The 66,090-nt window shown below is 39.4% G+C and overlaps 1 protein-coding gene across 9 annotated transcripts; it reads right to left on the bottom strand.

Annotated features, from left to right (window-relative positions):
- Nucleotides 1-6,527: 6,527 nt before the first annotated feature.
- On the bottom strand, nt 6,528-62,447 carry LOC148853019 (uncharacterized). 9 transcript variants are annotated; one of them, XM_088943012.1, is made up of 14 exons: nt 62,166-62,447; nt 62,031-62,068; nt 61,630-61,715; nt 61,487-61,554; nt 61,096-61,343; nt 60,648-60,781; nt 38,991-39,351; nt 38,638-38,871; nt 38,284-38,496; nt 27,090-27,188; nt 26,730-26,945; nt 8,292-8,495; nt 7,921-8,196; nt 6,528-6,932 (listed from the first exon to the last, which is right to left on the bottom strand). In XM_088943012.1, the coding sequence occupies exons 3-13, from the start codon at nt 61,640-61,642 to the stop codon at nt 8,100-8,102; spliced, it is 1,887 nt and encodes a 628-aa protein (XP_088799138.1). In that variant the 5' UTR covers nt 61,643-61,715; nt 62,031-62,068; nt 62,166-62,447; the 3' UTR covers nt 6,528-6,932; nt 7,921-8,099. The 9 variants fall into 9 exon arrangements, with proteins under 9 accessions (XP_088799138.1, XP_088799144.1, XP_088799142.1 ...); XM_088943018.1 differs by having other exon boundaries at nt 38,638-38,862; XM_088943016.1 differs by having other exon boundaries at nt 60,654-60,781; nt 62,166-62,318.
- Between the last annotated feature and the right edge of the window lie 3,643 nt (nt 62,448-66,090).

The raw sequence follows: 66,090 nt of genomic DNA, 5'->3' as shown, positions 1-66,090 counted from the left end.
CTTTATCTGCTCAACGACTATGTGATTTGAAAATAAATAAAAATGTTTTTTGGTTTTTGCATTTATGTTCTCTATATCAATTCCTCTCATTCTCTCACTCTCTCTACCTATCTTTTCCCTCAATCTCTCTCATTCTCTTTCTTGGTTGATCTCTCCTCCCCTAATTTTATCGTTCTCCTTCAATTTCTCTCCTACTACCTCTCTCATTTGTTTTATTTTCTTACACACTTATATGGTATTAATCAAATCGTATAAAAGAACATGAGACCAACTTGGTAATGGGTGAGTCCATGTTGCCACGACTAAATAATAAAATTAAAAAATAGATAAAATAAAAAAAATAGAAATTAAAAAATTTGGGAACATTTTTAACATACATATTAAACAATCTTAAGTATGATAAATAAGAAATATTTTTATTAACGATGGAAATGGAATGTAAAATTTAAAACCAATTGGAAATAAAAAAATTTTCCTATTCTCTCTCATTAAATCCTATATTTAAGATTTATTTTTCTCATAATTAAATTCTTGCAATTAAATCTACAATATTAATTTTAATAGTATAAAAATAAATATTTTGAAAAGTAATTTGAAAACAAAACCATTTTCTTCCCTCCCGGTGGTGGGCAAGCAATTCGACCATTTAAGGTCAAATGGATTAATAAATAATGTCATGATTAACTAATGAGGGCAGATTTGGCCCTCCAATGAAATTGCGACATGTGGCACCTCGTGACAACTTACCAAGTCGGTGTCCCACCAGAGCATTGACCTGGCCGACCTGGCCGGCCTACACGGTGCCTGGCGTGCGGCCTGTGCGCTGCCTAGCGCGGCCTGCGCGACCTGGCTGCCCTAGATCAGCCTGGCACATGATCCGACCTGGCCGACCTGGCAACCCATAAGACGCCCACCGATGAACCATAACGGCATACCCCGCGAACTCGGTAGCTCACCAAGGAGCTCGCCAAGGAGCTCGGTAGCTCACCAAAGAGCTCACCAAGGAACTAGGAAGCTCGCCAAGGAGCTCGGTAGCTCACCAAAGAGCTCACCAAGGAGCTAAGAAGCTCTCCAAGGAGCTCGCCACCAAGGAGCCAGGCAGCTCGGCAAAGCTCGCCACAAGCAGCTCAACATAGCTCCCCCGGGCAACTCGCCACTTGTAGGGTAGCTCGGTACAGAAGAGTAGTTTTGTGTATCATAGGAAGATCTCCTGCCTGACAACCTGGCCTAGACACCGACCTGCCGATTGACACAAGCGCCGACCTGACAACCTGGTCCAGACACTGACCTGTCGACTGACACAGGCGTCGACCTGACAACCTGGCCCAGACACTGACCCGCCGAATGACACAGGCACCGCATTGACAACCTGGCCCAGGCGCCGACCTGGCCGCCTGACACAAGTGCCAACCTGACAACCTTGAGGAGTTCACCACCGTACCCCGGTTCTGACGGAATATGACAAGTCTTACCGTTTGAAGGCTTTTCACCCACCTAACCCATGAGGACACCACTATATAAGGACTCCGACCCCCAAAGCCAAAAGGAGGGAAAAAAGGATGGTAACCCTTGCTCTCTAGCTCTCTCATTTCTCTCCAAGCTCTCTGTAATCAGAATGCTAACTTAGGCATCGGAGAGTCTCCGCCGAAAAAATATCCCCGGGTCCTCTGATTCAGTTCTCACAGGTCCCTCAGCTCCCGCCGCCTACAAAGGAGAGGAAATCACCTCATGCAGAGGGTAGTCGGGTTGCGCTGCACCAGGGAGCTCTACCCTCCTCTGAGTTGCAGGCCGCTTAGGAGCAGGTCAAATGACAAGTCCACCAGGGAGCTCGCCACCAGGGAGCTCACCACCAAGCAATTCACCACCAAGGAGCTCGCCACCGGGTAGTTCTTCACTAGGGAGTTTGCCACCAAGCAGTTCGTCACCAAGTAGCTCTCCACCAGGGAGCTCGCCACTAGGCAGTTCTCCACCAGGGAGTTCGCCACCAAGTAGCTCATCACCAAGGCACGTCACCACCGGGTCAAATAACGAGGTACTTAGCCAAAAAAAATTATACATCACAAAAAATGGTACATGACCAGAAACGTTTACATCATTAACTAACAAAAAATTGAAATAAATAACTATGAAATGTAAGAAGCATTTTTATTAATGATAAAAATGGAATGCCAAATTCAAATCTACCTAGAAATTAAATGATATCATAGTCAAATAATAACATTTTTAATGATAGAAAATATAAATAATCACAAAAAAAAGATAGAGAAATTTCAGGCACATATCTAATGTTATATATTTATAAAAAATAAAATATTGGGTACATCTCTAATATTGTGCATTCATTATATTAAACAAAAATAAGTTTTATACAAAAGAAATAATTTTATCAATGATGGAAATGTAATACAAAATTTAATGTCAACCTAGAAATCAAACAATTTTTATTTTTAGATGGTGGGTTAGTGGTTTGAGTCAAAGGATACCATAGACAAACAAAAATTAAGTGTGAAAAGCAAAATATATTTTATATAATGTAAACAAAATATATAATTTAATGGGAAAATTATAGTCAAAGTCGGTTGTACATTTAAAATTAGTTTGTAGGTTGGTTAGAAACCAACAAAACTCTGACAACCGGCTTTACATTTCAAATTATAAAAAACCCCAACATGTCATCGGAGGCTTAGGTGGTTGTTGCCAACATGAGACTTTTAGTCCATGTTGGACACAACAAAAAACTTTTACCGAAAATAGATTTTTATCTTTTCTCCCACTCCCTTTGTCTCTCGATCTCCCTTCCTTCTCTCTCACTTCACAATCATCTCTCGATCTCCCTCTCTGTCTTAGAATTCACTAACCAACCCTTTACTATGTAGTTTTCCTACATCCACCTTTCATACGTAGGATCATCCCCTTCTTGTTTCTTCTTACTCCTGGTAATGTAACCCCATTTTCCTCTACTACACACATGTATCTTAATAGATTGAGGCCACGCTAAATAATTTGTCCCATCTAACTTCGCAATAGTCACAGTCCCAAAAAGATTCGCCACTAACTCCCCGTGTCTAAACCCGAAATCTGTGAAATATTTGGTCTCTCCTCCAGTTTACTCCATTGAGTGAACGGATGCTAACGGAAATCAAATTAGGGTTTTACTAGGCTAGATTTACTATTCTAAGAAAAGAACAACTTTTAACCCCCTAAAAATAGGGTTTTACAAGACCCGATAGGATGGGAAGAAAGAGAGAAACTTCAACCACCCCTTCCAAAGGTTCCATAATTCTATCCAACCAACACTGCCCTTAATAGAAATCAAAAGGCTTACCTCTGATCTCCAAGTGCCTGGTCCAAACCGTCTTTACAACTTGTAATAAGATTTCTCCAGTTATCTAAGGTTTTTAGGAAAAATCTCCAAGAACCTACCTTGTGCTTCAACTAGGGATGAAAACCTCCACAAAAGTTCTCCAAAAACCCTCCCAACTAGGATGCATAAGTTGCTGATTGATTAACCAACCAGTTCTCTATACACATTATGTATGGGCAAAGAAAAGAAAAAAAAGCTGAAAGTGAGAACCCGCTCTGATACTAAGTTTAGAAATACACTTGTAGTAATTCAGAAAATACTAAGTTTAGAAATATCTGTAATAATTTTTGCTGAGTAGTTTTTTCTTTACCATTCCAAAAAAAAAAAAAACAAAAAAAAGGTCAGTAGTAAAAGTGGATCCATGTCAATACCAACATCCTCCTTCCACCGTATGTTAATTCATTGTCTCTGCCACGTCACATTATTGGTTGCTTTTTACAACTTCAGCAGAAGCAAAATGCAATATATGGGAATTAATTTCTTTTTCTTTTGAGAAGCTGATGTCCCGGGTTTCAGCTGTTAAGGGCCTTCAGCAGCATAACCTAGGGCCTAGGGGTGTTGTTAAGGTCTAAGGGTCTGGGGGATCTGTAGTTTGTCGTATCGGCCAGGGTATTTTCCTTAGGGGCCCTGTTGTACTCTATTTGTTTTTTAATAAAAGTTACTTTACCTATTTCCAAAAATATATAAAAAAATAGATGTCTCTAGAGTACTCTTTGGTTGTTATCACAAGTGGATTGAGTTTGGTCTTTATCGACTTCGGTTGTTCCCTCAATTCAGCACGATCATGCCGGATGAGACTTAAGTGTAATTCATCATCATCTAAGCCTTATCCCAACTATAATAGAGTCAATTATATGAATCCTGTTTTGCCATTCCATTATGTTCAGTGCCATCCATTGTTAAATTATGGGCACTTAAACCATTTCTTATTAAATCTACCCAAGTCTTTTTCAGCCTGCCCCTAGCTTTTCTAGCCCCTTCATCATGCAATAGAGATAGGGGTGAGCATTCAGTTTATTCAGTTAAAAACTGAACCAAATTATAGAAAAACCTAAATAACCAAATCCGAAATTTTTAGTTTGGTGTTCGATTAAAACTGAATTCCAATAATATATATACTATATTATATATTGTCTATATTATGACATAATATATATAATAAAATTCAATTCATTATTTATGTATTATTATACAAATATAATATATGTCATATAATGTTATATAGCAAAGTTCAGTTAATTCAGTTTTTTCAATTAACCAAATTTCTAATTCTAAAAAAACCGAAACACTCAAAAACCAAAATAACTCAGCTGAATTAAGCGAAAACCGAAAAACTACAACTGAAATTTTTGGTTCAGTTTTTTTGTTTTAATTGAATAATGATCACCCCTAATTGTTTGTATCTTTGCCACATACATGTTTTAGACATGGTATTTCAACACTCAGATCCGTACAGCATATATCACCAATCACGTAAAACTCCAGAAGCACTACTCTCTCTTGTGATGAATTATTGAACCAAGGTGATAGAAGATGCCATATTGAGTGACTTATTGGTCTCCAATCCTAAATGTACCCTGATTTAAACTTTTATTATTATTTATGTCGCATATACTTTGTTTAGTTCTACATATTTTAGAATCTCTTGTTTTTAATGAAGTTGTCCATAAACCTAATTTTGCATTTAATCCTTCACTAGTTTCATCAATTAATAGCATGTCATCAGCAAACATCAGGCACCATGAACCTCCTCTTAAATATGTTTACTCAATTTATCTGACTTTTTTTTATCAATAATCAATTTATCTATGACTAGTGCAATGCAAACATGGAAGGACTATGTGTTGACTCTTCATGACGACCCATTCTAACTGTAAAAATATGATGTTTCTCCAATAGGCATTCTAACATTAGTACTTGGCCCACATTCCTATTTGAGACTCCTTTTCCAAAACCCAACATATTACCTCCTTGGAGATTCTATCATATGTTTTCTCTATCTTCAAATCCAATAAAGGTAGGACAAAAAGAGAGAAAAAACGATTGAAATGTACCCTAGAAAACTCAGCCTCAAAGAGAAGAGCTGAAAGCAGCGGATATCCAGAGTTCTTTGTCTCTTTCTCTCTAAGTAAAGAATGACAACTTTACCTTGAATAATAAAGAAAAGACAAAAATAGCATAACATAATGTAAATTCCAACTATACCCCTGCTAACCATAAACAGAAAATAAGGCAAATAAAGAAAACACTTCAGCACTCCCCCCTCAAGTTGGAGCATAAATATCAGAGCTCCAACTTGTTACAAATAGAATTGATTTTCTTACTTTACATAGGCTGTAACAACCTCTCCACTTGCTACCTTTTATCTCACAAAATGGCAGTCCTATGTGTTTGGTCCTCTCATAGAATACTAGGTTAGTGGATATGTGAATGGCAGCTCAATTATCATAAAACAACTCCATAGGAAAGGGTACATTTATCCCAATTTCTTACAACAAGTGCTTCATCCACACGAACTAACAATTATTATGAACCATAACTCTATACTCTACTTCTGCACTAGTTCTAGCAACCACATTTTGCTTCTTACTTTTCCAAAAAATTAAATTACCTCCAAGGAAAGTGTAATAATTTGTGATAGACCTCCTATGTTTATTGGAGAAAAGAAAGGCATCATCTCAAAGGTCACATCAAGGAGTACAAATGACTTACGAAATGAGCATAATAGCATTTGTAACCTTTTTGGCTTTGGATCAATCTTATCCATTACAGGCGAAACTAGTGAATAAAACAAACAATCAAACACACACGGAGAAGATGGAAAGGGTGCAGTAGAAGGAAACAACAAAGAAAAGGGAGAAACTCTACCAAGAAGTGATGAGGGCATACGATTAATTAAGAAACAAGCTGTGAGAGCTGCATGGCTCGAGTAGATTTTAGGAACCTACATCTGAATACAAGCCATTTCCGATATTTTCTGTTCTTCCCTTCAGCCACACCATTTTATTTTGGGGTGTGGAAACAAGAAGACTAATGAATAATTCCATTGGACTCAAGGTATGATTGTAGATGAGCTTCAAAGTATTCATTATTGCCTGAACAAAACACTTTAATAGATGTACCAAATTTATTTTGAATTTTAGCATGGAAAGAACAAAAAATCTGAAGTAATTTTGAGCAAGCTTTCATTAAATAAATCCACATCATTTTTGAATAATCATTAATAAACGTTACAAAATACTTGAACCCATTATATGACTTCACTCTACTAGGACCCCAAACATCAAAATGCACTAATTGAAATGGACTAGATACTCTTGCATCATCCCTAGGAACAAAAGGCACACAATGATGCTTACTAAACTGACACGACTCACACTATAACTGAGAAATAGGCTGTAGTGACAAGACCAACTTCTTAAGCATTGGAAGTGAAGGATGACCTAGCTGACAATGCCACTGCAAGGAGATTGGGAAGAATGCAATGCCTTCTGTGTGCCACCACCATCTAGATAGTACAATCATCCAGCTTCATGCCCGCCACCAATCATCTTCCCATTTTAAGGTCCTGAAACACACAATGAGGACAAAAAGAAACAGAACAGTTCAATGTCTTGGTTAATTTACTAAGAGACATGAGACTGAAAGGGAATTTAGGAACATAAGGCTTAGTTTGGAAGAAGTACAAATACAAATATGTACAGTGCAAATACATACAAAATAATACAAAATATAAGGTTTTGCACTGTGCATATTTGTATTTGTACTCCTTCCAAACTGAGCCTAAAGAATAGAGGATAATGACAAATTAGGATCAAGAGTTACAGTACTAGTACAGTAGTACTAGAAACCAAGGAAGTAGTACCATCAGCCAAAGTAATAAACTATGATGTGGAAAAGGGGAAAGGGAGGAAAACACATCTAGAGACCCAATCATATGGTCTGAGGCTCTAGAGTCAATAATCCATGCATATGGTCTGGACTGAGAAGCTAGGCATTTGATACATGATTTGGCAAGGGTTGCAGTACCACTAGAAGAAGAAAATAGATGAAGTTTCTTGTACTCCTTACGTGTTATAGCAACCAGAAGCAAATGTATCATCACCAGTGGATTCCTCTCCAAGAGATACATGATTGGTCCATGTGGAGGGAGGACCATGCAAATCGTAACAATAAAGAACCGTGTCATAGTCAAGGCGACGCTTAGGTGACAAGGCACCCTTGGAGGCTCACCCCGTCTAATTAAATTTATTCTATTACCAATTCTTATAACATTTACAAGTTCATTATTACCAATTCTATTACTAATTAAACTTATTCTATTACCAATTCAGATCTTTATCTACTATTGTTGCTACTCTGTTTCTATTATTTAGTTCTTACATAAATATGTACATATATATTTGAATACACACATCTAATGTATTGTGTGTGTAGCCTATCAAAAAATAAAAAAGCGTCATGTGTGTTTGTGTAGATAGATAGGTAGATAGACAAATAAACAAATAGAAAGATAGACAATAGATTGATAGAGAGAGAGAGAGAAAGAGAATCACTTCTTATTTGGTGGACTGAAATTTGATTCTTGAGCATTACTGATAGGTTCACCAAGTTCCATAACTTGGAAGAGAGGGCTACTTTAATTGAATTGTGCTTTGGTCATTATCCACGACAGATGGATATTTCTCTGTATCAGCCTTTTTCTTCTTCTTTTCCTTCTTAGTACTGCTAGCAGTCAATTGATATTTCTCAGTGGATGGGTTCTGCTTTGTGTCAGTTTTCTCTTTTTTTCCTTCTCAAGATTGCCAGGGACTAATGAATCAGTAGCTTTCCTGTTCCACTCAACATATTCATACTAGATGAAACCAAGTGAGGAGTGTAAAGAAAGTTTCAAAACACAAAATATAAGTGGAGAAAAAGCACTTACCTATCTTGCAGTTCATCTTCAAAGGCAGTTTCATGGCTTGCCACTTTAATACTTTTCTCCAACTGTCCATTTTGGTTTCCCCCATCAAGAATGCTCTCTTTCAGATCAATGACTTTCTTCTTTTTCTTTTTTTTCTCTATCTCAATGTTCTCATTACCATCCTTATTAGATAGCAGCTGGGAATAACAAACTTGTTCATCTGCCCTGTTTAAATTAATGTGAAACATTACTAACAAGACACATAAACAACCTTGCTTGATGAGAAAAAAACACAAGGTTAAGATAGAAGTTATCTTCAAAACAATATGTAAAGTAGGGGAAAGGCTTTTAACTTGTCAACTTTAGAACTTTCTTGCAGCTTGTTTCCAAAGGCAAGATCTTGATTAACATTTGTCTTGGACTGCTCTTTTTGGTTTATCTCATCATAAAGAATTCACTTCTCAACTTGTGTTATGAGAGCCGGGAATAGTGATTGATTTAGGATAGTTATACAGGTTATCAAAGGGTATTTAGGTAATTACATTACACCATTAATTCTTATTTGAACAAAGTAGAGTGAACAACCCATCTCTTTGCTTCTTTCTTTCTTGGCTCTTGCTCTCTCTTTTCTTCTCACCGATCCAAGGTAGAAGGTGAGAGAATGGTAGGATCCATCGAATGGACGCCATAAAGGTTGCGGAATGGGTGGGCGAATTTCAAAAATTTTCCTACCTTCTCCCAACTGGGAATCATATTTCCTAAATTTAGAATACAATATTCAAGGATCCTACTTGAACCATAATCAAACCAGATCTGTACCAAAAGACAAATGGGAGGAATATACCTGATCCGGAGAAGCACTATCTCCCAAAGTTGGTGTTCACGCCCAAAGAATGCTCCAAGATCCGTTCCTGCTGAAGATGACACAACTGTGGATGGAACAAAACCAACAGGGTGCGTCCTACACACTGGATCCTTCGCAAGTATCCTCTGGAAGCACTAAACACTGAATCTATTTCAGTCTTTCTTGCAAGACTGATGTCAAGAACAGATTTCTTGACTTTCTTTTCTGCAAAGATCTAATCTTGCAAAGGAGATGGCGGGGGCAGGAGGAGAACTCCAAAGGCGAAAAATCTGAACTGCTTCTTCTTTCTTTTTCTGGAGTATAAGATCTGATCTCAATTCGCAGGAACCTTTCTTGCGATTTTTCTTGGTTCGAAATCTGTTGTATTTCCCTCCTTTTGGTTCGAAATCTCCTCCTTTCTTCTTGATTAAGAAACCTCCTAATTAGGAGTTATCCCAATCCAAATCAGTATTTGGATAGAAAATAATCTTAATCCTATCTGCAGATAAAGTTAGCTTACTCCTGATCTTATCAAGAGGTTACCAGATTCAAATCTAATTTGAATTTGGTCTCCAAGAGTGGATAAGGCTAAAGGCCCAATCCTTTTACTAACATTAATCTCAGATTCGCCCCAAGGATGGGTGATCATATCAGCCCACCTCGAAATGGGCTTCTGGCCCATTAAGTATTCAGTGTCTAATTACTTTCCAATCTGCTGCCCAGTTGGGCTTCTTTGTATGGCGTGGGACTCAAGCATTGATCTACACACCAGCCACATGGGTTCGGCCCAGCCTCTGATACAAGGCCCAGCCGAATTCACTGAAAAACTCAATGAACCCCTTGAGTCCATCATATGGACCCTATGGGCCCAACACTTACATTAAGTGGTCCCTAGGCCAAGCCATCTTATAAAAACCCAGGGACTGTGGGCAGGTGCAAGATTAGCCCATCAGGTATTATCCTCAATGGTCTTACACTTAACCTCTCAGCCCTTAATGATCAAGCACTGCCCGACAAGAGAGGACCTCTCCCTCGGCTGCAAGGAACAGTGCCGCACTCTCCTCTCACATGGATCCCGGGAATTAAAACCATTTGCAAACAATTTGAAACCGTACATATATATATATATAAATATATTAATTTTGCAGAACAAAATTTCAACGATTGAAATCAACTGCCGGCAGTTTGGTTTCCATCAGAGATAGTGCATTCCCGATCATTACCCTTTGTCCGACAAAGTGGCTGATTCTGTCACTATGATCACCCACTCAGATGAATTCTCAAACTGCCCCAACATACCTAGGTTTTGATCCCCGCTAAGGATCTCACTGATTGGCATATCAAAGGTAGCCTGATCCAACACCTAGTGAAATGTCATAATCGAGTCTAGGGGTCAGGTGTAACTTTCCAGTTTTGCCCATCTATCTCCAAGGTCCAGGGCAATACTGGAAATCTGGTCCGGTTCAAGGATTCAAGTAATCCCATACTGCATGTGCCTCAGGTCTTACCCTGGTGGCTGAGACAGGCCATCCCAACACTTGGTGGCACACCAGTATCAGCCTTGGCAGGATAAATCTCCCCAGACTTATCCAACGGCTGTGAACATTTAAAACTAACACGAGTCTCTATAAATGTCCAGTTTTAGGGTTTTACACAGAATTAAACCAAACAACATGAATCAAACATGCACTTTATTTATTTCCATTAAATAACAAAAGTACATAAAATCAGATTGAAGCTAAGGGCATACAAAAACTGTCTAACAGAAGGCACATTTTTCAACATTTTTTACAACATGCTTATGATTTTCTGTAATATTTTTACAATATAATTTGCTAAAATATACCACTTTACATATTTCAAAAGTGGTAATGCCATTAAGTACATTTAGAAGTATCCATGCAATAGCATATATAGTCATCCAAGTATCATAGACAAGGCAAGTATTAACTTAGTACATCCCAAAAAACAAAAAACTACTATTCATCAAATCGTACAAAAAGATTGCTATGATCAGAAAAATAATTAAAAGGAATATTCTTGAATAACTCGTGTGTCGCCACCCATGAGTATATCCTACCCCAACTGCCTATTAAAAATATCTCTTTTGAACTAAACTTGTTTTCAAAAAGCCTCCTGTTTCTTTCCTTCCAAATGGACCACAGCAATGCTTCTGGCACAACCTTCCAAACAATCCTTCCTTCCCTTGACAAACCACCCACATTCAAGCTCTTTAAGGAAAGCCATCAAGTCCCTTGGAAAACATAGCTGAGTTGCAAACACCCTCAGAGGTTTCATCCATATCTCCCAAGTGAACCTACAGTGCAGAAAAGATGCTCCACTTCCTCAGAATTGTTGCCACATGGAGCACATCTACTGGGTTATACCATCAAACCTCTCTTTGATAAATTGTCAACTGTTAAGAACTTCCCCAAAATTGTCACCCACACAAAGAAAGAGACTTTGAGGGGAGCAACTGATCTCCAGACCCTATCTTCAGGGAAAGAATCCTCCTCAACATTATACAATCTGCTATAAAATGATTTAAATGTGAAATTTCCTGACTTCCCCCCTAACCAAATTCTCTTATTACTCCTTGCACCGTCCTCCCTTACTGTATTAAGGATCTGCACCAATTCTTCCCATTTTTCCACTTCCCCATCACAGGTTCCTTCTAAAAGTTGGATTCCAAACTCACACGCCTCTTTCCTAAGAGAACGCCTCCAATACCAAACATTCCTTGTTGAGAGAAATTTCATATCAAGTTGGAAATCTGTCCTTGAGAGGGCTACCCCCACACCATACCTCTTGCCAGAAACTAACTCATGACCCATCATCACCTTCTTCCAGCTTTATAACCTGTTTGAAATCCCTTGCTGCCTTCTGTATGCCACTCCACACTGCACATCCATAAGAAAGATTTGATTCACCTAGCTCCCGGTTTGAATTCCTTGAACCATATTTGATGCGGATTCATTAGCTGCTTCTAGTCCGACAACAAGAACTGGACCTGGTGAAATCTTGAAAGCTGCCCTTCTTCCTTCAACCGTGGTTGGCATGGATGTCTTTTTCTTTAAAGAAGGTTGTTCCTCCCTTGTCTTGCTTTTTGGCTCGGCCACTCTATTTTCTTAATTAAGCTTTCCCCTCTCTCTAACTAGAAAGCACGCTTCGGGGAGCTCCTTAGTTATTGTTCTGCCGTTTGTGACCCAACCCATAGCCAATTCAAACTAAGATCAGAAGGACAGGCTACTACCTTGGCTTCAAAGCTAAAAGCAGCCATTTCTATTATATTATATATGTTACCACCTTCCCAAACTCCACTGATTCAACTCAAGCAAGAACATCTTATCCCTTGGCTGAACTCCCTTAATTGAATCCCAGGAGGAGAAGAGAAAGGCCTTTGGTACCGCTCTCGCGGCCCGCACTGTTTGCTGATGCTTTAGCAAACAGGGGGTTTCTAGGAAAGATCTTTTTTGTGCTTCTATGTAAGTTGTTATTAATTTGGAAATCTGTACTTAACTAGCCTGGAGAGGTTGCAACTCGTGCCTTTCCTTGGGGACTTTGTACTATTGTCTATTGTTGATTAATAAAATTATTTCAATTATCAAAAAAAAAAATACGGAAGAAGAAATGTGTTGATTAGACAAAATTTTAAGTTCTTCCCTTACATATTGGTTCAGATTTTTAAGTCATCGAGGGTTCAATACAGCAGTTAGCAATGTTTGTGTTGATTAAACCCTAACAAATATTTTTTTTTGATGAATGAACCCTAACAAATAATTATAATCTCAAAAAAATAACAATATAAAAGTATTTTATTACACGGTATGCAAAACTGCTTGGTGACTGGGCGAGGCAAGCCTCCAAGGGTGCCTTGTCACCTAGGCGTCGCCTTGACAACTATGTGAGACTCCGAAAAAAGTGGAAAGAGCTGCTCTCTCTTCATGTGTGTGTTGTTTGTCGGGAGGACAAGGAACATGCCAACCATTTTCTTGTGCACTGTTCCTTTGCTTCTCAGGTATGGCAGTACTTTTTCTCTTTGGTAGGTGGGGCAAGAGTGGATGGCACCCATGAATATTGAGGACCTATTTAAAGGGGAAATAATTAGATGCGTCACACGGAGGCAAAAAATTGTGGTAGTGTGCGAGGAGAGCAGTGCTCTGGGGTCTTTGAAATGAGATGCATGCTAGAGTATTTAATGAAAATTATAAACAAGGGGAAGAAATGAATGAACTCACAAAGATATGGGTTGTACACTAGGCTTTACTTTGTAAAGAAGTTAGTGGTGTTAGTATAAATGATATGCTGAGAGAGTGGAATGTCATAGCAAGCTTTCAACCCAGGCTACCTGAAAGAGTGATGGAGTGGAAACCTCCAGGGGTAGGGAGATGTAAGCTGAATTTTGATGGGTGTCGTTTAGGGAATCCTGGATCCTCTGGTGTGGGGGGTGTGGTGAGGGATAGTGAATGTGTTATTGTTCTCAGTTACTCAGGCCCAGTGGGGTTTGGAAATTCCTTAAGAGCTAAACTACTGCCCTTGTTACAGGGACTAAAATTAAGCTTGCAACAAGGTATGAGGGTTTTAGAGTAGGAGATTGTCAAACAGTTATTCAGTGGCTGAATTCTCAAGACTCTGCTCCAGCAGTTCAGATATTTGGTGAGATTGGTTCACTCTTTAGGTGCCTCATTGAATGTCTCATTCTATTCGGTTCCAAGGAGTGCCAATATGTTAGCTTATCAATTGGCAAGACTTTGGATAGGCAGAGATTTTTTTTATTTGGGGATGCCCACGGCCAAGCTATAATATGTAAGAATTTTCAATTTTTACTTTGTTTGCTTGTTTGTTTTTTGTTTTGGTTGTGGCTGAAGCTGTCGCTGTTGCTCTGTCACTTCAGCCTTTCTCTTGTATCTCTTGTTTTATTTTCTCCTAGTAGAAATCTGCTGAATTAAAAAATATGAAAGAAAGTAGTTTCTTGAAGAGAGAAGGAGAAGAAGAGAAGTTGAAAGAAAAGAGAGCAATAATCTGGCCGCCAAATTCACTTATTATTTATACTAAAATAATAGAACAGTACAAAGACAACTATGCCCTTATAGGGTGGCAAAACATAAAACAACATATATAACACTCAAAAAACATAATAAAATTTGGACTCACATAACTACTGTGGTCCCACCTCTTATCTAACAACTAACATAAAACATCGACTCAGAAAAACATCATAGAACTAATTAATCTTCAACACTCCCCCTCAAGTTGGGAGTAAATGTCACACATTCCCAACTTGCATAGATCATGTTCAAGCTTGTTCCTTGCCACCCCTTTAGTGAGAACATCATCCAGCTGCAACTCTTATAAAGTGTCTATCAACTTCAATGTGTTTTGTTCTATCATGCTGAATTGGATTGTGGGCAATATTGATTGCAGCCTGATTGTCACAGTATAACAACATAGGTTCCTCTGCTTTCACCCCAATCTCACTCAAAAGAGATCTAACCCAAAAAAGTTCTGAGACACCATGACCAATGGACCTATACTCAGCCTCTGCACTTGACCTTGCCACAACCGCTTGCTTCTTACTCTTCCAGGAGATCAAGTTTCCACCTACAAAGGTACACACTCCTAATGTAGACCTCCTTTCATCTAAAGCATCTTGCCCAGTCTACATTTGTATAGGATTCTAGCTTCAGATTCTCATGATTTGAGAAAAGAATGCCTCTGCCAAGGTGTTTCTTCAGATATGCAAGTATTCTCTCAATAGCTTCCCAGTGTTGAACCCGAGGTGCATGCATGTACTGACTCACAACACTGACAGCATAACAAATATCTAGTCGTGTCATACATAGATACAGCGGTCGGCCCACCATTCTTTGATATCTCCCCACATCCTTTACCAATTCACCATCCACACCATTAATTTTGTGATTTGGATCAATAGAAGTGTCTGCTGGTTTGGTCCCCAGCTTCCTAGTCTCTTGCAGTAGGTCAAGTACATACTTTCTCTGTGAATTGAAGATCACATGCTTGGATCTTGCAACTTCAATCCCTAAGAAGTATTTGAGCTCACCAAGATCTTTGATCTCAAATTCTTGTTGCAATGATTTTTTGAGATCATCAATCTCCTCCAGATAATTTCATGTCACCACTATATCATCCACATACACAATCAGAATTGACACCAATGCATCTCTCCTCTTCACAAAGAGGGTGTGATCAGACAGTGTCTGTGTGTATCCAAAACGGATGAGTGCCCCTCTGAACCTGTCAAACCAAGCCTTAGGTGATTGTTTCAGTCCATACAAAGATTTTCTGAGTCTACACACCTTTTCTTTACCAACATTTTCATAAAAGCCTGCAGGAATATCCATATATACCTCCTCCTGTAAGTCACCATTGAGGAAAGCATTTTTGACATCAAGCAGGAACAAGGGCCATGAATAGGTGGTTGCTAGAGATAAAAGAATACGAACTGAACTCATCTTAGCTACTAGTGCAAAGGTTTCCAGATAATCAACACCATAGGTCTGAGTATACCCTTTTGCTACCAACCTTGCCTTGTACCTCTCTATCTTGCTATCGGCCTTATACTTCACTATGAATACCCATCGACATTCAACTGTCTCCTTGTCTGGGGGGAGATCAACCATTTCCCAAGTTTGGTTTTTGACCAAAGCATCCATCTCATCTTGCATGGTTGTTTTCCACTCAGGTTTGGAGAGAGCCTTAGTAACACTCCTAGGTATAGACATAGAATCCGAGGAAGAAAGGAAAGCTCGATAGGAGGGTGATAAGGCACTGTAGGAAAGATGGTGTGAAATGCAGTGGGCTGTACACTTTCTCTTCCCCTTACGAAGTGCAATGGGAAGTGTTGGTTCAACTAATATGTTGTTATTATCTTGTATGGGCTGGGTATTAGAGTCTCTAGTTAATGGGCCTTAATATCTGGGCCTAATTGTATCTTGTGTTTTATTAGACTGGGTGTCCCATCACTAATCAGGGGCATCCTGGTCCTTCCATGTAAATTGTATTACACTTATTTTAGTGAACAGCTCTCTTCTTCTTCCTCTTCTTCTTCTTCTCAGCTCTCTCAACAGGTTCAGTTCGGCAAACATGGTATCAGAGTTCTAGGTCTGGTCGTAGAACACCTCTCTCGCCTGGTTACAGCAGCTGTCTTGCACCTCTCTCTCTATCTTGGTACTGCAAAGAAACCCTAGGTCTAGTCGTAGAACACAGCAGAACCTATACCTAGGGTTTCCCTTGGTTGTAGGGCCCAAGGGGAGTTAGTCCCAGCAACTGATGCCCTAAGAGGTACATAGAGCAAGGCGTAGCCTTTTGGCTAAGTGAGATCTGTGTAGAACAGATCTAGAAGAGAGGACTGATTTCAGCAGTCATAGAGCAGTTCATGGGTGAAGGTTAGCCTGCGACAGCAGTGATTGGTGCGTGGTAGAAGCCACAAAAGCTAGGTCAGGGTTGCGGCAACAGTGGCCAAGAGCAGTACAGCAGAGTGGATAAGGGTATTACAGCCCTAAAACCGACCCTCAGGTCTAAGATTACAGTGCTACAAGGTCCGGAAGTCTGAAGAGGTTTCACTTAACTTGTGTGACAACTTTGATACTCTTGCAAGTCGGAGAAGATGTCTTCCATGTCTAGGGAAGTTTCTTCTAGAGATATTAGGGCTAGTGGAAAGTCTCCTAATCTGGATAACCCTAATTTGCACAGCCTACAGATAACAAGTGTGTTACTTGATGAATACAACTTTAGGGAATGGTCAGTTTCGACTATGCTCTTTATCACATCCCGGGATCTTACAGGCTATGTGGACGGGCAGAAGAAAGAACCCGAAATAGGGAGTGCTGAATATGCTGTTTGGAGAAGAGAGAATGCTACAGCCATGTCCTGGCTGCTTGTTTCAATGACTCCCAAGGTAGCCAGGACGGTTCAACACTTCTCCACAGCTGCCAAGATATGGGAGAAGGTGTCTGAGACCTATGGGCAGAAAAAGAATAATGCTTGAATCTATGGACTGAATCAAGATATTGCTGCCCTGAAGTAGGGGGACATGAGTGTTGCTACATACTTTGCTACATTAGAAGGATTGTGGGAAGAGTTGGATCATCATCTCATCAAAGACTGGGAGAATGCCAGAGATAAGGAGAAACACGACAAACAAGTTGAAGAGGGTAGAGCATTCAAATTTTTGGCTGGCCTAGATCCGGTATATGAGAACATAAGGTCCCAAATTCTGGGAAGAGATGAGATGCCTGATCTACATCATGTCTACTATCTTGTGAGAAATGAAGAGGTGAGAAGGAAGGAAATGCAAGTTGATGCACAGGCTAAACCAGTAGAGCAGTTTATAGAACATTCAGCTCTCATTTCTACAAGCCAAAGGGGGAACAAGTTCTCTGACAAAAGGCACCTAAGGTGTACTCACTATGGGGGAGAAAAACATGTGAAAGAGAACTGTTGGGTTCTCTACCCTCATTTGAAACCAGCAGCATTGAGGAAAGAGAAGAAGCACCACAAGAGCCATTCGGCAAGTAGGAACCTAGCAGCAAGTCACAGTGATGGAGGTTCCAAACACTCATCCACAGTTGCTTCCTCTTCTTCAGGACAGACTACCAGTTCCCAAGGACATGGGCCTATGGATTTCAAAGCTGATGAGGTAGAGGTACTTAGTTGGGCACTGGCCCGCCTAAGGACAAATTCTATTGCTTCCACCTCCCTTGCCAGATCAGGTATTATTTCAGCCTTTAACGCAACTAGTTCAATTGATCCAGCCCCCTAGATTATTGATTCGGTGCGACTGACCACATGACTCACATGTCCTCCTTATTCTCTTCCTATCATTTAATGTCTGGTCAAGACAAGATGAAGGTTGCTGATGGTTCCCTTTCTACAATATCTGGGAAAGGAGTGGTTGACCTAAGCAAGGACATCTCCCTCAAATCTATCTTACATGTTCCTAATCTCTCTTCGAATCTTTTATCTGTTTCAAAACTTACCAAGAACTTGAATTGTAGCATAACCTTCTTTCCTATCCATTGTGTTTTTTAGGACAGTTTGACAAAGAGAACGATTGGGAGCGGTCATGAGCGAGGAGTTCTTTACTACCTGGATGCAGACATCAGTTCAGCCCTTCAAACATCTACTACTAGTGGTCAATCTAATGTGGAGTCTTTATCTAAGCTCCACCTATGGCATGCTAGACTAGGTCATTTACAGTTTTCGTCATTGGAAATGTTGTTTCTGGAATTGTTTCAAGGTGTGTCAAGTCAAAAGTTAGTCTGTGAAGTCTGTCAATTATCGAAACAGTGTAGAATTGTGTACTCAACTTCTAGTAATGAAATTCAAGCACCTTTTGACTTAGTACATTCTGATGTTTGGGGTCCTTCTCCCATTGTGTCTGTGGATGGCTATCGATACTTTATCAGTTTTATTGATCACTATTATCGATGCACATGGATCTACTTATTAAAGACACGAGATGAAGTGCCACGGGTAACCATGGCATTTTGCAAAATGATTGAAACACAACTTGGCAAGAAAATCAAGCAATTCAGGTCAGAAAATGCTGCTGAATATTTCGAATGATCCTTAAACTTGTTTATGGAGGATGCGGGAATGATTCACCAGTCATCTTGTGCTAGTACCCCCCAACAGAATGGGGTTGAACAAACACTTGTTGGAGACTGCATGAGCTTTATTGTTTCAGCACAAGGTTCCAAAAGGCTATTGGTCTCAGGCAATCCTCATTGCATCATATCTGATAAACCGAATGCCATCTAAGGTCTTGGGAATGAAGACGCCATTTTCGGTTCTTTGCCCTCATCTCCCTGTTTTTTCCCTTCCACCAAGGGTCTTTGGGTGTGTATGTTTCATACATGTCAAGGATCCAAAGAAGACAAAACTGGATCCTCGAGCTACAGAGGGGATCTTCTTGGGGTATTCTCCTACTCAGAAGGGATACAAGTGTTATAATCCAGTCACCAAGAAAAGATACGTCACAAAAGATGTGTTCTTTGAGTCTCAATCCTACTTTCAATGTTCCTCAGATCCTCTTCAGGGGGAGACTAGTAGGATGGAAGAGGAACCTTCGGTTGATTCTTCTATTCCCCATTTCTTTGTGCCCCTCTCTGCCTCGGATCTTCCATCTTCTCCTCTTGATCCTCCTAGTTGTGGTATCCCAGGTGAATCTAGTGAGGCTCCTATTGGCCCGGCTACTACTAATGATGTGGAAAATGTTACTAAAGGCTTCAACAGGTAGCAAAAAGATATCAGAGTTACCTACAATAGAAGGAAGAAGGGCCCTCCAACTTATGACAGCAACCAATTGGACTCGGATCAACCTGTCTCAGTAACTCAAGGTAATCCTATCAATTCCTCTGACTTGGATCTTCCAATTGCACTTTGTAAGTCTGCTCGTTCTTGTACTATCAGATACCCTATTGCAGATTTTGTGTCTTACTCACACTTGTCCCCTAGTTATTGTTCTTTTGTGTCTGGTCTCTCTTCTGCGCATGTTCCTACTAGGTACTCAGAGGTTGTATCTGACCCAAGGTGGAAAGAGGCTATGAATGAAGAAATGAAAGCCTTGATGAAAGCAAGGACGTGGGAACTAGTAGATCTACCAGAAGGGAAAGGTACTGTTGGATGCAAGTGGGTGTTCACCGTAAAGCATAGGGAGGATGGTCCATTGAGAGATACAAGGCTAGACTCGTGGCGAAGGGGTTTATTCAAAAGGAAGGAGTTGAGTACAAAGAAACATTTGCTCCTGTAGCAAAACTCAGCACTATCAGAGTCCTACTCTCATTAGCTGTAAACTTCTCGTGGGAGCCTCATCAATTGGATGTGAAGAATGCCATTTTTAAATGGTGATCTACATGAGGAGGTATTCATGGATCCTCCTCCATGTTATGAATTTGGCAGAAAAGTGTGTAGACTGAGAAAGGCACTATATGGCCTTAAAAAGTCCCCTCGTGCCTGGTTTGAGAAGCTATGTGGAGCCATGAAGAAAGGTGGTTATACTCAAAGTGGGGCAGATCATACTCTATTTATAAAGAAGAGGAATGGGAAACTTACTACTCTTATCGTCTATGTAGATGATATGGTAATTACTGGGGATGATAAGGAGGAGATCAACAGACTGAAGGAGGTCCTAGCTGCTAAATTTGAAATCAAAGACCTGGGTCAACTGAGGTACTTCCTAGGGATTGAAGTTGCTAGATCCAAAGAGGGCATCTATATATGTCAATGGAAATACATCCTTGATCTTCTACAAGAGACAGGTATGTTGGGGTGCAGGCAAGCAGATACTCCAATAGAACCGAATCATGGTCTACAGGAGTCAGTGGGAAGTTAATTTACTTGTCCCTCACTCGTCCTGACATTGCTTATGCCGTTCATGTTGTTAGCCAGTTTATGCACAACCCCAAAATTCCTCACATGAAGGCTGTGGAAAGAATTCTCAGATATTTGAAGTCTTGCCCTGGGAAAGGGATTCTGTTCAGAAAGAACAATAGAATTGAAATTGAAGGATATACTGGTGCAGATTAGACTAGTTCTGTGGGGGACAGAAAGTCGACTTCAGGTTATTTCATTTTTGTTGGGGGAAATCTAGTTACATGGAGAAGTAAAAAACAGAATGTTGTTGCCAGGTCTAGTGTAGAGGCAGAATATCGGGCTATGGCCCATGGTGTTGCAAAACTGTTGTGGACTAAAATTCTTCTTGGTGAACTGGGTGTGAAGACTGAGAGTCCTCTCAAGTTGTACTACGACAACAAGGTTGCTATCAACATTGCAAATAACCCAGTGCAACATGATAGAACAAAACATATTGAGATAGACCGCCATTTTGTTAGAGAAAGAATAGTCACAGGAGAACTTTGTATTCCTTACACTCCCTCAGAGATGCAAATTGCAGATGTTTTAACTAAAGGGCTAACCACAATGAAATTTTCGGACTTACTGGGCAAGCTAAACATGATTGACATCCATGCTTAGCTTGAGGGGGAGTGTTGGTTTGGTTGATATGTTGTTATTATCTTGTTTGGGCTAGGTATTAGAGTCTCTAGTTAATGGGCCTTAGTATCTGGGCCTAATTGTATCTTGTGTTTTATTAGACTGGGTGCCCCATCACTAATCAGGGAAATCCTGGTCCTTCCATGTAAATTGTAATACACTTATTTTAGTGACGGCTAGTGAACAGTGCGATTCAAACTCATCAATCTCTCCTCTCTTCTTCTTCCTCTTCTTCTTCTTCTCAGCTCTCTCAACAGATTCAGTTTGGCAAACAGGAAGATCAAGGTCAGTGGGATCAGCTGCAACAATGGTGTTAGGGATAGAAACATTATCATCAGAAAACATAACAGGCTCAAGAGGAATACTTGGAACTGTATCTGCCGAATTTGGAGTTTTAGAAGGACTGACAGAGAGTGGTGTGGGTCGAGGATGTGTGGAGTCAACCATCATCTGCCGGCGCTGATATTGCTATGAGGCTGCCTGTAGTGGCTCAGGTAATGAAACTGGAGGTGCAGGTGCTGGCTGAACTGATGGTGCAGGTGGTGGCTGAACTGGTGGAGGCACCATAGAAACAGGAAGAGGAACAGATTGTGAGTTCTCCTCCCCAAAACTCTCCCCCGGAGGAGAACCACTCGAGAAGAATGTAGATTCAAAAAAGGTAACATCCATAGTGACAAATCTACTCCTCGACACTCGGTCATAACAGCAATACCCCTTTTGGTTTTGAGCATACCCAAGAAAAAAACATTTCTTGGCCTTAGGATCCAATTTCTTGCGATGAGGGCCAAGAATGTGAACAAAAGAAACACAACCAAAAACCCTCAGAGGTATATGAAATATCTCTCCATCTGGAAAAATGAGGTTAAATGGCACCTTAAACCCCAAAGTCCGTAAAGGAACACGGTTAATCACATGTACATCTGTAAGAACTACATCTCCCCAGAATTGCACAGGAACTGAAGCACACACCATAAGACTCCTTGCCACCTCCACAATGTGTCTGTTTTTCCTCTCAGCAACTCCATTCTGTTGCGGTGTATATGCACAACTGCTCTGATGAACTACACCATATTCTAAGAGATACGTGGTTAGGTCCTTCTCAAAGTACTCTCTGGCATTATTTGATCTAAAAACCTTAGTGTGAACAAGAGAAAGTAACGGAATCTCATCAAATATATCCAAAAATATCGTGTATAATCATCCACAAACAAGAGAAAGTAACGGAATCCTCCCATGGAAGGAATTTCATATGGCCCCCATACATCAGTGTGAACAATATTAAAAATAGAAGTACTTCTTTTATTACTTGGTTTAAAAGACTGTCTACAATGCTTTCCTAACTGACAACTCTCACACTCCAAAGTAGATAATTGAATAGACTCAAACAACTTTGGGAAAAGACATTTCAAAGAATTAAAAGAAAGATGTCCCAAGCGATTGTGCCAAAGCATAATCTGGTTTACTGACTCAGACCCACTACTACTGCTGCTGCTAACATGATGGCCCTGATGTCTCGGAATCTCATCCAGAAGGTAGACTTCATTCACCTCACGACCACTCCCAATCATCTTCTTTGACTCCAGATCCTACAAAACACAATTACAGGAAGAAAGGTCACAGAACAATTCAAATTTTTTGTCAAAGAACTAACAAATAGTAGGTTGGTATGAAGTCTAAGGACATGTAAAACCGATGACAGAGTTATATCATTAGTCACTCTAACTGTCCCCTTCCCAGCAATGAGCATATGTGAACCATCTAGTGTAGAGACGCTGTCTCTACCAGAGCACGACTGATAGGAACTGAAAATGGTAGGGGCATTAGTCATATGCTCAAATGCTCCTGAGTCTATAATCCAGGGAAGTCCCTCCTTACCTGAAGTGGATGCAAGATTCGCAGTTGCATATGAACTACCTGTATGTGCAAAGGAAGTGGTGTAATTGGCAGAAGGCTAGAGCTGGGTGAATCTTTTTTACTCATAAATTGTCCAAACCTCTCTAATTATATTCTCACTGCTGCTACTGCAATGGATTCCCAATCAGTTTGGGAGAGAGGGGCTGAAGAGTCTCCTGTAGTGGCTACATTTGCATTTCCCTTCTTGCTTCTTATTCGAGCAGACATAAGATTTGGATGAAGCTTCCAACAAGTGTCCCTGGTATGCTTAGGCTTCTTGCAATAATCACACACCAAGTCCTTCTTATCTTCCCTTCTAGTCTCACTACTCCCCCTGTCTCCTTTCGGCTTAGGTTTTGTTGTACCAACCATAGCCGAATGGTCAATCCCAAGCTGTCTCAGCATTACATTCCTCCTACTCTCCTCTCTAGAGACAAAAGCATAGGCCTGAGAGAGTGTCACACCCTCCTTAGAAAGAATATGCTGCCTAGCAATGTCAAATTCAGGGTTCAGCCCTGCCAAAAACTCAAAAACCATATTCCTCTCTACCAGTTTGTGATAAGTTGTTACATCATTTACACTTTCCCATACCACAATTTCTAAGTGATCTATTTCCTACCATAGGGTTTTCAGCATGGTGAAATACACAGCAAGAGGTTTTTCTCCCTGTTTCATACTTATCACCTGATTTCTTAACTGATAGGCTCTGGTTTCATTTTGCTTATGAGAGTAGGTTTCAGTCATTCCATCCCAAATCTCCTTAGCAATATTAGCCCATAGGAAATTTTTTGCAATATGAGGTAACATAGAATTACACAGCCAAGACATTACCATGTAATTCTCTTGCACCCATCGGGAAGAGTCTGTATCAGGTTTCTTCTCCTCCCCAATGAGATACCCTATATTTCCACGGGCACTAATAGCCATCTTAGCTGATTGTGCCCACTCCAAATAATTTGTACCATCAAGTTTTATTGTAGTAATGGTCTCGGATCCAAAAATATCACTACTACCTCCAACACCCAATCCCAAAGTACTAGTAGATTTCATCTCAGTATTCCAACTCTCCATTTTACTTCTAACAGTTCAACAGTAAGAAAAGAATAGATTGGAGACCTTCAAAAAATAATTTAATACCACACACACAGAAACCAGCCCTTCCGGAAGAAGAGAACCCTAGCTGGAGGGAAATCTCTCTCCTCCCCACGCCTCCCAACAGAGAGAAAAGTGAATTGATCACTCCGGGAGGCCTAGAAAATTTCAGAAACCAAACCACCCTCTTCAAAAAATCAAAAGAAAACTAACAATACCTGGGTGCCCAAGATCAGATAAAAAACAAAGAGTTCAGTTTTTCTGGGACTCTTCCTCGTACTCCAGTTCTTCCTGATTTTGATGTCGAACAGTAGATCGCCTTCCTGATGTCTAGATTCCACCAAAAACTCCAAGAACTAGGCAATCTATAGCAGATCTATCAGCCCTTTACTACTTCATGCAGTCGACTGATCTAGGGCTGCATGAGAATGTTTCAAGAAACCCTAGCTGATGCTCTGATACCTAGTAGAAGTCTGCTGAATTAAAAAATATGAAAGAAAGTAGTTTCTTGAAGAGAGAAGAAAGGAGAAGAAAAGAAGAAGAGAAGTTGAAAGAAAAGAGAGCAATAATCTGGCCGCCCCCTTCACTTATTATTTATACTAAAATAATAGAACAATACAAAGACAACTATGCCCTTATAGGGTGGCAAAACATAAAACAGCATATATAACACTCAAAAAACATAAAAAATTTTGGACTCACATAACTACTGTGGTCCCCACCTCCTATCTAACTAACATAAAACATCTACTCAGAAAAATATCATAAAACTAATTAATCTTCAACACTCCTGAATGGCAAGTTTTTGTAGATTATCATAAAAAAATAGTGTTAGTTTTCCACCCTTAGACAAATATCTTGATTTCCAGGAAGCATATGCATTTCTCTCCAAGTGGCATTCCCAAATGCATTGTCAGCAATTTCCCAACTTTGCAACCCACTTTACCCGCCAACATGTCTAAATTATGACAATCCCCCACTACCAATTATTCACTTTTATGCATGTTAATTAACTTTAAGTCCAAAGACCACTTCAAACCAAATTAGAATCATTCTAATTGTTTCATTATGTTCTTGAGAGGCATTGGCAAAGAAAAAAGTATCATCCGCATCAGTGTTTTAAGACTTTACCCAAACTGGACGGTTTTGGCGGTTGGACAGGCAAGCCACCTGGTTAACTAGTAAAACCATGACCTAGAGAGCATTCCGGTTTTCATTTCGGTCCAAGTATTAAAACATTAATCTGCTTGCTGCAGTAAGGCTACCTCAACTTCCTCTCCCACCTTGAAACCTTCAAGGAAGCCTCCCTCCACCGCCTTATTCACCATTTTTATTATGGCTTCTGATATGCAAATAAAAAACAAAGGTCAAAGGGAAGAAAGAAATGAAAAAGAGAAGAGGAAGATCCCCTGTTTTTCCCATAAAAGGAAAAGAAAGGGGGCAGAAGAATGCTGACTGTTTTAGTTTCTTTTACAGTTTTATTGGTGTACTAGTGGCAAGGGTAATTTAGTCCTTTTATTTAAGAGTTAAATTTGTAAAAAGATGGACAAGATGTTCATGCCTACCAATGTTCTTCTCAATTCTGTTCTCACAAACAACAACAAGACTGATGATAATGAAAATGTTGATAATGATTAGATTTAAAGCTTATATACATACTTTATAAAGGATGGTCACTACTACCTCTCCCCTTTTATTTTACTTACACTTTAACCCCAATACAACTGATTTCTACCCACCCTTTGTTTTGTTAGTGCATCAGCCATGTAATTGGTAGACCTTTTTTTACTAGAGTGTTCCCAGTCAAACATTTAAACTTCTTGATATATAGCTGTCTCATTATTTGATAACCACCCAGGGATCAAAATTTCGCAATGTATCAGACTGTATTGGCTAATACATTGCATTGACCAGTTACCAATACGTTGCTTTTAAGGATTTTTTAAGAAACAATTATTTTAATCATCAAACAACATTATTCCCACCCCTCTCCTGAATTTAAAAGGAAAAAAAAAAATTGGTGAATGTTAGGTTCAAAGTACAAATACACCACTCCCACCTCGGGGTATATCGATATTTTGAATCTTGCAACCACCCAATCACTACCTTTGAATCACCTTCAATGATTAATCTACTCATGTTCATGTCTCTTGCCCAATTGCATGCTCTGTCACAACCATAATCTCTGTTCTTAGAGAATCCCCTACTCACCACCTTCTTTTGGTGTGTGTTCTTCCTTCTATTATTGATTTTAGTTAGTTTTTTTTCATTCAATTCTTGTTTAATTTCCTTAGTGTCTTTGATCTCCCCCTACCCTTGCTGGACCTGTTTACTTGATCTCCCTATTCTAAATCTTCCCCTTCTTGCAATTCCTGTTATCATATCAGATTTGTACTACAAATGGTAAGTCACATTTTTGAAGAGGGGCAAATCATATCACAATGATCCTTTATCTTCTAGTTTTTGCTGTTTCTCGCATGTGAAACCAGACTTGTTTATTAGTATCAAGTCACTTAAATAAATATGTACATAAATAACATATGCAAAGTGCATAGAAAAATCATCTTAATTATCTTCGAAACAAAGCATAAAAAAGAGAAACAAGTCCTTACCCATTAGTGGGTTTCTCATACAATTTATATCCAATAGCATGCTCTTGGTTCATGGTTTTAACCTTTGTCTCCAATTGTTCATATTGGTTTGCCCCATCATTAATAATATTCTGACTCTGCTCGGCAACTTGTTTCTTTTTCCTTCTTTTTTTCTTATCTTTCTCCATGTCAGCATCCTCATTGGATGGTAGTGAGAAAGCATTGCTGTCATCTACTCTGTATCAATCGAATGAGACCTATTAATGTCATTAACATGAAATCATAATACACGTATGCATATATATATATATATATATATATATATATATATGTTCGAAGTGGAGAGGCTAAACACAAGAAAATGAAGATCAGATAACTAACTTCTCTTCCTGTTGGGTGGCATATTTCTCATTGTTCTTCTTCTTCCCTGCCACTTTATTGATACTACCATCCTTCTTAGATTGTTGTAAAGATACACCACTGCTTGGATAAGAAACAATAGTATTAGGTAAGAAAAAACATACAAGTACACAACAATTGCAAAAGAGCATGGGCAAAGCAGAAAAGTGAGCTTTAAAACAAGAAAAATAAAATGATAAAACTACTGTAGACTGTTATTACATGTTATTACTGTTTTATTTGTCTCTTTATTGGGTTGTCTTTTCTAATGAGTTATTGAGCTGTTAGTGGACCTTGGACCTAGTTATCTTTTATTTCTATCCAGTGGACTTATTACTACAACCTAGATAAGCAATCTCAGACATTCCTCCACTTCCCAATCTAGTAATAGTCTTCTAAACATTGGGCATCAAACCACTGCACCCTGAATCACTTCATAGTGTAGAGAACACTGAAGTGGGCCCCACAGCTACGATCCCACTGTGTTCGTAGGGTAGAAGATATTCTAGTCTGCCTAGGGTTAGCTATTGGTCATTTAGTTGTTTCAGTTGTTATTTATTTCGGTCTTTGTTTTACTCTATTTGTTATGTAAAGACTAAGGGCAGATCTGTCCTTTCCATGTAATGAGCATAACCTATAAATATTAATTAAAGTGGCGGCGGCAGAATATGAAGCTTCTGCTCCTCCTTTCAACCCTTGTGTTCTACTGCTTCTTCTCCCTCTTTCTCTTCTCTCCTCTTTCTTTCTGCTTATCTTCGATCCTGAGATTCATTAGGGTTCAAGACTGATAACAGTCCTGAACTTCTAGTTGGTATCAGAGCTAAGTTCTCTCATGTGAGCCTAGTCCAGCCGACCACATGAGAACCATCTAAGGCTGGAAGACTGAGAAAGCAGAGTTCGTTCACTGGTTCTTGGAGATCTCCAGAGGATTAGCAGTTGTTTGAAGAAGTATCATTGTTGTAGCAAGTTGGTGATCAGGAAGAATCAGAGAAGGCTAGGGTTCGGGTAACCTTGGTAGGCAGCGAACTGCATTCTACTGTAAGTTTTTTACTTTCTGAGAGAAGTAACATCAGAAAAGATAGGTTGGACCTATCCAGTATGGGTGGCCGAACTACTCTAGGGTTTTATCTCTCTATTCTCTAGGGTTTCTCTAGGGTTTTGTCCTATCCCTACGGCAAACCCTAGTATTAGGCCGAAACTTGTGATCTTATTCCTGCGGCAAACCCCAGAATTCTCCTCAACATTGATCAGTTTTAGGGTTTCATATTAACCCTAATACAAACCTTATCCATAAGGCTCTTAGGACTGATTAAAACCTCGAATTTGCTTCAGCATATCAGATTGCCCTTCAAACTGTGTTTCAGTCTTTTTTTGGGGTTTCAAACACTTTTGAAGGGGTGAAAACAGTTCGGACTGTTGCTGTTGTGTGTGGTTATTGATTTCAGATCAGTCTTATATATATTTCATGCACATCTATCGTGAGTACAGATTGGTTCTCTACTGATTTTGTGACTGTTGTTGGGATTTCTAGTGCTGGTTTTGACTGTAGTCCATAATCTTTGATACTTCTGGTTCTTGACTGAAATGGAGCTTAAGAATCAGGCAGAAAGCAGTTTTGGGAACAGCAGTTATGGTGGTGGTTCTGAGACAGGTTTTCAGATTACAACCGTAAAGTTTGATGGATCAAACTACTTGGAATGGGCCCAATCAGCCATGATGGCTATTGGGGGAAGGGGCAAAGTAGGGTATCTCTTGGGAGTTGTAGCAGAACCTTCCAAGGGAGACCCTATCAGCCGAAATTACTTATGGGCAAAGACAGCCAAGGAGATATGGAATGTGATGAAAGAGACTTACTCCCAACCCCTTAATGTTGCCAGAGCATATGAGTTGGTTATGACATGGCTCTATAATTCAATGCAGCCCCATATCAGCCGAAATTACTTATGGGCAAAGACAGCCAAGGAGATATGGAATGTGATGAAAGAGACTTACTCCCAACCCCTTAATGTTGCCAGAGCATATGAGTTGGTTATGACATGGCTCTATAATTCAATGCAGCCCCATATCAGCCGAAATTACTTATGGGCAAAGACAGCCAAGGAGATATGGAATGTGATGAAAGAGACTTACTCCCAACCCCTTAATGTTGCCAGAGCATATGAGTTGAAATGTGAGGTGAATGCCCTTAAACAAGGAGAGAAACCGGTGTCGGTCTATTTCTCTAACTTGCAATCCCTGTGGCATGAGATTGATCACTTAGAGACTCTTGAGTGGGAGAGTCCCAAAGATGCTCAGATACATAGAAAGCACATTGAGACAAACAGAGTGTTTGAGTTTCTGGCAGGACTGAATTCAGAATATGATATTGTGAGGTAGCAGATCTTGACCAGAGATAGTGTGACCCTCTCTCAGGCATACTCCTTAGTGCACAGTGAAGAGACCAGGAGGAAAGTCATGATGCAACCTCAGCCGCTTACACCTGCCTTGGTAGCTGTCAAACCCAAAACAGAGGGTGATTCAGAGAGGGACAGAAAGAAGGAAGATAAAAGGGATGTGATGTGTGAGCATTGCAAGAAACCTAAACACACAAAAGAAACATGTTGGAAGCTGCATCCACATTTGGTCCCGGCAAAGTTGAGAAATAAAAGGAGTAATGCTCATGTGGCTACGACTACTGATTCAGCATCCTCATCTGGCACGAGAGGCACACCAATAGAGACCTTAGCTGTAGTTCGGGCAGCTCTAATACAATTGGAGAAGGAAGTTGGCAGTTCAGCTCAGTTACCGTAGTCATCATCAGCGCCAGCTACATCGGCCTTTGCACACTCAGGTACTCGAGCCTCAGCCTACCATGCCTCCGCTCCAGGTACAACTGAACCGTGTTGGGTAATAGATTCAGGTGCATCTGACCATATGACCAGCTTGCCCTCTCTGTTTACTACTTATCACTTATCTTCTGGTAGGGATAAAGTATCTATAGCTGATGGCTCTCTTGTCCCTATTTCTGGCAAGGGTGACATCAAACTGTCAGATACTATATCCTTGTCCTCTGTCTTGCATGTTTCTAAACTGGATACTAACCTCCTTTCCGTCAGTAGCATTACCAAACATTTGAACTGCTCAGTAACTTTCTTTCCTGACCGATGTGTTTTTCAGGACATGGAGACGAAGAAGGTGATTGGGACTGGCTGTGAGACGAATGGGATCTATCTGCTTGGGGAGAGTTCTCGTCGGGAAGAGTCAGTGGATAAGAAGTTACTGGTTTCTCAAGTTTTGAGTCCGGTTATGTTGTGGCATAACCGATTGGGTCATTTATCTTTTTGGTCCTTGAAGAGTCTGTTTCCTACTTTGTTTGAGTCTGTTGAGTTATCTCAGTTGAAGTGTGAAAGTTGTGAGTTGGCTAAACATTGTAGAAACTCTTATTCATTAAGTAATAAAAGGAGTAATAGTTCTTTTGATATTGTGCATACTAATGTTTGGGGGCCATATCACATTCCTTCTATGGGGGGTTATAGGTATTTTTTACTATTTGTTGATGACCACACCCGTTTTTCATGGGTTTATCTTATGCGATCACGAGATGAGGTGCTTGTCCTGACCCAAAACTTCCACCAAATGATCCTAACACAATTTTGATGCCAGGATAAAAGTACTTAGATCTGATAATACAAAGGAATACTTTGCTAAGCCATTGGCATCGTACCTCCTTAATCATGGGGTTATCCACCAGAGCATGTGTCCTCATACACCTCAGCAGAATGGGGTTGCAGAGAGGAAGAATAGGCACATCTTGGAGGTGGCTAGAAGTATTATGTTTACCTCCAATGTCCCTATTCGCTTCTGGGGTGATGCTATCCTTACGGCGGTATATCTTATTAATCGAATTCCTTCTCGAGTTCTTGATATGAAACCTCATTTTTCCCTTCTATACCCCAATGAGGAGTTGTTCACTATTCCCCTCAAGACATTTGGTTGTACCTGTTTTGTTCAGCTTCTTGGTCCCAATCACTCCAAATTTCAACCCAAGGCCTCCAAATGCATCTTTCTTGGTTATGCACAAACTCAAAAGGGTTATTGTTGTTATGATCCTGTCTCAGGGAAGAAGTTTGTATCCATGGATGTCACTTTCTTTGAGGAGACACCCTACTATTCTCGGGTCTCTCCTCAGGGGGAGAGTAGTGAGCGTGGAGATTTGGGTCTTTTTCTTCAGGGGGAGGAGTGCAGTGAGGACAGGGTTAATACCTTTGGGGCTGTTCCCTTACCTATTCCAGTTGATGATGAGGACTGTAGTAGCGAGGGTGGTCAAAGGGATCGGGAGTTGAGAGTCTATCATAGGCGATGCAGGCAGATTGATCTTGGTCATCAGCAGTCCCAGCCAGCTACAATCTCTTCTACGGCTCCAAGTCCAGATATTACAATCCCAGGGCCCACAGAGACTCCTTCCATTGTTGCTACCTCACCCTCTGCAGATGACCTTGACCTTCCCATTGCCCTCCGTAAAGGAAAACAGCATTGCACCACATCTACAGTCCACTGCATCTCCCAGTTTTTGTCCTATGATCGCCTATCTCCCTCCTACAGGTCCTATCTCACCTCTGTTGCTGATGTCCCTATTCCGAGAACAGTGCAAGAAGCCCTATCAGTCCCGGAGTGGAGAGGTGCAATGCAAGTTGAAATGGATGCCCTGTTGAAAAATAATACCTGGGAGCTAGTTGACTTGCCCAAAGGAAAGAAACCAGTTGGATGTAGGTGGGTATTTACTGTGAAGCATAATGCGGATGGTTCCATTGAGAGGTACAAAGCTCGGCTAGTTGCAAAGGGGTTCACTCAAACTTATGGTATAGATTACTTGGAGACATTTGCCCCGATAGCCAAGATGACCACCATTCGGGTTCTATTATCTCTTGCAGCAAGCTACACTTGGCCTTTGTACCAAATGGATGTTAAGAATGCTTTCCTGAACAGGGACTTGCAGGAAGAGGTCTACATGCAGTTGCCTTCTGGATTCTATGATACAAAGGCAGGTAAGAAAGTTTGTCGGCTCAATAAGGCTTTGTATGGTTTGAAGTAGTCACCTAGAGCTTGGTTCGACAGATTCAGACTAGCCCTTGGGAAGTTCGGTTATGTACAAGCCCAGTCAGATCATACATTATTCATCAAGAGGGTGGAGTCGTCACTGACACTACTTGCAGTTTATGTTGATGATATTGTGGTCACAGGAAACGACAACCATGAGATTGAGTCCCTCAAACAACTTCTTCATCAAGAGTTTGAGGTGAAAGATCTAGGTACACTACGGTATTTTTTGGGTATTGAGGTTGCTAGATCTAAGCAGGGGATCTTTGTCTCTCAGAGGAAATATGTGTTAGATCTCTTGGCTGAAACTGGAAAGCTAGGTGTCAAACCTGCAGATACACCTATTGAACAGAACCACAGGATTAATGCAAAGAGTGGGGAGCTGCTTGAAGACAAAGTTATGTTCCAGCGGTTAGTGGGAAAGCTCCTATATCTATGCCTTACCCGACCAGACATCAGTTATGCCGTTAGTGTTATCAGTCAGTACATGCATTCTCCTAGAACCACACACCTTCTAGCAGCAGAAAGAATACTAGCATATTTGAAGAGATGCCCGGGTAGAGGTATATTGTTCAAGAACAATGACCACATGAAGGTGTAAGTCTATACAGATGCCGATTGGGCTGGGAGTGTTGATGACAGAAGGTCTACCTCTGGATATTGTGCTCTTGTGGGAGGTAACATGGTTTCTTGGCGGAGTAAGAAACAAAGTGTTGTCTCTCAATCCAGTGCTGAAGCTGAGAATAGGTCAATGGCTAATGGAGTGGCTGAAATTCTTTGGCTGAGATCACTACTTGAGGAGTTGGGCGTTGAGTATGAGAAGCCCCTGATGTTGTATTGTGATAATCAAGCGGCTATTAATATAGCACACAACCCAGTGCAGCATGACAAGACTAAACATATTGAAGTTGATCGACACTTTATACGAGAGAGGGTCTCATCACAAGAAGTATGTCTCTCATACAACACCTCCAATATGCAACTGGCAGATATCCTCACTAAAGTTGTATCACGGAAGAAGCTAGAGGCAGATCTATCCAAGTTGGGAATGATAAACATTTATTCCCAACTTGAGGGGGAGTGTAGAGAACACTGAAGTGGGCCCCACAGCTACGGTCCCATTGTGTTCGTAGGGTAGAAGATATTCTAGTCTACCTAGGGTTAGCTATTGGTCATTTAGTTGTTTTAGTTGTTATTTATTTCGGTCTTTGTTTTACTCTATTTGTTATGTAAAGACTAAGGACGGATCTGTCCTTTCCATGTAATGAGCATAACCTATAAATATTAATTAAAGTGGCGGCGGCAGAATATGAAGCTTCTGGTCCGCCTTTCAACCCTTGTGTTCTACTGCTTCTTCTCCCTCTTTCTCTTCTCTCCTCTTTCTTTCTGCTTATCTTCGATCCTGAGATTCATTAGGGTTCAAGACTGATAACAATCCTGAACTTCTAGTCATAGCATTCAGCAATAGACACATTTTTCCCGCTCAACCTATAAAGCCTTGGACATAACTCACAAAACCTCCCAAAACCCCAAGAAATCATCTTCCCAAAACCTTATATATGTTCCATCCCCAACTTTAAAAGAAACATAAATTATAAATGCTGCATGAAAGCTCATAATGCCCTTCCATACACAAACCCCATAGGACAAAGAGGATCCCCTTGTCTTATTCCTCTTGAAGCATGGAAGAAATCTATTAACACCTCATTCACCAGCAATGAAAAAGAGACTGTAGAAATACAAGCAAAAATCAACCTCCTCCATTTTCCCCAAACTCCATTCTTTCTAACACCTCCTCCAAGAAACCCCACTCCACATGATCATATGCCTTCTCAATATCGATTTTACAATTCACCCCTTCCCTTCCATTTCTTATTCTTGCATCAACAAACTTGCAATTATCACACCATTCAAGATTTGTCTCCCCTCCACAAAAGCCACCTGAGTTGGACACACTATCTCATGGAAAACCGATCTTAATCTTCTTGGGAGAACTTTGCTACAATTTTATATGGGCTTGTGATTAAGCATATTGACCTAAAATCCCTCACTCTACAAGCTCCTTCCACGTCGGGAATGAGAGATATAAAAGTAGCATTTGCACTCTTCTCAATTAACTTTTCTTTACAAAACTCCATAAACTATTACATCATTTTTAATAATATTCCAAAATGATTTAAAGAAAGAGATATTAAACCCATATAGCCCCAGAGCCTTATCACCCTTCAGTAACTTAACCCCTCCCCGAACCTCCTCCTCATCAGATTTACTTTCCAACCACTCCATCATCTCCCCTAATTTGTTGAATTCCAAGTCCCTAAAAAACATTTTCTACCCTGTGAAGATTTAAACAACTCCTTGTAAAATTCTTTTATTGCCTCCTCTATCTCCCTTTGACTATCCACAACTTTCTCTCCTTCCTCAAATCAAAAAATAATTTTCTTCTTCTCCTTTCCCTTGCTACTGCATGAAAAAAAAATAGTGTATTCTTATCTCCTTCCTACAGCCACAATGCTTATATTTTTGTATCCACATTACCTCTTCAAAATGAACCAATTTCTCCAATTCCTCCTTAATCCTTTCTCTTTCACATCTTCCTTCTCTTGACAAATAATTTTCTTCCTCCAATTTATCTAGTCTTGACATCTTTCTTAGTAAATTATCAAGTTTCCAAATACCACTTTATTCCACACCTTTAAATCGTTCTGTAAGCAATTGCAATTTCTTCATATTGCAGTTGATTGTTTTTTTTTTTGTAGATTGTACAATAGGAGTGTAGGCGAGTTGCTGACACATAGGAGATTGGTGGAGAGGAGCATACCTTGCAAGGATAAATCTAGAGTATGATATTATTCAACAGCATATCCTTACATGTGGAGGCTTATGTCTCTCCAAGGTTTATGCTCTGGTGCATTGTGAGGAGAGTAAGAGGAAAGTCATGTACATCGATCACCTAATTTCACTACACGTGTCGCCACATCGAGACCTAGGTTAGTCCAACAGAGTTGTGTTAATCGTGTAGAGGTGGAAAAAAAGGAGATGGTGTATGAGCATTGCAAAAGACCCAAGCATACAAAGGATACATGCTGGAAGTTGCATCCCCATTTGAAGACTGCAGACTTGAGGTGGCATGAAGGGCAATGCTAATGTTGTCATTAGATAATCTAATGAACAAGCATCTTCTACTACTGCACTTAGTCGTTCCTGCCAAGAGACACTTGCACTAGATTAAGCATAATTTGAAAATTTTGGGGTGCAACTTGGGCAGGCTCAGGGTGGGATTTTGTTAAAATTTCAATGGGATTGACTCGCAAACCCAAGCACAATAAAATGTAAATTCTTCAAGTTGGGTACCAAACTATGAAAAATATAGCTAGTGTAAAACAGTGGAAACATATTTGAGGGCTTAAAAGTAAAATCCTAGTCAAAAGCATAGAGAAGAACCACCTCATGGGATGTGACTGTCAAACAAAACAACATGACCTTGCGAAGCCAAGCAGAACCACACAAAGGAACCTCACTAGGTCATGAGGAAAAACCTTGCGAGGTAGAACCTGTGAACACAGCACAAACAAGGCTCGTGAGTATCAACTTGTCCCCAAAAATCCAACTTCACAACTATATTCAACCTCGTGAGGTAGAATCAGAACCTCAATGCTCAAAAGCTTATAATCCAACCTCGCAAGGCCAGATCAATACCTCAATGCTCAAAAGCTGATAATCCGACCTCACAGCTACACTTGACTTTGCGAGGCTAGATCAAAACCTCAATGTCCAAAAGATGGTAACCTAACCTTAAACCTACATTCGAACTTTTGAGGCCAATTTAGAGCCTCAGAACTCAGGCACTGCTTTAAGAACCATCAAACGGGTGATTGTTGCCTCAGGGAAACTACGTCTGGCCATACTGATATGCGCCACCTTAGGGGAGAGAAAGGCAGGATTTGTTGTCCCCCAGGCATTAGTCATGGTTGAGGATATTACGACCTCCATATAAATAAATGAATCACATAGCTTGTTTCCGCACTTCCATAAATAAATGAATCAAAACCTCCAAAGGGGCATTCGATCCCATTAATCCCTTACCTAGGCTTAGCCATTTTCCAAACCTTTTGCCAACCTACTCTCCTAGTTCTAGAGGTGTTTCTTGATCCGCTTTCAAGACTATCAGATCACCCTTATTACTGTTATCAGTTGGCTTACATCAATAATCACTGGTTACAGTTATGGAGAGCTTTTCAGATGAGAGCTAACAAAACATAACCGCCGCCACTGGAGGACCTAGTACAGCCAGATCTGCTGGCATTGGATGTGGAGATTCCATTAACAAATGACGAGCAACCAAATGACAATTGAGCCAATTTGGCTAGCAAGATGTACAATCTTGAAGACCGGCTCGATAAAATGGAGGAGTTACAGAAAGAGAATGGATCAAATGGAACGAAAACAAGATTAGTTGTTCCAACTATTACAGAGTCACTTTGACAAACGGAAGAGCATATCGGTAGCATTAGCTTCACTAGATCTAGAACAGGCGGTCCTAATAAGTATTCACCAAGCCATTAGTACTACTGAGATCTATGTCACCAAAGCCACCATCACCAACACAACACTGGCCACCATCACCAGCAGTAGTAGATTTGAGTTCAGCATACCTGAGCAATGGAAGGATAAGAGGAAGCACTTTACAAAGGAGGAACTAATGGGTTGCTTGTGGTCCATCTCAGGGATGAAACCAAAGCATCCAGCTTACCAGAGACCCTACCATATCAGTGTCACGCAAAAGACCTATTTACCAGGATACCAACCACCATCAGCCTGGAAACTATATGATGGATAGTCCAACAGCACTAGAGAACACCTAAAAAAGTTAAAAGATGACCTAGGTCCTTCTTTTACTGATGGAGATTTGAAGATCCGTTAGTTTTCCAAAACGCTCATAGGCCTTGCTTACACTTGGTTTGTGAATCTAGCACCGAACAGCATTTGCACTTGGGATGATTTGGTGGAGAAGTTCTTGATGAAGTAGTTTATTGTGGAGAGGATATTGACAATGGCAGATCTACAAAATTCCAGGCAATATAGTTCAAAAGACCTTGGAGCATATGTATCAACTACCAATGTTCAAAAGAGAGTAGCAGCAAGTTTATGAAGAACATATGGAGAAGGATTTTATAAATGAATGCATTCGCAGTATGCACCCATGGTACCACATCTATTTGGAGAACTTGGGTATTCAAGATTTCTCAAACCTTTTGCAGTGTGTTGAACGTACCATTCATTCAATAAAGAGACCTTTGGAGTAGAGGTGGGGACAGCAACAAAGACAAAAAGCATACGCAGTAGGCTCCCAAAGAGGGAGATTCTCCAAAGGGGGTGAAGCAGCAGCAGCAGTATAGGCATAAGGTCGCCATGATGCTCACCCATGAGACCATATTGCAAAATCATGTCCCTATTCCCCTATACAAGGAAGTCCTTATCATGAAGTGACTCACTGACAAGGGGAAATTTGAGAAATGCTCTGTGTTACTGATAAAAAATCAATTAGTTAGTGTTTAGAACATTGGAAGAGAGTTCAATTCATGCATGGAGTCATGGATAAACTAAGTCAGTAAAAATCTTTATATTGCATTGAAATATCATTTTTAGAGATTATCATTGAAGAACTTTACCCTTAAACCATTAAGGTTTCTATCGGAGGCAAAGCTAGGCATGATAAATCTCTATACTCAGCTTGAGAGGAGTGTTGACATATAAATGCATGTATGGGCTGTCTTCTCTTATTTATTACTTGGCTGTTAGTGGGCTTGGGCCAAACTATCATTTAGTTATTTTTCATTTCTGTCCAATCAACTTATTAAAGGCAGAGATGTAATTGGACTTTCATTTCAAGGAGTTGATGTAAAAGTTAGTGAAATCGCAAACTTAGTCCTACAATAGGAGTTTTCTTCCTCCACATTCTTTCACTTCTCTCTTATTCTTCTTGCACATCTATTTTGTGTAGTCTTTCTTACCTAGTTTCTACTACTTTTTGGATTTATTCTTGAAGATTAACTGCTCAAAATACCAAGTCTATCAGAAAGAGAGAAAACTATCTTACATATTGCTACTCACGGGCACTTCATGAGAATGTTCTTCAATGCCAATCTCTTCATTCTTGTTTTCAGACTGCCCATCTTGGATTAACCAATCAGAAATGGTATTCTCTTCCTGTTGGACTGCAATTTTCTTCTTTTTCTTTTTCTTCTCCGTCACCTTGTTGATATTGTCATTCTCATTAGATTGTAATGAGTCACCATGCTTGTAGCTTCCTCTGTTTAGTTCAAACAAGATATGATAGCACCAATTAATGAAACACATACACACTTGAGCATACAACAATTAGGAAAGAGAATATGAAGAGCAAAGAGAAAATTTTTCATACAAAGCACAAAACAGGAGAAAAATTGCTTACATTTTATGATTAAGGGGTTTTTCATGCAGTTTATCTCCAATGTCATGCTCTTGTTCCACGCTTTGAACCATTGTCTTAGACTGCTCATCTTGGTCCACTCTATCATTGAGGATATTCTCTTCCTTCTCCACAATTCTTCTCTTCTTCCTCTTCTTTGGTGCCTCATTTTTCTCATTCTTATCCTCATAAGATGGCAATGATGAATCACAAGACTGGTCTTGCCCTCTGCTTAGCCTTAGATCAAATGACAAGTATTACTACAAAGACAGATGAATATGCACACATTTAAAAATATTTATTAATGTAACAAGAAGTAATATAAATGGCAGTGACAATTCTTTTTAATCAATCACCTTTTTCCTGCAGCAACACCAATCTCAGGGCACATATCTTGATGGTCATCTCCATCTACCTTCTCTCTCTCTTTCTCTTTGACTTTGTTAGCTGGCTTTTCAACTGAAGTTACTTTTGATTCAACATTTTTAACATCATTTTTGCTCTTGAACAGGGAAGAAATGGGAAATTTATCCTCCTCATTATCATTCAAAATCACAGCTGTATTAACTTTTTTGACAATTTTTGGTTGTTCAGAAGGCTCAGTATCCCCATCCGAGTCACTGACCATATACTTTTTCTTAAGACGCTTTGGTCTAGAATTGCCACTTTTTTTGCTTTCAAGGTTGAAGCTTGGCGTTAAACGGATCCCATCGTCACCTAAATATCCAAACAAAATGCAAATTCACATAAATGCAAATGAAACATTTTACCTAGAGAAAAATTCTCTGCTTACATGGAAACAACCTCTCTGTATCTGTGGGGGTATTGCATATTGTTGAGATTTGTTTGGACGCAAGGGTATTCTTGTCTTTTTGTTCTTTTGTATTTGGGCACCTGTATGGGGGTTTTCTTGCAATTTCTCTCAATAGTATAAAATTCCAAGTTTGAGAGAGTGAATAGTAACTATGTCTTCTCCATTCGAACCTTACTTCTTCTCTTCTCTTCTCCTTTTCTTCTTGTTTTCTTTCTCAATAAAACCTAGATATTGTAACTTGGTATCAGAGCAACTAAAAGGTCGTGGGAGAATCTTTCTCTACTTGTTTTTGCTCAGAGGGTGAGCTGCTAACGCCAGACCGTCGATGGATGCTTATTTATCTTGTTTGATGGGTTTTTATTCTACAAAACCTGGTTCTTCTAGGCCGTTTTATATTTTGGGAATGACGGGAAGTGGTCCCATATTTTTCTAAACCATAAAAAAATTTTTGGGAGTTTTTCTTCTCCCTCTATTTTGCTGCCAGCCAGCTTTTTGGCCCCTTTTCTAGCCTTTAACCGAGTTTGACCCTTCCTTTTGGGTTTGTTTGTACTTCAATTGGGCATTGGGGTGCTTCTTGGTTGCCGAAATAGTTTGAGGTATGGAATCATCGAAAGATGTACAGATGGGTTATAGTGTGTTTCCTGGAAATGTTGATGTTTGGTATGATAACCACCGTAAAACCTGATGGGACCAACTTTTTGGAGTGGTCCCAATTAAGGTTTCAAATGTCACGAAATGTCGCTAATGTCACCCAACATATGTCGATGTCGAGGCTCATTGACAAAAAAATGGATGGCAATATAAAAATTATATTATTTCGATTGACATTTCCTATATTTCGTAAATGTCGACCAAATCGGTCCAAATAACCAAAAAAAGGATAGTTTTTGCTATTATGTCGAAAGGATGTCAACTAATGTACATTAATAATATAAATATAAATATAAATTATTCCATTAATAATTTCTATTTAATATTTCAAATAAAATATTTATAAAAAATAATTAACAAAATATAAAACAAAAGAATAAATTAATTATTTTATAATATAAAACATCAAATATTTTTCAAGTACTAAAATATTAACTAGTTAGTATTTTTTAAAATATTTATTAAAATCAGAAAATGTTTATTAAATTTTATAATAAATCATATTCTACATTTAATATAAAAAATCAGAATAAATTTATTAAATTTAACTTTCCCACCTAGGAGGAAAGCTACTAACACTTGAATGGGACAAAAATTCCCTTTTTAATAATGGAATATTTTTATAACTAAAATGGTCATTACCTTATTTACCTAAGAAATAAAAGAACATGGGTAAATGCACTTACCCTTCCCAGGAAAAACTTACCTAGGTAATTGCATTTGCTCGGGTAACTAACTTAATGAAAAGCGAACGGGGCCTTAATACTACAAAAAGGAGAATCAGTTTATTAAATTTATAATAAAACAAAAATGTATTACAACTTTAATACTTAAAAATCATAATAAATGTATTTCTATTTTGTAAAGAGACTGGGCCGAATGGGCCCTAACAGCCTTTCGCGTGATATCCTTTATTTTATCTTTTATTTTATGTTGATGGGCCTCACTTAATGGGCCTGTTATTTGTTCTTATTTTATTTTCTTTACGTAACTGCCAAGCTAGCCGCCCACTTAAGGGTATACTTGTCATCATCATAAAATGGAGATAAGAGAGTATATGGAGAGAGGAACTGAACCATTAAATGCCAAGCTAGCCACCCACTTAATGGTTTAGTTCCTCTTCCTTCTTTTTTATTTGTTCCTGTACACTCTAAAATCAAGAGAGTATATGGAGAGATAGGTTCTCTATAGTATAGAGAATCACTTGCCTAGTTGGTAGATGGGTTTGGAGAGTTTAGTTCTGGCCAGATTTTGCCAAGAAGTGATGTTGTTTTGCTGCTGCCCAAAACCCTAGCCGATGAGAGATTTTCGAGGTTACCAGGAAAGGTGAAGCTTGGGTGTGGCGCTCTGTGCTTGGAAGGTGTCTTGTGACTGCTAAAAGGAGGGCAGTTCAAGTTTGGAAGAGTTTGGGTTAGTCTGGTAGGTGCGGTAGTGTCTGTTAGACAGTTTTGTATGCCCTTAGCTTCAATCAAAATTGATGTACTTTATGAGTTTATTGTAAATGATTAAAAGTACATATTTGATTCATGTTCCCTTGGTATGTTTGTGTGTATTACCCTTAAACTGGACACTTATTGAGACTCGTGTTAGTTTTGAATGTTCACAGCCAGTGGGTCGGTCTGGGGAGACCTATCCTGACAAGGTTGACACTGTGGTGCCACCAAGTCGGTTGGGGTGGCTTGTCTCAACTACCGGGGTGAGGCCCTAGGCACATACAGTGTGGGATTAATTGAATCTTTGAACTGGACCAGATTTCCAGTATTGCCTTGGACCTTGGAGATTGATGGGCAAAACTGGAAAGTTACACCCGACCCCTAAACTCGATTATGATACTGCACTAGGTGTCGGATCAGGCTGTCTTTGATGTACCAATCAGTGAGATCCTTAGCGGGGGTCAAAACCTGGGTATGTTGGGACAATCCGAGAATTCATCTGAGAGGGTGATCATAGTGACAAGATCAGCCCCTTTGTCGGACAAAGGTAATGATCGGGGATGCACTCTCACTGTTGGAAACCAAGACTGTCGGCAGCCGATTTCAACCGTTGAAATTTGTTTTGCAAAATATATTTTATATGAGATAAAAAAGTATATATATTATGGTTTCTAAAATGTTTGCAAAAAGGGTTTTAATTCTCGGGATCCATATAAGTGGAGAGTGCAGCACTGTTCCTTGCAACCGAGGGAGAGGTCCTCTCTTGTCGGGCAGTGTATGATCATTATGGGCTGAGAGGTTAAGTGTAAGACCATTGAAGATAATACCTGATGGGCTAATCTTGCATCTGCCCACAGTCCCTGAGTGTTACAAGGTGGCTTGGCCCAGGGACCACTTAGGGTAAGTGTTGGGCCCATAGAGCCCATTTGATGGGTTTCAGGGGGTGCACTGTCTTTAACAGTGTATTCGACCAGGCCTTGTAACAAAGACTGGGCCGAACCCATGTGGCTGATGTGTAGATCAATGCTTGGGTCCCACGCCATACAAGGAAGCCCAACTGGGCAGCAGTTAGGAAGGTTAAGTGAGCACATAAGCTTAATGGGCCTAAAGCCCATTTCGAACTGGGCTATTAATTTAGTTAATTAAAGGGGCGAATTCTGAGATGGATTAACAGTTAGGATGGGGTCTTAATCCTATCTACTCAGAGAGTCCAAATCTGAATGTGATTCAGATCTAGAAACCTCCTAATAAGATTAGGATAAAGCTAATCTAATCTACAGATAAGATAAGGGTTTATCCTTATCATTAGAAGAGAAGGCTGATCCAAATATGATTTGGATTAGCACCTCCTAATGGGATTAGGAGCTGATCTTTTCAAGTTAACAAAAGGAAGGAGGGGGCGGCAGCCTTGAGAGAGACCAAGAAACACATCAGATCCTCTTTAGTACTGAAATCAAGAAGAGAGAATTCTGCACCCTGCGAATACTCTCTTGCCGCCTCCCTGCTCTTGCCGCCCTATTTGCCAGTTCGATCTCCAGCTGTGGGAGAAGTCAATATTGGATCTTGACATCAATTCTTTGAGAAATGATTGAAAAGGAAGCTGTGCTCACGTTCCATCCTGTTGTTTTTTGCGAAGGACAGAGTTCTTGGGGAAGAACACTGCTGATTCTACTCCATCCTGCACTGCGCCATCTTCAGTGGGAGCAGTCTTTGGATCCTTCCTTGGGGGTGAACACCTTCGTTGGGAGATATTGCTTCTCCGTATCAGGTATCATTCTCTCCCATTCCTTTTGGTTCAGATTTGGTTCAGTTTAAGGTTCAAGATTTATCCTTGAAAATATGATTTTCTAAATAGGGAATGTGATTCCCAATTGAAGGGAGAGAAAAAATTTTTAAATTCGCCCCTTATTCCGCAATCTTTGGGCGTCCATGTGATGGATCTCTCAACCCTTCAGTGTCTTCCCTCTTCCTCTCATCTGCTGGATAGAGCAAAACTCTAGTTTTTCAAGCACCCAAGTTCTGGTTTGACTTCAAGTAAGTTTACATAGTCAAATTTTTTTGTTCTTTGATTTCTGTTTGATTAATGGAGGCATACGGAAGTGACTTCAAGCAGGTGCCAATTTTTTGACCTGCTTCAGTAGATTCCGTTTTGACTTGTGTTACCACAATTAAGCTAGATGGGACGAACTATCTTGCTTGGGCACAATCTATAAAAATCTATGTTTGTAGTAGAGAAAAACTCGGGTATCTCACAGGCAGCAAGGTGAAACCCGAAGAGATAGACCCAAAATTTGAAAGATAGATGCAAGAGAATTATACTGTTATAGGATGGTTAGTCAACTCTATGCAACCCCATATAAGCCAGCACTATCTTTGGATGTCTTCAGCTAAGGAGATATGGGACAGTGTAACTAAGACCTATTCATAGAAACTGAATGTAGCCAGAGCATACAAATTGAAAAGTGATGTGAAGAACCTGAGACAGGGGGAAAAGAGTGTGGCAATCTACTACTCTATACTAAAATCCCTATGGCAGGAAATTGATGTTATGGAGACAGTGGTATGGGAGAGTAAAAAGGATGCTGAAATGCATAGAAAGCTAGTGGAGAGAAATAGGGTGTTTGAGTTTCTCACTAGACTCAACCCTGAGTTTGATATTATCAAACAGAACATTTTGGCCAGGGATGAGGTTACACTTTCACAGGCATATACTATGATAAGTAGTGAGAGTAGGCGGCAGGCGCAGTTGCAGAGTCCACCTACAGAACATTTTGCACATGTGGGAATGAAACCAAAGGGCCCCACTGAGAAAAGAGAGCAGGTGTGTGAATATTGCAAGAAACCACGGCATACAAAGGACACCTGCTAGAAGCTTCATCCTGAACTTCTTCCAGATAGGTTTAAGAACAATAATAACCCTAAGAAGGGCAGTCAGGTGGGAAAATCCAAGATTGTTAATGTTGCTACAGTGCCTGAAGGGGGAAGTAAGGAGAGTGAAGAAAAATCAACCATTGAGCAGTTGGCTACAATGAAGCTGGATTTTGAGAAGTATGGGAGGCTCCTAAATCACTTAAAAGCTACGATTTCTTCAACTCACCCTTCCAATAGTACATCATCTTCATCGGCTTTTGCTCACTTAGGTACTCATGCTTCTGTGAATCATGCTTCAGCTTCAGGTAATCATAAAATCCCTTGGGTTATTGATTCCGGTGCATCAGACCATATGACCAACCTATCTAACCTGTTTTGCTCATATCACCTCCTCTCTGGGAAAGAGAAAATATTCCTTGCCAATGGGTCCCTTGCCCCCATCTCTGGTAAAGGTGATATAAAGACCTCTGACACCCTGTTCTTATCTTCTGTTCTTCATGTCCCTAAACTTAACACAAACCTCTTATTTGTTAGTAGGTAACAAAGTAGATGAATTGCAGCATAACTTTCTTTCCCACTCATTGTGTTTTTCAGGACCTGCAGTCTCGGAGGATGATTGGCAGTGGCCATGAGGCGAACGGAATATACTTGTTAGACACACCAAATCAAGCTTTGGGACTGAAGGGATGAGATATCCATCGTATGGATGCCTGAATCTTGCTGAATAGAACGGGCAAATTTCAAAAAATTTCTCTCCATCCTACTGAGAATCGAATTCCCTATTTTAGAAAAATCATATTTTTCAATGATCAATCTTGAACTAAGAACCGAACCAAATTTGAACAGAAACAGCAGGAGCGGGATATACCTAATACGGAAAAATAACAATTCCCAATGGAGGTGTTCATGCCCAAGGAAGGAACCAAAAACTGCTCCCACTAAAGATGGTGCAGTGTAGGATGGAGCAGAGTCAGCAGTGTTCTTCCCAAGAACTTGATCCTTCGCAAGAATTAGCAGGACAGCACGTGAGCACAGTTTCCTATCAGTCTCTTCACAAGAAACTGATATCAAGATTCAATCTTGATTTCTCAGACTTAACTATAGATCGAACTGGCAGGTGAGGCGGTGGTAGGAAGGAGGCGACAAGAAAGAATTTCACAAGTTGCTAGATTCTTTCTTCTGTGATTTCAGCTTTGAAGAGGATGTGAATATATCTACTAAAGGTTGCCGCCCCCTCCTCCTTTTATAAGCTTAAAGGGATCAGCTCCTAATCCCATTAAGAGTTGCTGATCCAAATCATATTTGGATCAGAATTCCCTTTAAGTGATAAGGGTAAACCCTTATCATATCTGCAGATTAGTTCAGCCTCCTCCTAATCCTATTAGGAGGTTTCCATATCTGAATCACATTTAGATCTGGAATCTCTAAGTGGATAGGGTTATGACCCAATCCTATTTAACTGCTCAAATCAGTCCAATTCGAAATGGGCTTTAGGCCCGATAAGGTTATGTGCTCACTTAGCCTTCCAAACTATTGCCCAGTTGGGCTTTCTTGTATGGCATGGGACCCAAACATTGATATACACATCAGCCACATGGGTTCAGTCCAGCTTTTGTTACAAGGCTTGGCCGAATACACTGTTATGAACAGTACACCCCCTGAAACCCATCACATGGGCTCTATGGATCTGACACTTACCCTAAGTGGTCCTTGGGCCAAGCTACCTTGTAACACCCAGGGACTGTGGGCAGATACAAGATTAGCCCATCAGGTATTACCCTCAATGGTCTTACACTTAAACTCTCAGCCCATAATGATCAAACACTGTCCGACAAGAGATGACCTCTCCCTCGGCTGCAAGGAACAGTGTTGCACTCTCTACTCACATGGATCCCGGGAATTAAAACATTTTGCAAACAATTAGAAACCGTAATATATATATATTTTTATATCTCATATAAAATATATTTTGCAAAACAAATCTCAACGATTGAAATCGACTACCGACAGTTTTGGTTTCGATCAGAGAAAGTGCATCCCTGATCATTACCTTTGTCCGACAAAGGGGTTGATCCTGTCACTATGATCACCCACTCAGATGAATCCTCAGACTGTCCCAACATACCCAAGTTTTGACGCCCGCTAAGGATCTCACTGATTGACATATCAAAGACAGCCCGATCTGACACCTAGTGCAATATCATAATTGAGTCTAGGGGTCAGGTGTAACTTTTCAGTTTTTGCCCATCAATCTCCAAGGTCTAGGGCAACACTGAAAATCTGGTCCGATTCAAAGATTCAATTAATCCTACACTGCATGTGCCTTGGATCTCACCCTGGTGGCTGAGACAAGCCACCCCAACATTTGGTAGCACACCAGTGTCAACCTTGGCAGGATAAATCTCCCCAGATTTATCCAACGGTTGTGAACATTTTAAACTAACACGAGTCTCATAAGTGTCCCGTTTAAGGGTATTACACAAAAACACACCACAGGAACATGAATCAAATATGTACTTTATTCATTTACAATAAATTCATAATGTACATCATTCTGATTGGAGCTAAGGGCATACAATTGTCTAACAAGGACCACCTCATGGAGTTGCCTTAGAGCTAGTCATGTCAGAGTCTGTTAACAAAATTTTATTATGTCATTTTCGGTTTGTTCACTTGTCCTTTTCTGCTTTAAGTCATCTGTTCCCAGATATGTTTAAAGGAGTGTCTTTATCGAATCTTCATTATGAATCATGTGAGTTGGCAAAGCATTGTAGACATTCCTATTCAATTAGCAATAAAAGATCATTTTCTCCTTTCCATATTGTTCACTCTGATGTGTGGGGGCCATATCACATGCCAACCATGGGGGGTTACAGGTACTTTATCCTTTTTATTGATGATTATTCACGTTACACTTGGATTTATCTCATGAAATCCAGGGATGAAATATCAACTATTGTGAAAAATTTTCATGAACTCATCATCACCCAGTTTAATACCCGTATCAAAATATTCCACTCTGACAATGCTAAGGAGTATTTTGAGAGAACCCTCTCCACCTATCTTGAAACTTTTGGGGTTATTCATCAAAGTTCTTGTTCCTACATTCCACAACAAAACGGGGTGGAGGAAAGAAAGAACATGCATGAGGTTGAGATTGCCAGATCCCTCTTATTTGCATCCCATGTTCCTATAAAGTTTTGGGGAGATGTTGTTCTTATTGCTACCTTTCTGATCAACCGTATGCCCTCCCAGGTCCTTGGCTTTAAAACCCCTTTTAGTCTTCTCTTCCCGGATGGGGATCTCTTTTCTCTTCCTCTCTGTGTGTTTGGGTGTACTTGCTATGTGCATATTCATAGTCACCAAAGGCACAAGTTTGAACCTAAGGCTCATAAGTGCGTGTTTCTGGGATATGCTTCCGTACAGAAGGGTTATTGCTGCTTTGATCCAATTCGTGGCACCCGCTTTGTATCTCAAGATGTCACCTTTGCAAAGTTGACTCCCTTCTTTAGTATTCCTCCTGAGAGGGAGAAATCTGATGAGTACTTTGCTATGTCTCCAGTTGTTCCTCTTCCCATCCCTTGTGAGTCCGATCATGGGGTGTCCACCTCTTCCACTAGACCTACCCCCTGATGTCCCCGCTCCCCCTCCTACTTCTGCTCCTTTCCAAAGGTGGTACCAAAGGCAGAGATTCAGACATGTGCAGGTTGTTTCCACTCCTTCATAAGAGCATCTTGCCACTCCCATCATTCCTGAGGAAACAGGCCAGCCCTCTACTAACCCATCTCAGACTGTTCCAGACCTTGACCTTCCTATTGCTCTTCACAAGGGCAAGCGGAAGTGTATAGTCCATTGTATCTCCAAACACTTATCTTACAGCCTTCTCTCCCCTTCCTACTACTCTTTTCTTGCCTCTGTTTCTTCCCATGTGATACCTAGGTCTGTACCGGAAGCTTTATCTCAAGCTAAATGAAGGGAAGCTATGATGACTGAACTTGATGCATTGCATAAGAATCATACTAGGAAATTATGGACTTGCCAAAAGAGAAGGAACCAATGGGTTGTAAATAGGTGTTTACTATTAAATATCACTTTGATGGCTTTGTTGAGAGGCTTAAGGCTCGGTTGGTTGCTAAGGGTTACACCCAAATGTATGGCATTCACTATCTTGAGACATTTGCTCCTGTAGCTAAGATGATTTCAGTCAGGGTTTTACTTTCTCTAGCAACTACTTTTGACTGGCCCCTACACCAATTGATGTTAAAAATGCCTTCTTGAATGGAGAACTGCATGAAGAGGTCTATATGTCTCTACCTCCAGGAGTGTATGGAAAAGAAATGAAAGGCAAGGTGTGTAAACTACAAAAATCTATCTATGGTCTCAAACAATCTCCTCGGGCTTGGTTTGAGAGATTTTGGGCTGCTCTTGTCTCTTTTGGCTACATTCAAACACAATCTGATCATGCACTGTTCTTGAAGAAAAATGACTCTCTGGTGACCTTCTTAATTGTTTATGTTGATGATATTGTGGTCACAGGTAATGACATTGAAGAGGCCAGTAAACTAAAAGCATTTCTCAAATCTGAATTTGAAATCAAAGATTTGGGAGATCTTCGGTATTTCTTGGGCATTGAAGTTGCTCGATCTAAGGATGGTATATTCATATCTCAGTGCAAATATGTCATTGATCTTCTTGTTGAAACTGGTAAACTTGGAGCTAAACTCATCTCCACTCCCATTGATCCTAATCATAAGCTTTCTGCCACAGATGGTGAACTTTTGTCTAATAAGGGAGTGTTTCAGAGACTGCTTGGGAAGCTGTTATACCTTTGCTTGACTCGGCCAGATATTTCCTATGCAGTCAATGTTATCAGTCAGTTTATGCATTCTCCTAGAGATACTCATCTAGTTGCTGCAGAAAGGGTTCTGTACTACTTGAAGGATACTCCAGGGAAAAGTATTCTATTTGCTAAGCATGGTCACATGAAGCTGGAAACCTTTACTGATGCAAAATGGGCAGGATGTATTGATGACAGAATGTCCACCTCTGGTTATTGTGCTCTGGTTGCTGGGAATATTGTGTCTTGGAGGAGCAAGAAACAATCAGTAGTTGCTAAATCCTCAGTTGAAGCAGAATACAAGGCAATGGCTCATGGTGTGTCGAAATTACTATGGCTACGATCCCTTGTAGAGGAATTGGGGGTGGACTACGAGAAACCAATGATGCCCTATTGTGACAACCAAGCTATTATCAACATTGCACATAATCCTATTCAACATGACAGAACTAAGCACATTGAGGTTGATAGGCATTCCATAAGGGAAAGAGTCTCTTCATGAGAAGTTTGTTTACCATTTATCACATCAGAAGAGCAATTGGCTGATATCTTGACCAAGGGAGTTCCAAGGGGGAAATTGACACACTATATAAGCAAGCTGGGCATGATTGACATTTATGCTCAGCTTGAGGGGGAGTGTAAAGAGACTGGGCTGAATGGGCCCTTACAGCCTTTCGTGTGATATCCTTTATTTTATCTTTTATTTTATGTTGATGGGCCTCACTTAATGGGCCTGTTATTTGTTCTTATTTTATTTTCTTTATGTAACTACCAACTTGGCCCCACTTAAGGCTATACTTGTCATCATCAATTTTTTAGAGATTAATAAAATAGGGTTAGAGGAGAAGGGTGATTTATTCGACTTCTTCTCTTACCTCTTCTCTTCGCCATCTTCCTCTCTTATACAGTTATTCAGATCTGTTACATTCTTCTAATCACTAAGTTTAATCTTGATATTAGAGGACTGATTTAAATCTTATTTACTAGTGTGAAATAAATATATTAGAATTTATAATAATCAGAATTAAAAATAAGAAAAGAAAATATCAGATAACCTTGTAAAAACACCACACTGCATAATAAATCAGTAAATCGTCATTTACTAATTTGTTATTGATCTTAGTTTCTTAGCTTTATATAATGGTTGGGAATAAGGTATTAGTCTAGAAATATGTATTAATTCTTCTTTTATCATTTTACAAAATATCATTGCACATTTCCACAATGTCTCTAATTTTTACAATATTTCCCTTCGACATTTCGGACATATGTCATATATTTTGGTAAGCAACATTTCCATCGACATTGACATTTTAAACCTTGGTCCCAATCGACTAAACTTACTATCACAAGGAAAGGTAAAGTGGGATTCATTACATGCAAGGAGGTGAAGCCAGAAATTGAAGACCCTAAGTTTGCAAAGTGGGAATAGGATAATTCACTGGTAATGTCTTGGCTAGTCTGTTCAATGCAATCTCACATTGCTCGTAACTACATGTTCCTCTCGACTGCTAAAGATATTTGGGATAGGGTTGTCACCACTTACTCACAGGTTAACAATACTGCTAGAGTATATTAGCTTAGGAGATAAGCTTGTAATATGGGTTAGGGGAAGAGAACAGTAGCTATGTATTTCTCCTCTCTACAATCTCTTTGTTTAAAAATAGACCATTTGAAAACTTTTGAGTGGAAGGATCCTTTAGATGTCGAGCAGTACAGGAAATACATTAAGGAGAATAGGGTCTTTGACTTTTTGGTTGACTTAAATCCAGAGTTTGATTTCACTAGACAGCATATTCTGAGTACGGGCATTGTCTCTCTGGCTACAGCTTACTCTCTTGTGCAAAGGAAAGAAAGTAGGACAGCCATGATGCAACCCTCTGTGATTGAGCACTCTGCCTTTATGTCCTCTAAGCCTAGGCCAAGTGGTAGTAAGCATCCTACTACTGAGAAATTTGATGATGTCATCTACAAATATTGCAACAACCCGAGGCATACTAAGGAGAGATGTTGGATACTCAATCCTCACTTGAAACTAGACAAAGTTTAAAACTAGAAAGAAAGGGAATGCTCATTTGGCCACAGTTGGTAATGAGGGTCAATCTTCTGACGTGACCATTTTACCTCCTGACTCCTCTGACATGATGGATAAACTTTGGAATCTTCTATTACACTTGAAAATAGTGGGGCATCCTCCTCATATGGGTCCAATAATCCATCCAATGCATATCCTAACACAAGTACTGTACTTGCTTGTTCCACATCCAGCCCATGGATGGTTGACTCGGGCTAGGCCCATATGACTAGTATGCCTTCAGACCCCTATCTCAGGTCAAGGAGAAGTCAGACTTACCCATAACATTTCCCTTGGATCTGTTATTCATGTTCCCTAATTGCATAAAAGCTTATTATCTGTTAGTTCTCTTACCAAGTCCCATAATTGTTCTGTAGCCTTTTTTCTACCCATTGTGTTTTTCAAGATTTGAGCACGAGGAAGATGATTGGAAGTGAGCATGCAATTGATAGAGTCTACCTTTTTGATGAAGCTTCAGCATATGGATTGTTGAGCCAGAATGAGTCTTGTTCTAATGAGAAATTGAGTCTTTTGCAACTATAGCATTGTCATCTTGGTCATATGTCTTTTAAGTCTGTAAAACTTTTGTTTCCAAATTTGTTCACTTCAGTGTCCAATTTGAATCCTCAATGTGAAGTTTGTCATTTGTTCAAACAATGTGAACCACATATTTTGCAAGTAATAGAAGAAATAATGTTGCTTTCCATAATTCATACTGATGTTTGGAGCCTATATACCATTCCATGCATGGGTGGGTATAGATACTTCATTCTCTTCATTAATGACTACACTCGATATACATGGCTCTACTTGATGAAACCATAGTTTTCAAGGTGCCAAGGTGAGGCTAGGCGACAAAGAAGAATATTCAAAAAATATAGGGGCGAAACCCCTATTTTTGTTATAGGAAAAGAAGAAAAAAGTAGTAGAAAATATGTTGATTAGACAAAACTTTAAGTTCTTCCTTATTTATTGGTTCAGGATTTAAAGTCTTTGAGGGTTCGGTACAGCATTTAGCAATGTTTGTACTAACTAAACCCTAACAAATAAGAAAATAATAAAAGAAATTAGTATATAAACACACAAAATGAATATTTTAGTTTAGTAATGCCTATTTTATAATTATAATGACTTGAAAGAAGAAGAATCATTTACTATATTAGAGAAGTAATACATGTTCGAAGAGAAGAAAAAGAGAGAGAGAGAGAGAGAGAAGAAGAAGAAGAGTGAAGAGAGGAGAAAAGAAAGAAGGGGTTCGGTGGTTAATGATATGCCACCCCATATATTTCTTTATTTATAGCTTTAGGTTCCTTACAAGAATAGGAAATAAACAAAAATTAGAAACAATAAAGCCAACTAGCCCAACTTAAAAGAAATTAGAAACTTCTAATAAAAGAAAATAGAAACTACTAATAAAAGAAATTAGAAACTACTAATTAAAAAAATTAGAAACAACTAGGTGTGGGTATGAAACCACACACACTAAGCCTAAGTGTGGGTATGGAACCCCACACTCATGGGTAACCAACTATTTCTTCACTCCCCCTCAAGTTGGGAGTAGATATTTGTCATGCCCAACTTGCATAGATTTGCCTCCAATTTGCTTTTTGTGACTGCTTTGGTGAAGAAATCAGCTAACCGCATGTCTGAGGCAATGTAAGAAAGGCATACTTCTTGAGATGCAACTCGCTCTCGGATAAAATGTCTATCAACCTCGATATGCTTAGTCCTGTCATGTTGTATTGGGTTGTGAGCAATATTAATTGCAGTTTGATTACACAATACAGCATCAGAGGCTTCTCATAATCAACCTCTGAGTCATTAAGCAAGGATCTCAGCCATAACACTTCTGCAACACCACTGGCCATGAATCTGTATTCTACTTTTGCATTAGAGCAAGCAACAACATTTTGTTTTTTGCTTCTCCAGGAAACAAGATTTCCCCCTACAAATGCACAATATCCAAAGGTGGACCTCCTATCATCAACACATCCAGCCCAATCCGCATCTGTATACACTTCTATTTTCATATGACCATTATTCTTGAAGAGTATACTTCTCCCTGGACATCTCTTTAAGTAGGCAAGGATCCTTTCTACTGCAAGGAGATGGGTGGTCCTAGGAGAATGCATGTATTGACTAACAACACTGATGACATAAGAAATATTTGGTCGGGTTAAACAGAGATAAAGAAGTTTCCCAACCAGCCTTTGGTACATAGCCTGGTCCTCAAGGAGTTCTCCACTTTCTGCAATTATCTTATGGTTAAGCTCAATGAGAGTATTAGCAGGTTTCACTCCTAACTTGCCAGTTTCTTCCAATAAGTCCAGAACATACTTCCTTTGGGAGATGAAAATGCCATGCTTAAATCAAGCTACCTCAATTCCTAGGAAATAGAATACTGAATGGGGTTTGCTTGTTTAGGACCCGTGAAGGAACCCTATTAACGAGGTATATGACTATACGGATTGCATCTCCCCAAAAGCGTATGGGTACATTGGAGTTGAGCATGATGCTTCTGGCTACCTCTAAAATATGCATGTTTTTTCACTCAACAACCCCATTTTGCTGAGGTGTGCGAGGACAGGTGCTTTGATGAATGATCCCATGATCAAGGAGATAGGATGCCAAGGGTTTTGCAAAGTATTCTTTGGCATTATCAGATCTAAGAACCTTGATCTTGGTTTCAATTTGAGTTAGGATCATCATGAAAAACGGGTAGTCATCAACAAATAATAAGAAATATTTGTACCCCACAAGGTGGGAGTATGGTAGGGCCCCCAAACATCGGTATGCACAATCTCAAAAGGAAGGTTGCTTCTTTTATTACTTAAAAGATAAGATGGCCTACAATGTTTTGCAAATTCACAACTTTCACATTTTAACCTAGACACTTCTACCAACAAACAATTTCCCTGCTTCACTCTGCTCCCACTGTGAATGTTCCAACAGGTAGACTCCATTCATCTCACGGCCAATCCCAATCACCTTCTTCGTTTCCAGATCCTGAAAAATACACCAATCAGGGAAAAAGGTTACCGAACAGTTTTGATTTTTAGTAATACTGCTAACTAAAAGTAAGTTAGCACTAAGCTTGGGAACATGCAAAACTGAGGATAGGGTGATGGTATCTGATAATCTGATGTCTCCCTTGCCAAAACATGGTACAAGAGAGCCATCAGCAATAGAAACTTTGTCTCTCCCAAAGGAGAAACAATAGGTGCAAAATAGAGTAGATATGCTGGTCATATGATCTGAAGCACCTGAATCTATTACCCAGGAAGGTCTAGTATTACCTTAGGACAGAAGCATGGCAAGCAGTAGCTCTTGTACCTGTATGAGCAAGGGCTGAAGTAGGCTGTTGAGTTGATGTAGGATGAGCTGAATTACTAAACTCATATTCTAGCTGAGTCAGAGCAGCTCGGACTGTAGCTAGGGTAACTAGAGGAGTGCCTCTTGTGCCTGATGAAGTTGTACTATCAGTGTTGATAGCCATATTAGCATTCCCTTTCTTATTTCTAAGCTTTGCTAGAACTAGATTAGGGTGCAACTTCTAACAAGTGTCCTTAGTATGTTTAGGTTTCTTGTAGTGTTCACATACTAAGTCCTTAGCTTCCTTCTTCTCCTTATCCCCCCTAGATTTAGGTCTAACTACTGCCAATGCTGATTTGGAAGGTTGTTGCTGCAACATAACCTTTCTCCTAGTTTATATGCACTAGGGAATAGGCGTGTGATAAAGTCACACTATCTCTTGTCAACAACTGTTATCTCACAATGTCATATTCAGAATTCATACCAGCTAGGAACTCAAAAACTTTATTAGTTTCAACCTGCTTCATATGTGTTTGTGCATCTTTCTAACTCTCCCACTCAATTGCTTCAAGATGGTCAATTTCATGCCACAAGGATTTTAAGGTTGAAAAGTAAACAGAGATCTGCTTCTCTCATTGCCTTAGATTTTTAACCTCACATTTTAACTCATAAGCCCTAGCAACATTAAGGGGCTGAGAGTAGGTTTCCTTCATAACATCCCATATTTCCTTAGTTGTTTTGGCCCACAAGTAGTTTCGGCTGATGTGTGGCTGCATAGAGTTGCACGGCCATGACATCACCAAAAAATTCTCTTGGACCCACCTAGCATAAGTAAGGTCCTCCTTGGTGGGTTCCTTCACATCCCCTAGCAAGAAGTTCAATTTTCCTCTACCCCCAATAGCCATCATGGCTGATTGGGCCCATTCCAAGTAGTTTCATCCATCAAACTTAATAGTTGTAGTCTAAAAGGTGTTTTCAGTCATGTTACCTGAACCACCAGTCCCAAAAACACCTTCCCCTTGGTTCTCGTACTCCATTCTAAGTTAAGAAGAGGCTTTAAACTACTGTGACAAGAAAAACTGTATTTCAAGGCTGATAACACCCGACCTAGGACAATGATTTTGTTGTTAGATAACAGTCAACTACAGTTCTAGGATTGATATCAGTCCTTGTTCTGAGATTTTCTATCCATACCTTAGGATTGATATCAATCCTTGTCCTGAGATTTTCTATCCGTACCTCTCTGAATGAATAACAAAGTCCTTTTGAGTATCAATCTCAAGAAAAGGTACTTTATGAAGAAAAATTCAGAGAAAACTGATTGCTACCTTCAGTCTTCAAACTCGATCAGTTGATTAGTGTCAGCACCTTGAATCTTGATTAAAGAACCAAGAAAAGCTTATCAACACCTCCAATCTTGATCAAGAATCAATCTTGATCACTTTGTTCCTGCCTGATTATTCCAAATTACAAGAAGCTCTCTCCAATCTTAGGACAGATGCTAAAGCCTTCTTACAACCTCCAAGAATCAGTCGAAGTAAGGATATTTCTGAACTTTCAACCCTAAACAATTATAATGTGGTCGGCTGAATTAAATCCACATGACAAACCCTATATCGAAGGCTCTGATACCAACTTGAAAGAAGAAGAAGAGGAAGAACTGTTTACTATATTAGAGAAGTAATATAGGTTCAAAGAGAAGAAAAAGATAGAGAGAGAGAGAGAAGAACAAGAACAAGAGTGAAGAGAGAAGAAAAGAAAGAAGGGGTTCGGTGGTTAATGATCTGCCGCCCCATAAACTTCTTTATTTATAGCTTTAGGTCCTTACAAGAATGGGAAATAAACAAAAATTAGAAACAATAAGGCCAGTCTAACCAACTTAAAAGAAATTAGAAACTTCTAATAAAAGAAAATAGAAACTACTAATAAAAGAAATTAGAAACTACTACTAAAAGAAATTAGAAACAACTAGGTGTGGGTATGAAACCACACACACTAGAGCCTAAGTGTGGGTATGGAACCCCACACTCGTGGCTAACCAACTATTTCTTCATAATGTCAAAAAAATAAAGAATGAAAACGTATTTTACAATACATAGTACAAAACTGCTTGGCGATTAAGCAAGGTAAGCCTCAAAGGGCGCCTTGTCGCCTAGGCGTCGCCTTGACAACTATGGATGAAACAATGTGATGAAGTTCCTGTGATTGTTCAAGTTTCATGAATATGGTGGAAACCCAATTTAAGAAAAGAATTGAGATAATAAGATTTGATAGTGTTGTGCAAAGGAGTACTTTGAAAACCACCTTCATGTGTTTCTTGAAGAATAGGACACTATTCACCAGAGCTCATGTAGTCATACTCCAAAGCAAAATGGGGTTGCTAAGAGGAAGAACAAAATGTGGTTGAAGTTTCTCATGGGTTATTGTTCCTGACTCACGTTCCTACTCATTTCTAGGAGATGCTATCGAGACTGTTGTGCATCTTATTAAGTGACTACCATCAAGGGTGTTAAATCTTCGATCCCCTCACCAGCTTCTTCTTCCTGATGAACCCACCTTCAATTTATCTCTCAAGGTCTTTGGATGTGTCTATTTTGTTCGTGATACAAGTCCTTCGAGACATAGGTTTAATCCTAAGTCTATTAAATGTGTCTTCCTTGGTTACTTTCCTATTCAGAAAGGTTATAGATGTTTTGATCTTCAATCTAGTTGGAGGTTTGTTTCAAAGGATGTTACCTTCCTTGAGTCCTCATCCTTTTTTTAGTTATCCCATTTACCTCTTTAGGGGGAGATTGCCAATGAAGATCGTACTCCATTCTGCCTTCCTGTTCTTGTTTCTGTGTCTACTAGTTCTTTTTCCTCTCATCCTTGCAATGAGGGCATTCCTTCCACTCCACCTCTTGTGCATCAACCTTGATCCTGGCAGCAATTCTTCATTAGGCATCGCAGTAAGAAGGTGGCTGTTGAATGCCCACCACAATCTAATCCCTTGGACTCAAGTAATCTTAAACCTCCCAGTACTTCTATTGTTGACCCTAATCTTAATCTCCCTATTGCCCTTCGAAAGGGAAAGAGAACATGTATCAAGTATCCCATTACTAATTATGTGTTGTATGATGCTTTCACACCCTCCTATTATGCCTATATTTCTGCCATCTCCTCTATTTCTATTCCTCGCAATGTTATAGAAGTAGTGCAGTCTCCTCACTGGAAGCTATGAACCAAGAGATAGAGGCCTTGTTAAAGAACCATACTATGAAGATTGTGCCTTGTCCCAAGGATAATGTTCTTGTTAGGTGTAAATGAGTGTACACTATTAAGCACAGAACTAATGGTTCAATTGAAAGGTATAAAGATCGCCTTGTGGCCAAAGAATATACCAAAACCTATGCCATTGACTATCTAGAAGCCTTTGCTCCTATTGCTAAGATGAACTCTATTCGTGAGGTTATGTCACTTGATGCCCATTTCTCTTGTCTTTTATATCAGATGGATGTGAGATATGCATTTCTTATTGGGGACCTACAAGAAAAAGTGTATATGGACTTACCTCCTAGGGTAAGCCTCCCTAACAGTGTAGGGGAAGTTTGCCATCTGAAGAAATCTTTGTATGGCCTCAAGCAATTCCCAAGAGCTTCGTTTGATAAATTAAGAAATGTTGTTTTGAAGATTGGGTTTTCTTAGCTTCAAGTTTATCACACCTTGTTCACAAGGAAGGTCGATGGTCGATTGACTATGTTGATGGTATATGTTGATGACATCGTTGTGACTGGGGATGACATCTCATGTATCTCTCAATTAAAGTCTTTTGTTGCTTCAAAATTTGAGTTAAGGATCTTGGTGATATCAAGTACTTTCTTGTAATTAAAGTTACAAGATCCAAGAAGGAAATCTTCCTCTCTCAAAGAAAGTATGTTTTTGATTTGCTCCATGAAACAGGGAAATTAGGATGCAAGCCTGTAGAAACTCCAATTGATCCAAATCACAAGTTGAGTACTACTAAAGGAGATGTTCTTCTAGACAAAGGGATCTTTTAGATAGTGGTTGGCCACCTTCTTTATCTCTGTTTGACTAGACCTGATATATCATATGTAGTCAAGGTGGTCAGCCAATATATGCATGAGCCCAAAACCTCCCACATGAAGGTTGTTAATAGAATCCTAGCCTATTTGAAAGGATGTCCTAGTAAAGGGATATTGTACTCCAACCATGGGCATATAAAGGTTAAGGCCTACACAAATGCAGATTAGGCAAGGTCTATTGATGATAAAAGATCTATATCCGATTATTGTGCCTTAGTTAGAGGTAATGTTGTTTCATGGAGAAGTAAGAAACAATTCGTTGTTGCACAATCTAGTGTTGAGGCAGAGTATAGGGCAATGGCCCATGGAGTGTCAAAATTACTCTAGTTGAAGACATTATTGACTGAGATAGGCATTCAAGTTGATACTCCAATGAGACTATTGCGACAATTAAGCATCCATAAACATTGCCCACAATCTTGTGCAACATGATCGTACAAAACATATCAAAGTGGATAAACATTTTATTAGAGAGAGAATAGCAAGTTGAGAGATTTACCTACCCTTTGTAAGGTTAGAAGACCAATTGGCTGATTGTCTCACTAAAGGTCTTCATCATCAAAGTTTGCCAAGAACTTAGACAAGTTGGGCATGATTGATATATACACTCAACTTGAGGGGGAGTGTTGGGATTGTTTGGATGCAATGGTATTCTTGTCATTTTGTTCTTTTGTATTTGGGCACCTATATGAGGGCTTTCTTGTAATTTCTCTCAATAGTATAAAATTCCAAGTTTGAGAGAGTAAACAATAACTCTCTCTTCTCCATTCGAACCTTTCTCTTTCTTCTCTTCTCTTCTCAATAAAACCTAGATATTGTAACTCATATACTTGCCCCTCCCCAAACCCCACATTGGCAGGAGCCTCTTGCATTGAGCTAATGATTGTATACTTCGCTCTTTATGGTAAATAAAAAAAATCATAAATAAAATTCAGGGCGTATAAACTTCAACTTAACCCCACAAAAAAAAACAACTTTCCACAACCAATGATTATGACATCGCTATGGTCATATGCAGCATATATCTAAGATCTAACAAACACTCAAGCAACAAGAATGGCAGTAATTGTTAAATAGTACATTCAGTTTTAATTACCAAAGAAATATCCATTCAGTTTCTACTAGAATGCAAGGTACTTACATATCAAAAGATAGACTTTTGTAATAAAACCAACTAATGCAAAATATGTTACATCTGCATTGTGAACCTTTGGGACACAAGGAGAACTTTACTCTATTTTCCCTTTTCTATACATTCTTACCTGTCAATTTGCTTTAAATCACACAGATATCCATTTTAACTAGAAAAATAAATCTCCAAAATCATTTTGGCGCCACTGATTTAGGTGACTGTTACCATCCAATAGGTAAATGCATGCTTAATTGCTTTCTAGATTGTCAATATATATATATATACATATTAATAACTATATATCTTGAGTTGAAGTAATAAGAAATGGTTTAAGTGCCATGATTTCATAATAAATATGGCATTGAATAGAACAAGGCTTAGATGATGATAATGATGATGAACTACAGAAAAAATATTGAAATACTCACTACTAGATTTATTACTCAAAAAGTAAATGTGGGTGTAAACCATGTAATCAGTTAAATAATGTAATCAGATATATATACATATTAATAACTATATATCTTGAGTTGAAGTAATAAGAAATGGTTTAAGTGCCATGATTTCATAATAAATATGGCATTGAATAGAACAAGGCTTAGATGATGATAATGATGATGAACTACAGAAAAAATATTGAAATACTCACTACTAGATTTATTACTCAAAAAGTAAATGTGGGTGTAAACCATGTAATCAGTTAAATAATGAATATTGAGTCATTTAATGCATTACATATGATTCATAATATTATAGGTTTACATACTATAATCTATTTAATAAATATATAGGCTTAAGACTGCATACCCTTACTCTTAGGTGACGGAGAGTAAAATTCAGGCTCACTGTCATTGATGAAACTATCATCATGGTCATAGTCATCTTCCTTGGAGCTTGATTGCTCATTCTCAGTATCAACAATATCTTCCCCATAGGAATCTCTTAAATCATATTAAATGAAGTCATGGAAAATGTACAACATGATACTTGACCTAAGTAACAACTTTCTTTAGTATGATAAAAACAATTGTATATTTTTTTACCGCATGGCCAACTAATTAATAACAATTGTATATTGATTAAACAGAAACTATTCCCTATTAATAATAAAAACATCAAAAGTATAAAAGACAAAATGATGTGGGAAATGTTATAGAGACAAATATGTTTGAAACAAGAAATAGTATCTTCTACATTTATCAAAAAAATAGTATCTTCTACATTTAGTGAATCAAAAATAAAGAAAGAAGGATACGTATCATCATCATATCTACTTGAATGGTGGGAAGTCTGGTTCAAATAGTAACCAGTCAAGTGAACACTACGAGCACCAAGAACAGAAAAGACTACTTCTTCATTCTCTTCATCAAATTCAAGATCTAAATGGCATGTTTCCATCTTATCAGGCAACAGAGAACATAACAGAATTGGCCTTGTATTCCCTACATTACACTGAACTACACTCTTCTTTGGTGAGAGACTACTGCAATATGACATTGTTGCCTGCAACAACATAGCATATTATTTCTCATGTGAAATTAAACAAGGAGAACTCCATCAAAAGGCATCACCTATAACCAGTCTAAAACTGATCAAATTGAAAGCAACAAGTTTATCTATAGTCATCTCCTGGGCATAAAATTAACCTGGGTAATTTTAAGCCTTTCGCGATTGTACCGGTGAGTATATGGCTTTCCTGGCTTCACTTCAATCCCTGGGAAAAAATACTAACTTGAGACTTGGACAAATACAATATATATATATTCTCTTGCAAGTATAAGGAGCTCACCCCAAAATGTCATCTTGCCAGTAGGATTGCTATCAAGAGCTCTTCTTTTGTACCACAATCGTAATCACCACTTGCATCTCAAAGAACTTTAAACAATTACGGAACCAAATAAAGAAGCATTTAAAAATCTGAATATTTATATCAAGAAGAAAAATCAATGATAATGCATAAGGCACCTCGGTAGAACCTAGTGAAGGGTAACAAGAAATCAAGGCATTTTTCTGGTAAATAAGATAACAGAGTCGATGGCAATATGAAGCCAAATATTTTGTATTGACAAAGATATGAAGACCAGACGGGGAAAAACAAGAATAAGAATATCAAAAGAGGGCAAGAAACATTATAACAAGGCCTTTCTAGAATAGACTTTGTTCCAACAGCCAATGATTTTAGACACTCACCTACTAAATGAAAGAAACCCCACCTCTCCCGCTGTTTTCTTCGTGAAAAATAAGGAACCGATGATAGATGATCAATATGATGAGAAGAGAAATAAACATGATTGAATAAGTGATATTTTGTAAATTTTTTCTTACATTCCTGAAACTCCCATGACTGAGCTGCAAGTCGCTTATCTCGTTTTAACTCTCTTATCTGGATTAGGGTTTATACTTCTACTCTCCTCAAATAGTGCCGGATGCAAGATACAGTAAACTGACTTCCTCAAACTGAGTAACACTTGAGAAAGCGCGGGAAGAGAGATGGCCAAGGTATATAAAAGGTCATGCAATATGCAGAATCTGTTGGCTTACGGCACTCGAGATCGAGCAAATCCGTTGAAGAGAAGAGTGCGCAGATGGAGTACCCTATTGTATTCGCTTGATTGGAATCTGTTTTACCTTTCGTGTGATGAGAGAAGACTTGTTCTGATTGAGGATTGGCGACCCTTGGAAAGGAATCTATTTCCATTTGAGTCGAAATAAATAAAAATTAAAAAAAAAATCACCGAGGACAAACTGATGCCCTGACCCGTTGTAGTATAGATTTGGGATCGATTTCCGCAAAAAGTTTATTTACTTAGACATTTTATTAAAATATGCCTTCTAACTTTTTATATTACCAAAACACCCCTATACTTTTCATATGTTTTATTCAATTGACCCTCTATCAAGAACCATTTGTATTTCCACTTGAGAATGGCCACATGACCTCTTAAAGCATGCCAAAAATATGAAGAGGCATTAGTCCAAGGTTTCCATTCCAAAAATAGTCCTAATAATTCTCTTATCAACCTTTTAGGAAATAAATACACTTTCCCTACTTGTGTAACTTTATTTGGAAAAAGGGTGGACTACATGTGATATGAGAATTTTTAGGGGTATTTTTGGAATAAAAATTTTATCTATGCCCTTTCACATTTTCCACTCGTTTAAGAGGTCAAAGTGGCCATTCCCAAATGGAGATAAAAAGATTTGTGGCAAAGAGTTGAACAAGTAAAGCAATTGCAAACTATAGGGTGCTTTAATAATACACTAAGTAGAAAGAAGGTTTTAGTAAATACCATGGTTTTCAAAATCGGACGAACCAAATGGTCGGACTAGAAAATTGGTAACCAGTCAAGTAATCAGTTCCGTTTTTCCCCAGAATCAGACTTTTGCCAACAAAAAGTTGATTTGGTCAGCAAACCGCTAACTCAAGCGTTTAAACCGTTCAACGATTTTGATCCTTTTTTATTTTTTTTTATCAGTTCAACCCGAGAAACAAACCCCTAACCAGTTTGTTGTCAAGGTCGATTTTAAAAACCTTGGTAAATACGTGAAACTATATGGGATGTCTAAGTACCCTTACAAGGAGGTGTGATGCTTAGCCCCCACCCCTCTTGCAAGGAGTTTTATATAATATACACCATATTTGGAGTCTAGTTTTCTTACCATCAAAAATGCCTCCCAACTCGTTCTAACATGTTTTGTGGTTGCACATCATGTGTGTGAGACCTACATGAGACCAAGACCTACCATGCATGTGATGTGTGGAAACGAGACCGGATTTGCTCCTCACACAGGCCACCTCACACCAACCTCACATGCACATCCTACCGTGCATCGAGAACATCTCCCGTACTTGCAAATTCTTATTCACGGGAAATGTTCCCAATGCACGGTGGATGTGCCTATGCGGTGCTATGCGTGAGGAGCAGAAACATATCATGTTGGAAGGGATTTTTGTTGGTAGGATATCTTGACTCTAATTAGAGGTGTAAAGTGGGTCGTGTCATGCTAGTCGCGGGCCATCACGGGCCGTGCCGCCCACCCCGGTGAAAATTTTGGGGCTCGGCCCAACACGGCCCACGGCCCGAGCCCACGTGCCATGAACTGAGCTGGCCTGTGGGCCAAGCCTTGGGCCAAGTCAGGCCGTGTATCAAGCCAAAGCTAGTTATTTAAAAAATTGACAAAAAAACTTAAAATTTTAATTTTATATGAATTTTGTGTATAAAATTGCTTATATATGCAATAATTAAATAAATTAGTATAATAAAACTAAAAAAATATTTATTTTATTAATATATTATATACTATATATTATTATATAATTATAATATATATAAAATATATATAATATATAAATATATTTAAATATATAATACATATATAATATATATAATATATATATATATAAGCCGTGTCAGGCCATGCCACGGGCTGTGTTGGGCCTAGCTGCAGGCTGCACTGTGCCAGGTCGCAGATGGCACAACCCGATTTACACCTCTAACTCCAATATTTGAAAATCAACCACTCATTCAGGTTTCGTTCCCTAACATTGCTCTTCCAATCTCACCACGTGGTGTGATTTGGCTTTAGGGTATGTTGTATTAACTAGTGTTAATTTAGTATTGACGATGATGTTGCTCAATCCGAGGTGGTGCACGAATTGAGAAGAGCAACCAGATAGTCCTTGTTGGCAGGGCGGGGCCAAGCTACAAGGACGAGGTCGTGCCTCAAGACCTGTGATCAAGGAAACAGAAGTCAGAGACTCGAGGAGTTATCCCCAGGTAAGAACTCCGACGCTCAAGTCAGTAGGATGTGATGGATGGCCAGGGTGAGCTATAGGGATGTCGGTCCGAGCTAAGTAGTGGTGTACGTATCGGAAGTTGGATCCCTTACCTCAAGCATGGAGTACCTTTTTTATAGCTGATGATCCATGTCCTAGTCGGATTGGGTTTCCAAGGTTGTCGGGATGAGGTTAGCCACAAAGGTTTTTGAGATAGAGTCTCGTTCCCTAGCGGAGTCATCTTCCTTATTCCTCCTTATCCATAGTCATGCTCATCCATGTGATGTGTAGTTAACGTGGTTGGAAGGATAAGATGGGGGGCCACAATAATAACTTAGCTCGGTCGAGCTACACCGACGTGGTCGAGCTATACCGACGTGGCCGAGCTAGGATGGCGTGGCAGGGCAATAGCTAGGCGGCCAGGTGTCTTCGCAGGGCCGGCTCAGCCATGACCCAAACAAACGACAATGTCAAGTTTATCTTAGTGAAAGCAAATGAAATGTCTGCTTCCAGATCTAGATACACTTGCAAGTCTAGAATCCTAGACTTGCAAGTTCAGTACCTATGAATTTAAGGTTTGCAATGCCCAATTAATTAGGGTATCATGATAATATATATTCATTGTCTTACAATCACAAAACAAGATTAGGGTGCTAGGTATATCAATAATTTACCATACATAATACACGAGTACGGATGTAGGCACAAAAGACAATGAATTATGTAAATCTTGTTGATGTAGGGTAATAGAGCCTACCTGTTAGTTTCATTATTTAATGCTTTCACAAGGTTTCTACCATGATGAAAAGAAATCTGAAGGAGACTCCTATTGTCTAGAAGTTTGAAGAATCACCTAGTCTTGGTGTTGCCCCTCAACTAGTCTACAATTCAAATCATCATATGTAGTAGACCTTATTTAGTGGGAGAGGAATTTTGTAATCCATGTTCTTAGGGAGAAGGTTGAAATTTCCCTTAGAGTAAAGGAAAGTCTATCAAAAGTTTAGAGAAATTGAATTTGTCTCTATGATGTCAATCCTTCAAAAAGGATATTGGTCCCTTAATAACGATTTGATGCATCTTCATCCTTGCGAAGCTAACAAAACTTCTTCATTCCTACTTTTGGGCATTGATGTTGTGCGATTTGGTAGCTTTCTAATGATAGATAACTCAAACGTTGAGCTAATGTGGTCGCCTGGTGGAGCTATAAAGAACAATGTTAGAATGTACGGGTTACCATACCCAAGGTGGGCACTCTGATGCTTAAGTTATCAAACTGGTGAATAGTTTAGGAAGCAAAAAAGCAAGTAGACTTTGAGAGCTAAATCATGTGCACCTTTTCTAAGGAAGATGACACGTCTAAGATCTCTAGCTCGTTTAATTCAAAGGTGGTTCCATGCCCAAAGACGGATTCTATGTAAGCTGACAATGCTTATCTTGTCTCGTCTAAAGCAGGGAAGACCGAGATCAGCTCTG

The sequence above is a fragment of the Nelumbo lutea genome, chromosome 5 (assembly GCF_056320005.1).
Source record: "Nelumbo lutea isolate HS-2025 chromosome 5, American lotus-T2T, whole genome shotgun sequence".
Classification (NCBI taxonomy): domain Eukaryota; kingdom Viridiplantae; phylum Streptophyta; class Magnoliopsida; order Proteales; family Nelumbonaceae; genus Nelumbo; species Nelumbo lutea.
This window is presented reverse-complemented; position numbering and strand designations above follow the sequence as displayed.

Coding starts and splice junctions, on each gene's coding strand:
- LOC148853019 (XM_088943012.1), bottom strand. Junction 38,497..38,637: donor AAACCCCTTAATCATAAAAT/GTAAGCAATTTT, acceptor TGAACTAAACAG/AGGAAGCTACAAGCATGGTG. Junction 27,189..38,283: donor GTGCCCGTGAGTAGCAATAT/GTAAGATAGTTT, acceptor TTATCCAAGCAG/TGGTGTATCTTTACAACAAT.